Here is a 71,925-nt window from a genome sequence, read left to right as displayed (position 1 = left end):
ATTCAACAACAAAACTAGTGCTTTAAAAAAGAAAGCATTCATAATGCTGAATTTTTTTTTTCAAAGCAGGTTTTTTTCAGGTTCTTTCTCTGATATTACAGAATTCTTTCTCTGATATGCATATTTTTAAACACTGAAATGATAAAATTTTCTTGGTGGAGTGTGAAGATGTTTAAATGAACTGCTGAGATTTTAGTTCCAAAAACTTAGCAAAGGAATTCGAAGACCTGTTTTAGTAGAACAAATTAAATAGCGAGAAAATAATGTGGGCACTGTAAGTTCTCATTTCTGTGTGTAGAAAAATCATTGGTTTACTTGTCAACTCAGAATTTTCAATTAGTGTACCAGCCTAAAATCTTCCATTTGATATGAATAACACTCTAATATCTGCTATGATCCTCAGCTTCTTTTTTATTCCCAGCATATTAACATGCTTCAAAGTTTGAAAGGGAAAGAACTGAGTAACTTTGCAAACAGTAACATGAGTCTTAACGAGAGATTTCAAGTGAAAACAGTGATGAGTTATGCAAACGCAGCTGATATTGCATCATACTCCCAAATCTTCTCCAAATTAGCTCCATGTCAGAGGGCTCTGCTGGGAGAGTGGGTCCTTGTGAAAGTGTGTCGGATTAAAAAACGTTACAATAAATACCAGTTTACTGCAAACCCTCACAGATGGTTACATTTCATTGCAGTGAGCAGAGATTTTAAGTTCCGTTTTTGGTGGTTTTATTTTAAGCTGTAGCCCAATTTGATAAATTACTCTCCAGAACTGCTTTCCTGATTTTTTGGAACACAAAGCACTTTCTGATTTCAGTGCACCACGAGCTGTAGATATAAGCAGACCTTGTCCAAGTGGCAGAAACTTTGATGCTGGCAGAAGGAGCATTTCTTTAATATGAGCTGCGTTAGAATTTCTGAAGTGATTCAAGTTTCTGCACAGGGCTGGAGAAGAACATCAGGCAAATATTGCATGGCACCAAGTGTGTCTGCAACTGAATAAAATACAGCACAGGGAAACATCACGGACTTTTGACAGGTCAAAATGCAACTCTTTGGGCTGCCGCTGGTCATAAACAATTGGAAGATATCAGAAAAAGGTAACTCTTGAGGCTTAGTGCAGATTTTGGAATATGGTTGTGCAGTCGAGAAGGCACCACTGGCCTAATGAAGCTGTGCAGTATTTAATTGAATTTATAGTCAGTTGCCAACACAATGGACTATAAAAATCAGCCAAACTGATGAACATTAGCAAGAACTCAGTTACAACTCAGCTGGAGGAGAGACCCAAAGGGTGAAGAACAAACCCCTCTCAGCAGGGATTTTTGTGGTCCGTTATATATGACTCCAGCCCCGCAGTGACTGAACTGAGGACCAGGAACATGGCTTGGATGGAACTGATACACACACACAGAGTATCAAATTAATATTAGAGATGTTGTGTACTTATGTAGGCTTGGCTTATGTTTTTATGTTTCCATAGATGATTTATGAAATCATGATGGAATCATAGATGATTTATGAAAATTTATGTTTTCATAGGAGAATAATGAATTTTAGTTTATACATGTAGCCTTTGGCATTATTTTGCAATAACAAAGACGTAGCAGTGCAATATATAATTATATAGAACACATAATTTCAATGATCTTCAGGAAAGCTCACTGTGGTTATGCCCCACGAAGCTGATATCATCACTGAGAGAAAAGGCAAGGCTCACATCTCTGAACATCACAACCATTTTTCTCATTTGAGCTACTCTTCCCTGTATTTCTCTGTTAGTTTTGTGGCCATCATCACTTCAGCATGCCCAGACTGGCGTTCTGTGTTTCTGTGGGACTGAGTTCTACACACTGAAGTGGCTGCTGCAGGCAGACAGGAATTAGGGACAGAAACTGAGAGGCAAAAGGCAAACCTAGCCTTCCTAACCTGAAAGCCTCCATGTGACAGACACACAGACAGACAGACAGACAGACAGACAGACACACAGACACACAGACAGACACACACACACAGACACACAGACACACAGACACACACACAGACACACACACACAGACACACAGACAGACACACAGACACACACACACACACACACAGACAGACACACAGACACACAGACAGACACACAGACACACACACACACACAGACAGACACACAGACACACAGACAGACACACAGACACACAGACACACAGACAGACACACAGACACACAGGCAGACACACAGACACAGACACACACACACACACACACAGACACACAGACACACAGACAGACACACAGACAGACAGGCAGACACACAGACACAGACACACACACACACACAGACAGACAGACACACAGACACACAGACAGACAGACAGACAGACACACAGACACACAGACACACAGACACACAGACAGACACACACACACAGACACACAGACAGACACACAGACACACACACACACACACACAGACAGACACACAGACACACACACACACACACAGACAGACACACAGACACACAGACAGACACACAGACACACAGACACACAGACAGACACACAGACACACAGGCAGACACACAGACACAGACACAGACACACACACACAGACACACAGACACACAGACACACAGACAGACACACAGACAGACACACAGACACACAGACAGACACACAGACAGACAGGCAGACACACAGACACAGACACACACACACACACAGACAGACAGACACACAGACACACAGACAGACAGACAGACACACAGACACACAGACAGACACACAGACACACAGGCAGACACACAGACACAGACACAGACACACACACACACACACACAGACAGACACACAGACACACAGACAGACAGACACACAGACACACAGGCAGACACACAGACACAGACACAGACACAGACACACACACACACACACAGACAGACACACAGACACACAGACACACAGACACACACAGACAGACACACAGACACACACACACACAGACAGACACACACACACACAGACAGACAGACACACAGACACACAGACAGACAGACAGACAGACAGACACACAGACACACAGACAGACACACAGACAGACAGACACACAGACACACAGACAGACACACAGACACACAGGCAGACACACAGACACAGACACAGACACACACACACACACACAGACAGACAGACACACAGACACACAGACAGACAGACAGACAGACACACAGACAGACACACAGACAGACGGTGCTGTGCTGCTGCTGTTGGTCTCTGTGTGAAGTGCAGAATCCCCCTTTCCCTCTTGGCTGGGCTCAGGGAGCCCTTGCTCCCCCAGCAGAGTGCTGACCCTGGGAAGGTGTGCCCTGCTCCAGGCACTGCTCCAGGCACCAGGGACACTCACCACCACCACCACCGAGGAAAACATCACTGTTACTTCTCTCGAAGCCTTTCCTCCTCTGCCCACCTCGGTCTTTTTAAAAAAAAACAAAATCTCCAAGCCGTTAAGTGTTTAATGTACCTGTAACTCATCCTTAGAGGCAGAGCACTGAGCATTTATTCAGAAGGGCCATCTGGTTACATGAAACTCAACCCAACTGTCAGGCTGCCTGATAATTGAGCTCAGCATTTTCTACTGCAGCCTGAAGTAAAATAAAAGCTGCAGCCTCTGCCTTTCCCCGTGGTGCTGGTGTGTATATTTGCTCATTATTGGAGCTTTCCATATCCAGAAAAACCACCTCCTGGCAGAGGACACGGGGCAGAAAGGGCAGGAAGGCCAGACTGTGCCTTTGTGTGCCATGGGAACACATTTTTCTTTGGAAGAGAATCGAGGCTGTGAAAAAAAGTGGCACTTGATGAGCACTTGCACCCTCAAAATTCCTTGCTCTGCTCTCTTGCATATGGAACAAACAGGGTGTTTCAAGGCGTCCTTCCTCACACCCACAGGCGAAAAATGGGCTTCAAATGAAAATGTTCCAGAGTAAAATGTAAAATGGTAACATGCAAAGGTTTCTTGGGAAAGCTGTGAATAACTCTGTGGCACAGCTCTGTATCTCCTATTCAGGGCCAAAAGGTCAATATTTCTTGTTTGTTGGTTATGTTTAAAGAACAGAAGGCTTCATACCACCACTCTCACATGTTTGGTTTAGACAGGAATATTTTGATTGTGAAGAGGGAGGTTTTGGGACTCTCTGTTAATTGTTTAAAAACAGATATGCGGTAGAGTCAGTAGAGAATAAAAACAAAGGACATTTTCTTCTCTAAACAAGCTTTCCTTTGTTTTTCTACTTGTTTTGTCCACTGCAAATGAGCGGATTTATAATGGATTTTTCTTTTCTTGGTCGGCTGTATCTTGATCAGAAATAGATGTCTGGCTAATAAATTTTGTATAAAATTTTTTTAAAAAGCCCATCTTTGAGAAGTCTCCTATTTTATGTCTAAGGAAAGAGACATTTTTTGTTGGTATTTGTGGAGTAAGACTTTGAATATATTTGCTTTGATATTTTCATCAAAATTTATAAAAACCAAAAATCACCAAAATACAAATACAAAAGAAAAAGGAGCGAAACCTAAACCTAATCCTGGAATCTCTAATCAAAGAATAACTTTTTTTTTTTTTTTTCATAATGACACTTTGGCTTCAGGGAAAGAATAATTTACATTTTGTCAATTACTATGTTTTCTCCACATTTGCTTTTGTAATGGTTGAAATTAAATTAGTCAAATTAGGCATTCTATTACTCAGTAAGAAACAAGGTAGAAAGCAGTCTAGCTTCAGTTACAAAATACACAACCAAATCTGCTTGTTCTGCCTCATGTCATAAACGTGCCACAGGGCACTTTGAATGGGTTCTGTGTTAAAAACAAAAAAGAAGTAGAAATACTGAAAAATGTGAGGCTGGAAAAAGAATAATATTCATGTTCCTTTTCAGTGAGAATTTCATGGCAGTAAAATCTGTGAATTCCAGCCTTTGCTGCAGTCCTGCAACCTGTGAACATTCAGAGCACACTGAAAACTCTGATCCAGAACACAGTGATCAGAAAACCCAAACTGTGGCTAATGAGAAATTGCACATTCCCTTCAGCAAACCCCATCACCAAGATGCCAGGGCAATGCAAAAAGGAGGAGTTTCCACTGGAAAATTTGCCATGAAGCAAGAGGCACTCATGAAACTTTACACCATCTCTCAAAGATTGGCAGGAATCGTGTCTTGGAGAAAGACAGAAGGAGACAATTAAATATCTGCCTCTGCAAACTAAACCCGAATTTGCTGAAGCTCTTTGCCTGGAGTGGAGGCAGGGGAGGCTCCAGCTCTTTGTAGTGCACAGAGCAAGGGCTGAGCCTCACAGGTAGGCAGGGAAACTGCTGTGATTCTTTCACTGGCAACTGCTGGACACCGAGCTTTGAAAATGGAACTCGCTGGGGAGACTCCTCTTATCAAAATTATTAAATCTCTTCATATTGATCCAATTGCAATTGCTTGTGCAGACTGCTGCATGTGTGTTACATGCAACACGAGTACATTGCACACAGAATGTGGGAGTTTTGCCAAGTCTTGTACTTTCCAACTCTGACCCAGCAGTGGCAGAACAGAAATGAATAAACAAGTTACTGAAGAAAGTTATTAATACATGTGCTGCAGCCTCATTTCCAATCCAAATTCCCTGAGACTGGCAGAAAGAGTGAAGTTTAGCCCTTTGCTCCAGAAAGCCAAGGTGCAACAAGCAGTGATGCTATCACCAGTGCCCAGAAACATTGCAAACACACAGGAACTCTTTTCTGGTAACGATTCCCTCTGTGCCAATGCCAAAATGAGCTTTAATGTCAGCACTGGAACTTCCCAGTTGCACTGAAAGTGTGGTGGAGGGACATGTCTGGGCCCCAGGGCTGCTGAGATGTTGTGCAAGGAGGGATGCTGCACAATTTGATTTGAAGTGCACCTACCTGAGGTGCACCCACCTGAAGAGATGGGGTTTATGCCATTATTTCTGCAGTGGCTGCTTAGCAGGATCCCAGCTACAAAGCATTCCAAGGAGAGAACACTGCTGCCTGTGCAGTGCAGGAACTGCTCAAGCTGACAAAAGCTTGATCAACACAGCACCAGCCCCCAGGAATCTTTACTGGACTTCCTTTAATTCCCACTGCAGACAAGCCCTCACCCAATGAAGTCCAGGGGTCTCTCCCCTGTCTCTCATTTCCCAGTGAGGGAGGTCCTTTCAACCTTTTCCATGAGCTGAGGGCCAAGGTAGGGGTCAGCCCTTTGCTCAAGTGTGTGGTTCAGTCATCACTCCCTGCTTTCTGCACTCTGGAATGGATTTGGGAGAAAGAGGGGCAGTGGGAGAGGAGCAGATTGGAAAAGGAGGCAGAGTAGAGCAGGAGAACAATCACTGAGCAGCTCTAGCAGGAAAGCATTTCAGGAGAGGGAGCACCTGACACATATTACTCTCTGCAACAAGTCATAGGAGTGTTTTTTCAATGGTATTCATAGCCAAGGAGGGGAAAGAAGGTGAAGAGGAGCTGTCTGCCAATAGACACACACTGGATTCCTCAGTGCAGGGGCTGCAAACCTTCTCCAGTGGGTGGACAGGTGGCAGCACCCCGGGAGCCCTTGGGATGAAAGTCCTAATTAGAACAACTTGACCATGGTGCCTTGCAAGAGCTGGGAGCCTTTTCCAAGTCTGCTCTGAACAGCGACTCTGATGTAGAACACAGAAGCGGTAAGTGCAGAGAGCAGAGCTCTGACTGAGAGACCATCATGCCCAGTCCTGGGAAATGGACCTTCTCAGTTCTAATACACATTTCAGCACTACCTTTCTAACAGCTAGGAAAATCTATTTATTCTTAGGTGTAGCCACAAAGAAATATGCAAATATCTTCCATGTGCCTGTATTAAATTTCATTTATTGATTTTGTTTATTTTCATTTAAGGCTTTGGTTTTCTTTCACAGCAGCTAACAGTATTTTTTCTTCTTTTTAAAATGAGAAGCACACCAAGCAGAGTAACACCGAACCTCAAAGACAATTTGCATATGCTATAAAAAGCAGAAATCCTTTTATTGACAAATCATAAACTTAATATTGTAAGCTTCTGCCTAAAAACAGTTCAACATACCCAGAGGTCAGACAAAAATCTGAAAAAAAAGGAAGTATGGAAAAAAGGCATACATATCTATCTATATCTATATCTATATCTATATCTATATCTATATCTATATCTATATCTATATCTATCTATATCTATATCATATCTATCTATCTCTATCTATCTATCTCTATCTATCTATCTCTATCTATCTATCTATCTATCTATCTATCTATCTATCTATCTATCTATCTCTATCTCCCTCTCTATCTATCTGTCTATCTACCCCCCCATAACCAGTCAGGAAATACAATGGGTTTATAAAACCAATTGTCCACTAGAATGCCAAACATTTATAATTCAGTAGAAAAGTCAAGAATGGATAATTGTTATGGGACCATACAATGGTAGTTGATCAACTGTATTATCTCAACACCATGCTGAGACTTTTTAAGGATTATTTATCTGGTCATGAACACCTTTAGGCAAAGCCCTGCAAAAGCACCAGGCTGCAGAAGGGCTCATCCCATCCTGACACCAATTCAATGTGTCAGCAATTCTCACAACCTGAGATCCATTCCTGGTTAATTCCTAATTAACAGGAATATTTCTGTGTAATGCCAGAACTGGGGCTGCTGAGTTCCTCACGCTGCCTCATCTGCTCATGAGAGGTGGAAATGTGTTCTATAGCTAAATTGCACAGCACACTGAGCCACAGCATCTCACTCATCTTCTTTCTGGTCTCTAACCACTCAGTTGATGCTTCTTTCACACTTCAGCTGTAAGGCCTCTGGGACTAGGACCAGAGAATGCTTTACTCACAGTGATCCTGAGCAATGAATCAGAAATGCTCTGCTCCTAAAAATAATTAGCATTTCTTGTAACAAATGAGAGCTCTTCTATCAATCTCAGCCAAGCCTGTCTCTGCCTGTGCTCAGGCTCACCCTGCACTTCTGTCTGGATACCTGACCCACTGATGCTCCCCAAAGTCCCTCCCCACTGGCATCTCAGAGTCAATGAAAGAAACACAGATTTTGAAACGAAAAATAAGCAAATGAGGACAGCTTTGCCTCAGTCTGCTCAGATTCCTCGAGTCTCCTCTTTTTGTGGCAGCCTGTATTTTTTTTTGCTGGGGAGTGTGCAAAAAGCTGCAAAACCTCATTGCAGAGCTATTGCAATAAAAACTAATAACGTGGCAATTGAGATGGCAATTCTGGCAGCATTCTCTCCTGCCCTCTTAAGTGCAGAATGAAGCACTTTGTGCTGCCAGTGGGACAGGCCCTCAAACGGGCACATGGCAGAGGATCAGAATTATTCTTTCCTGCTTGGCAAATCATTTGCTTACACAGGCATCAGTTGTTCCGCTGGAAGCTCTTTAATGGTAGTGTTGAACAAGTGTCTGCTGCTCATCGAAGGCTGAGCAGGCTGCATTCCAGCTTGGAAAACAGCGTTTGGATGTGGTCCTTGGGGGCACAGATGGGGCCATCCCCAGCTCTGTCAGCTGTGGCTCCGGGGAAGGATTCACCCAAAGCAGCCCGTGGTGCTCCAGCAGATCTCTCTGGTGCATTCAAACAAGCTGAACTGCACTTGCACTTCCACCTCGGGAGGTTTTTTACACATTGTGGTTGACAACACCCAGATTCTCTGATAATACCCTCCCATCCTATGTTCAGCTAAGCTTTGTGCATAATCATAAAATGTCCTAACAGAAACGAGGAAACCAATGAAAATACACATCCCTACTACATCCAGGAGATTTTTATTTCAGCTCTTACAGACATGATGAAACTTGTAATTATTTACTGAATTTAGCCTAGACATTTCTTTACTGATGCAGCCAATATTTATATAATTGCTGAAGTAGTATTTGTACCAGGCACACAGAGGAACAAGGGGATGTTTCCACAAACTGGTATTTCAGATGGCTTAGAACCTGTATTTCCACTCCTAATAATCATGGGATTTCACTTTGGCAATCCAATATAAGTGTAAAAGACCCTCTTTCTCTGAATTAAATGTTATATATCCACATGAACCCTCTACAGAAATGCTCCTGTAACTAAAATTAAGCCCACACAGTGTTAGAAGCTGTTTACACATTTAATAAATTGATTATATATGTTTCTTTTGGAATTCTAGACTGCACAGTTCACAAGGTAGAGAAGCAGAGGATAAAAAGGCTGCTTATGTCCTCTGTTTGCTCAGCCGACTTAGTAAACAAGAATTTGGTTGTATCAAATGTAGCTCATGACAGACATGCTTAAATTTGCTGTAATTTTGACAATAAATTCTGCTACAAAGAGTTAGGTTTATATAATTATTGAAAGAGACCTGGGTGAGGATTGAATTTGATGGAAATACATGGCTATTGTTTCAATAGTCACCCATGAGAGCTGGACACAAGAAAATAATTTGTGTAACATAAATCCCACTTGTGAAGATACTTTAAATCTTCAGGCCACTTCTGGCTGTCTGTGTGGATGGAAAGTGACTTTAATGCCAGGCTCCCAACACTGCTGAGAAATGTGGTCCAGGAAGGTGCCACTGTCACAGAGCAGCCAGCTGTGCCTGGCTGAATCTGTGATTGTAATTGAAATCTAAGCAGTTTGTTGGAAAATGATCTTTAGAAAAGGGAGAACTTTCGAGAGGGCTTGGTAGACAGCAATGTTCAGTTTATCTGATCAGAGATAGCCACAATCTCAAAATTTAAACTTCTGATTGTTTGCAGTATAAAGAGGCCTGGGAGGCCTACGAAGAAGAAAAGTCTAAACTCCTCTCTGGAAATCCTACATTAACATCAGACCTGAGGGATGAAGAAAGACCTCTAATCTTCACCACACTCCATGGAGATGGGGAAATTAAAGTGTGCATGGGCTTCATTAAGTCAATTAAGGATTGCAAAGGATTTCATTAAGCAAAGGATTGCAAAATGTTTCATTTTTTCATTGTAAAAGGGTATAAGAAAACCTCACACCAAAGGCTGCTGGTGGGACAAAACAGACCCAGAAATGCACATGTTCCCCCAGTTTCCTGAAGACAAGAAGTAACAGCATGTTTCCTGGTCCAGCCCCCAAGCAGCAGCAGCATGGGATCCTGTTCAGAAAGGATGTCAGAGTCCAACAAACACAGAAGTGATGATTTCCTTCGCCCCAGCAGAGCAGAGCACTACAACACTCAGTGCAGACATCACATAAATTCTGAGAACATCAAAATGGAATTCTCCGTGCACTATTATGAAATGTGAGAATAGCAACAGGGAAGTGTCACATTTTTGTTGTGCAGAGCTTAAGTGAATGCTTATAAAATAAACCCTGGAGTCTGTACCGTTGTATGTATGAGCTGGTGGGTTTCCTTAAGCTTCTTGCCTGAAGTTTCTGACAAACTCTGCCTCTGATGCCACTTCAGGCACAAATATGAATATTTTTATTGCATTGCTTTCATTGCTTCTCCCCCACATCTGCTGGAATACTGTCATGGACTCGTGGCTGGGCAGTAATGAAAGGTCTTGAAGTTCTGTTATATTGTTTTTAACATTTTGCAGTTGATGGAATTGTTGTAGCTGCACACCTGGGCAGAATTCACTGCTGGATTGAGGAGTGCTCCATATCCACACACTGAGACAAGTTTCTTTGTCAGAAATGGAGGGGTTATGGATGTTTAAAATGTGGGGAAATATCCTTCCTCCACAAATATCCCAAGTTTACTCCTTAGCCACAACAGCTTTGGAAGTTAAGCAATCATGCTCAGCCATTTTCAGTCTCCAGTTCCTCTCACCTGAGGCAGGGACCTGGAACAGATGGTTCCTCTGGCTATTTCCTACACTGACTGTAGGAAACCCCCATATGTCAGAAGGAAGCACAGCCAGATGGATCAGCCATCCACACACCCCATTCCCACCTCCTCACACTGCCCAGATGAGCCCCACCTGCCACATCACTAACTCCACTTTGCTGTGAGGTGCAGAACTGTGCAGGAGGTGGCTGTGGAGCTCAGCCAGTGCTCACAGCACAGAGGGCAGCAATTCTGGGTGTGCATTCCCACATTATTGCAGGTCAGACCTGGAGACACCCAGAGTCTGACTCCCAGCACCCATCTTGGCTTCAGCAGAGGCTTTGGGACACTGAACTCTGAGATTACAACATTAAATTTTTTTTAAGTGCTACAGGTATATGCAACTGGTCCCCTCCCTGAAGGATTTAAGATCAGATTCAGTCCTACCGAAATTTTTTGGAGTCTTTGCATTAATTACAACAGAATTTTAGGGGTGGCACCAGCAAAACCATCCAAGACATTGATTTTGTACCTTTAATGTACTAACATGGACACCTAAATCCATGTCTGAAAGAGCTTTACATGATCTAAAAATCCATGCTCTCTGCAGTCCCTCCAGTCTGTGCTTCTACACATTGCACAGATTTAGAATTAGGACCTAGAAATAATTCAAAAGAAGAAAATTGAAAAAAAAAAGTCTGGAGAGAATGGTTCCACACCCCGAAGCAGTCTGTGTGGTCTTTGCTGTCAGAGAAGGTATTGCAGATACAAACATGCAGCCCAACGTTTCTGAATTACATGTTCCTGTGAATGCATTTTAAAAATACACATTTAAAAAAAAGCCACTAGGAATGATTCTCTTTTTCTATTTCACAATAACTTTGCAAACAGAGGAAAGAAGTATCCATGACCAATTGTATTGCTAATTGTTCAGTGTCCAGCTGTTTATCTTTATTGCCCTTTGTTTCAGATCTGGTCAACTGCCTGTTTTACAAACGAGTGGGTGGATTGGATTCAAGCAAATATTTTAACGTCATGTCACAGGTCAGTTTTGCTCTCTCTTTTTTAATCCTGCATCTATTACTTTCCATAAGAAAGTCTTCACAGAAAGAAAAGTTTCCTTTTAATGAAAAAGAGTTTCTTTTATTTACTACTTTATATTTTATTGTGCATGGCAAGAACAGGAGATGTCTGTCCTCCAAGGAAGCCAGTTGGAGCTGCACATTCCAGTTCATGAGGCAATTATGGCTAAGTGAAGAGGAAGTTAATAGCAATGTTATATTTGGGGCGGCTCCAAGCATGCTTTCACAGCTTTGATAGCTGACACAGAGATGGTCATTTTATGCAAGACAAAATCCATTTACCACTGAGGTTCCCTTGCCAGATTTTTCATGCTGTCTCTGGTAATTAGTGACCATATAAATGAATTCTGTTATTAAACAATAAGCCCTGATTGAATCCATGTATGCTCCCACAGAAAGCACATCATTCTTGTCCTGTGCTGGTCCTGTAAGGCAGTGTCAGCCCCCTGCCCACACGTGCCTGCAGTGCCCAGCTGAGCAGGGGGAAGCTCTGGGGGTGCTGCTGCCAGCAGCATCCTTCAAGCCACACCAACAGATTTCAGTCAAATAGGATGGACTTTGAATCAGGATCCTACACAGTAGGATCCAAGAGATTTGTAACTTACAGTACCTGGCAAAGTTTCAAGGCAACAGTGCAAACGTTGGGTCTGGGCTCATTTTCCTCGGGATGAAACCTCTCACTGCAGAGAATCCTTACATATGGTTGCCTTTACTGCTCCTACTGATCCTCGTTCCCATGCACTCACTGACCCCTCTGACTTTCTGAATAAATCTAATAGTGAGACTGTCCAAAGATATCCTTGGAAACTTGCAATCCAGTGACACCAGAGGGATATGTTTCCAAATATTGAGACAGTTATCCCCAAGGATACTTCCTATTGCAGGGCTGGCAAGTGTGGAAGCTGCTGTGGTCTTATTTTATTCTCAAAAAATGGCCAAGAAGTGAAGGAACTGGTGCCAAAAATATGCCTTAGAAATTAGGGGATGACAGAGCTAATAATAAGTTTCTGAGCTAGTGAAAAAACAGCTGAGATTCTGTTGCTCATTGTGATAGTGGAATGCAGGTTGGTTGGATCACAAGAAAATCTGAAAACACACCTGACAGATTTTTCAATATCCACCTAAATGCAGATTCTTGGCCACCAACAGAACTGAGTTTGACACACTAGGCATGAGAATTTCCCTTATTTTCTATGTAAGACTAACTCTAGGAAAAAGTAAATTTAACTGATAAGTATACACCCAAAGCAAAGCAGTTCTGCTCTTCTTTCTACAAGTTCCTAAATTTCCTCCAAACACAAGGTGTAGCAGATCAGCAGATGGAGGTGAAGGGAAACTGAGGCACAGAGCAGGGATGTGATTTCTCATGAAGTCACAGGGAACCAGTGGCCAAGTATTTGAACTGACCAGTTACCCACACTATCACTTAACCAGGAACATCATTTAAACTGATTTGTTATGGAAAGTTATTTTCCGAACTTAACATCTGTGGACTTGCATGACTTTTAACACCAGCGGGGCAAAAGATGTCAAACAAACTTGCAGCAAGATGTTGCAAGTTTGATAGAGTGCACTGAAAAGTGACACAGGCTGTGATGTCTAATCTAATAATTTCTCAGGCAACTTCAAAAACAACCCATACAAAGACACAGAGCATTAGTCTCTGAGCTCCTGTCCTATGAAATTCCACACTGGAGCCAAGAACATTAAATAATTCCTAAGAACACGTCAAGAAGGATTGAGCTTTTGTGAAGTGATATTTCTGTACTTTGCAAGAACAGGAAGAAGAGGAATCACTTTCTGACCAAAAATAAAGCTGAAGCTTTCCTGGAGTCCCACTTGCAGAAAATTGATTTGTGTTTGGGTGTAGTCTGGGATCCTTGGACTGGGCAGGTGGCTCTGACCCCTCCCAGGTGTTCACCCTGGGCCAGTACCTCTGTTTTTTGTCCCAAGGTTACCTGTGAACAAGGATGTCCTCACACTGTGGTGGGCAGTCCTCAGCCCTGAGATACCACTGCACAGCTGGGAATGCTGAAGCTGTTACTGCCACCACAATGACATGCAAAATGAGTCTGCACACACTCAGTGCAACTCAGATCCTGCCCCAGGAAAAAGATCACAAAAAAGTCTGCCTATGGATAAAGGATTCCCCTTAAATATAGTTCAAATGGCTTTGTTTCAGAGCAGGAACGTGATATTTTTCCTGTGCAAAAGTCACCTCTACTAGCCATATATCAGCTTTAGCCAAAGCCTGAGCCATTCTTTATTTCTAAGTTCACACTACCATCTTTTTCATGTGACAGACCATGCCTGGAATCTGGTCCATGCTGAAATAGGTATTCGGGCTGGGTCAGAGCTCTGGGCTCTACCTAATCACAACACTTCATAAATAAAATTTAAAAAGGAGAAATTTAATTTTAAAATAAGGAAGAAAAAAAATCGATCACTGTGATGTCCATAGCACAAGAAAACATAATATTTAAGGAATATCTGGTATGATCTGTATTTTTAGTAATTTGACATATATAGTTGGGTCTAATAAGCCCACTCTGAAACGGCCTAGCCATGCTTCCTCTGAAAATCAGAAAATTGAAACTACCTTGCAGAAGTTTATGAAAAATAGAAACTGTTTTGACTCTGTTTCACAAGAAAAGAATTCATTGCACCAAGCTGTCAGTCACTAACATTGAGCCACTCAATTTTCCTGCAAAAAAATGCACAAATGGCTTTCATTATATTTAGCTGCAGCTTTAAGAAAATTTAATCAACTTAAACTGTTTAGTCTTTTTCCCTGATGAGAATCATAAAGTCAAATTCACATTTAAACCTGTTTAAACTGCAGCTCCTGTCAGCACCTCTGTTTATATTAAATCTATCGGCATGAAATGCATTAAAATAAGAATAATGATATAATGTCTTAAGTGTATAATGTTAACATAGGTCCCAGACAGAAAAGTGGGACAGACAAGCTGAACATTGTAAATTAATTTTCAATGTGTTATATTTATAGCTGTCAACTTCTCTTAATAGTTGCTCTTGTAGCTTTTACACATTCTCCTTGTTCAACTGTCTCTGTTACTCAATGTCTGTCCTCTACCATCAGTATTTTGGCAAAAAATTGCCATTTTCACCTTTTCAGAAGGGGTTGGCACACTGGATATCGAGCTCTCCTGGTGCTTGCTTTCAGAAGCAACAACAGTTACCCAGAACAGGAAACCCAAAATATCCTGGGCCCTAAAAAGCAGTGCCAGTGCTCCTCCAACTCCTCAATAGCTAGAGAATCTATAAAAACCCGAGGAATAAAAAGGGGAAAACTGCTAGGAAAATACTGGAATTTCTGTCTAAACCATGTTCTTATGAGGTTCCATCTGATTGAGCTCATGAATTTCTATCTGATCAACTACTCCAGAGGTCTCAAAACCTCACTTAAATCTTGGGTTTGTATCCATATTTCATGCTCCATTAAAATACTATGAGATTAAAACCCAAAGTCTAGAAAACCTCAACAACTCTATCTCCCCAAACTCCCACTTTCTAATGCTGGGGCCCTTTTTTGGGGCATTCTGGTCCCATTTCCAGCCCCTGGGTCAGGGGCTGGAGAGCTGCACAGACACGGTGCCTCTGCCCAGCAGCTCCCAGGGGAACACAGTTTCTGCTGGTGTGAATATTGCAAAGTGCTGCTTCTGGGCATGGGCTAAGACCTGGGCTTAGCATATCACACTAGGCAACCCAAAGGGCTCTTTGTGCTTAAAAATTGAGGACAGAATGATGGAAATCAATTGGCCAGCTACTGCATTCCAGACGTGTCCAGCTTTTGCAGTGACTTTGCAAAAAATCAGTTTTGGAAGGATGGAACCCGGATTTACATCAATAATTAGAGGATCACAGCAATGTTTTCTGGACTGTGGAGCCCTGAATGCTACCAAAGCTCACTCTTTTATAATGCCTGTGATAAATGAGGCTGCATGTGAATTAAATAGTAGAGGTGCCCTGAAATCATGCTAAAGAAACCCAAACCCTATTTCCTGCCTTGCTGTACATAACAAGAAGGGTCAGACACCAGGATCCACGAGATGAGAGTTCATGCTTCTCACACAGTCTGTTTGTGGGAGCAAAAGATGCAATCAGTTCATCTATTTCCTTTCCCAATTAATCACTGGTCACAGTAAGTTTGCTGGATTCTGATAACTTCTCTGGCCTGAAAAGGGGTTTGCATTTCTTTCTGCAGAAGGAAAAAGACACTGGCTGTGGGTAGAGGGGCCTCTGAAGCAGGCAGTATAAAGGAGTGACCAATAAACCTTAGTTCTGTGTGCCTTAATTTTGTTTTCAGGTACGTTCATGAGAGGTGCACTTTGAACTCCATACAGTGATATCCAGAATATCATGAATATGCCAGGATTTAGCCAGGTTTACGTTTAAGTAACTTGTCTCCCATAACATGACAATTAAAGGAATTTTTGTCAGTTTTCCTGGTGAAACAAATCAGGACAACACTTCACACTACATTAATCATTTCAGATTGGAAAGCAAAAGTAGGTGGGGAACTTCTGTATAGGACCATGCTTGAGATTTCAGGTGCATTTCCCATTTCCCATGTCAAACTGAGATACAAATTTGGGGTATTATATGCAGATTTTAAATAATCTTGATTAGTCACTAGCTGTGAGAACAATTTCAAACTAAAAAGAATGCTACTGGGTTTTAAAAATATCAAAATAGGTCTTTACAAGATTTTTTAATTGAAAAGCAAATTTACAATTTATTATTTCTGATGTGTGTGTGTAGGCAGACACGTGGGTGTTGGTGTGTACATGCCACTTTGGGTCTGAACATGGAAATTCACTCAGATTTCAATTGCGTGAACTTCTCCAGGAACTAAAACCAGTATGAGCTGTTATTTTCTGGATGCACAGTGTTCATTATCAGAGCCTGGGAAGGGGCAGAGTTTCTAATGAAGATTATAAAACCTTTCATATAAGATAAATTGTGCTGAAAGTGAAACTCCCCTGGCTTTGCTTTTTGTTAAAGTGCTTCCTATGAACTTCTGACTGAAAATCCAAAGATCTTTGAGGCCACGTAAATTAAGAGGAGTTGAAGAATCAGTCTCAGAGAACTTTAGCATTGATGTTAAAGTGATGCATTTATGTCTCTAAGCTTTTATGCTTGTTTCCAAATGACTCGTTATGATTTGGGCCAACAAAAATTTCATTTTGCATTCTCTAGATACCTTCTGTTTACAAATAAAGCAGAAGTAAAGCCCAAGAAATTATCCATTTGAATAACATTAAAATGCAGCATACTTAATTCCCCAGTGACTGCAAAAGGCTTTATTACTCCTGTCTTTTGTCAGTAACTCCACAGCTATGGAATCAGCCCTCCCACACTCATGTGATTGACAGCATTATCCCTCTGATGGTTTTCTGTGCTACACAAACTATAATTCTGCCTTTTTTTTTCCAGCAAGTTTTTCTATTTTGGCGTTTATATTAGGAACTGGATTTGTCTTCCAACCCATGCTACTTTCTCCTCTCTATTGACAACACATTTTCTGGAAAACTCCCATTTTCTTACACAGCCTGCCAATCTGACCACTAATATGCTTAAACTTTTTCTCTGGTCTTCAAGTAACAATTTTCTGTGCATGCTAAATTCCCTTCTCAATGGGACCAGATGTGATTCTTCAGTCAACTACTCCTGAAACACAGAATACCACCTCTTGAGTGCCCCTTCCCATTTTCCACTCTCCCTGTGAATCTTGGATTATCCTCTGCACCCTTCAGTGCCCACCCCCTCAGTGGACCAGGCTATCAACCAAATATACATATATTTATCTACAAACAGATCAGGGGAGCTCCATGGAGGTCCCTGGTACAGGAGGGATTTTACCTATGCCCCCAGATTTACAGTTCAATGTACAAGGTACTTTATCCCAGCAAAACTACAGAGAAAAGAGAGAGAGAGAGAGAGGTGAAGCAGAACCTCATAGTATTGATTACTGTGACACAGCCACAACAATCAGTGATCTGCCACAGCTTGTGAAGTGATTTCACAAACTTACAAAATTGTCAGCAGGTCCAGTAGGGGGTTTAAAAGACAGTCAAAAGGTCCAATTTTTAGGAAGCTGGTTTTTTTCCATTTGAACTCCCTTCTTATTTCCAAAAGGAGTAAACACACACTACTAACTCAAGCAGCTCATCCTCCACACCACAGCATCTGCAATACAATTCTCAAGTCTGTTATGTTCTCCTTTACCTCCTGTAAACAGAAAGGAGAAAAGATAGCAAAGCAGTTCAGCCACAGCAGTGGGATCAGAATTCCAAAGAGGAAAGCTGTGTCCCTTTTTCCTGCCTTATCAGTTGCTAACTCATCCCTTTGAGACACAGGACTTTGGTCCAGGTTTTATGCTGTGAATCTGACCTGCCCCAAATGCAATTTAGTTATCTCTATTCAGATTTTTTTCCCCCCCAATACAGTCTAATATTCACTGTTTGCATTTTGATTTCCTGGCAGTGCCAAGTTGTTTTGGTTCAGTGGAACCATGGAGGCGACATTTATCACTGTGAACCAATTCAGTTCTCACCAAAAGAACTGTTACTCCCATCAGTGACTTTCTGTTCTGAAAACAAGGCTACTGATTTGGCTGAAGGAAACAAAACAGCCTTTCCCACCCTGAGATAGCTGCAACACTCTCATCTCAGCAGTGAAACAGAGGGGAGGTGCCACAGAACCAAGGATATTGTCCTTTCTAGAGGACCAGGTACTGATAGAGAGGCTAAATCACAGAGGAAGAAAGATACTTCCTTTTTCAAGCCCTCCTTGTGGATAAAAAAATTCAAAGTAATTTTTGTTCATGTGTTGGCCAGACTAAGCAAGTGTGAGACAGATACTGGTATTTTTGAGAAGGGAAAAATCCATCATTTTTCTGATCCCCCTCTATTACCTGTGCCAGTGGTATTACTGGTCAGTGACACTGGGAACCATCAGCAGTTTGTCTGGATCCTCAGACGGCACAGTCAGGCCCCAGCAGGTTCAGTCAATTCATCTAAGTAATTAATCAATATGTGGACTACTTCAACAAATTGTGAAGAGTTTCCTTCAGTTTGGTCTCACCTTAAAGCAAGAGGAAGCACACAGCTGTGTGCTGGTCCTTAGCAGTGCCTTCCAGCCTGAGCTGGGCTTGGCTTTGGTACCTGGAGGAGGATTTGCTGGATCAGCTGTGTGCTGCCCCGAGGGATGGGCACCAAACCCGGGCAATTTTGGAAGTACAGGACTCCCTGATTAGCCTCATGATATGCAAAGATGTGCAGCCATCTCTGAAAGGAGCAGGGGCTCTGCTGAGCAGCAGAGAACAAGGGTTTAAAGCCAGCAGCTAAGGAACATCAGAGGAAACGATGTTGGAGGGGGATTAAAGGGAGGGAGCATGTAATTATCCCACTTGGAACTCAGCCTAGAGCTGCATTTCAAACTGCTTTTCCTTTTTCAAGAATAATTGCTATGAGAATACTTAACCAACACTGTCAAAACAGATGTCAATATTCCATTCAAAATATGGAGGAGCTTTTCATTATTAAAAGGGAGCAACTGAGAACCTCGGAAGTTACAGATTTTACACATCCCTTGTCTATCAGTTTGTCAATGGCAAGAAATAAAGGTACTGCTCAGATCCAGCTGGCTTGAAGGAAGAGGTTAAAATCAGCTGTGGATGCAGCAGTAATTTAAAAAATCTCAACAATGTGTGTTTATTCCTAAACAGAGCTCTTTGGCACCACTCAAGGCCTGGCTGTGCCCTTTGACACAATGAGGGAGCAGTGATTGTGTCATGGAGCAAACTGCCAGAGGTGAAGGAGAAGGAGAAATTTCCCCTCTGTCACTGACAATGTTGGGCTTTGCCTGGACCACTGCTGGAGGCTCTGAAGTCCCCAGTGGTGCTGAGAGCCAAAGGGATGGGAGGCTACCAGGGAGCTGCTCTTTCAGCCTGGGGGTCACTGGCCACGCACTCCACATCACAGACAGGAGCATCTTCGGAGAAGTTAGTGTCCTCTGAGAGTTTATGGGAGAACTACAAAAGGTTTTTCATGTTCCTTTCAAGTAAAAAGAGCAGCTCTGATAGCATCTACTCCTACTGAACTTTTTATTCATTCCAAACTTTCTTTTGTTCTGCAGGGTTGTTGGTTTTGGTTTTTTTGGGGATTTTTTTTTTTTTTTTTTGGCAAACACAGGGAATTTATTCGGGTACAGGAGTACATCTTGACCAAGTATTTTGCAGTTAAGATATTTCTCTCTTTGTTGAATGGAATAAAAAAAACCCACTGCAGCATTTTGCTATCCCAAAATGATTTCTACCATCTCGAAAGCTGTTCTGTGCCAGGGTAGTAAACAAAACATACTGAATTTGGGGCATAGAACAGGAGATGTATTTTTTTTTTTTTTAAGCAATGAGGTAAACATTAGTCACAGCAAGTAGGAAGTAAAATTTATACTAAATATCACTGGTGTCTCTGTGTCTAAAATAATTGGTACTTTTATACTTTCAAGTAACATGTGAACAGACCATTTCTGACCAGCCTACTGGTGGGCTGGCACACATGAAGTTATTTATAAAGGGGTAGTTTGAAAGTTAGCTCAAATTTGCACCAGCAGAAATTTCTTGTCATCAGCAGAGCTTGCCCCAGTCCAAATTTGCTTCAGAATTCTGAGTTTTTCCAGAAATAGTTTTCCAAACAGAACTAAATGAAAGAGCTGGATGCAGAGTGAACTCTTGGAAAGCCATCTTGATTATTAAAAGCTGAAACCAGAGAAGCAGCCCTCACAATTAATGTAACACTGATCCAAAGGCAATTAATTTAACTTGGGATGACTGAGGACGAAATTTGCCAGACCTTAAAAGCTTTAAAGGCCTTTTCCCATGGTGCCTGCTTCTGCCTGGAACAGACACCACACAGTCTGTCCCCCACAAAAGCCTGCACAGACACTAGGGCACATCAGAGGGACTTTTACAGTTTGCTATCTATGAAAGAAAAGAAAACAGCTCTTCTCTGGCCTCCTCTGAATGAGATATAGCTGTTCTCCACTGCTCCATTCTGAATTCCGTGACTCAAGAGGTCCCAAGCTCATCTGAGTGCTCCAACGCCTCGCCTGTGATGAATGGATTTTTAAAGCTCAAACTTCCTTTCTACATCATTAGGAAGTTCCTTTTAAATTGCCAGGTGAGCCAGGTGTGAGTTCTGCATGCAAAAGAAGGAGCTGCTTTGCAAAAGGACCTGCAGGTAGCAGCAGGAGCAGCTCCTGGGGGGAGCTGGGGCAATAATGCAGTGCCCAGCCAACCTGGCAGTGCCAGCAGCAGCCTCTCAGCATCTCCAGAAATCAGCAATCCCAAACTCCATTGCAATGAGCAGCTATAATCTATTTGCCCAAGTATAAGCTTCACTTTACAAAAAAGAAAGTCATGGTTAAATTGCAGCAATTTCCCTCACCTCTGCTCCAAAATCAAGATCAGCTGTACATATCAAGGTACTTTCTTCTAGAATAAATTAAATGTCTCTATTAACCTTACCTTCATCCTGCTCTGGAAAAAGGGAAAGATTCTTTTAAAATATTTACTAAGCAATTTTAGGGAATCATCAAGCAGCACTACCCACAGGCATGTCAATAAGTATATTTGGGTGCATTCCTAAATTGCCCCAAGCACACCCGAACACTTCCTAAACTTTTATCTGACAACTGAAAAAAGGAGAATCAATAACCACTTCCTTCTGCTGTCAGATTAAAGCATTCAGCAAGCCCAAACTCCTTTGAGTTCAGTTCTAAGCCAGTACAATTCAGCTGCTCTGGTGGATCTTCATTTGCCAGCTTGTGGCCTTGCAGTTTGCTGGAGCCCAGGCAGCCCCACTTCTTGAGACATGGGTGCAATTCCTTTCTCTTATCACTCTGCAAATGCATCAGGCAAATGAGATCATGAAAATCAAAATACAGGGTGAGTCAGAGCTAGTGCTGGGAAGGTTATTTTGGGTCTTTGTTTTACTAAAGGGTGGCAGTTGTAAGAGGTATGCTCAATTCCTGTTGGTGAACCCTGACTTTTTACGTACCGTTTTGAATAGAAAATTATTTTTCTTTACACAGACTGTAAATAGAAGGGATATTATTGTACTAGTCTCATATGAGATGAACTTTTTATATCTTCATTTGCTTAAATAATTGATGGTCATTTTTTTTTCATTCAACTACTGCTTTTTTTTCACTCAGTGAGAATAGAACTCAGCTGACATTAAAGTGAAAAATCGTGTGGGAAGGAAAATTACAGACCAGGTTAGCAACTCTATTCATGATCCTCTTTTTATATTGTTGTTAGTCACTTCTGAAAAACACCTGCTTTCTTCTTGTTCATGTGACTGTCAATATTAGCAGTTACAGAAGTTTTAAAATTGTATCTGAGCACGAGAAAGACATAATCCTGACAAGTTTGTACTCTAGTATTGTTTGATATGCTGACATTGAGTTTATATGACCTGGCATCAAACCTGCTCTCACTGAAATCTGTGGCAGACAATGTTTAAAAGCCCACCTGGGACACACAACACTTATATTGTATCCAGACTGAAAACGTGGCAGTCAGTTATTTAACTTAATCAAAATATAAGGTCTTCCCTGTTTAATCCCTCTTACCAACTGCCAAACTAAGTAAAATTTAAAAAAATGAAAATAGAAATCTTGACCAAGTAGTACTGACAAATCCAGCTACTAAATACTTAAATACTTAGGGGAATGTTAAAGGGAGCAAATATTGGGCAAGATTTCCCTCTTCTCAGTTATCTGCTGAGTAGTGTTCTCAGTACATTTGGTTCTCAGGTTGGCTCCTCTGCAGCCACAAAGATAGCAGTTAATTGCTTCCCTTGATTAGAATTCACAGCTGCATCTGCAGCAAGAAGGCTCCTTCTGAAATTAACTGAGCTATCAATCAACAGAATAATTTGCTAGAGTGAAAAGCAACTGGTCAGCTGTGCACTTATCAACAAAAGCAGCGAAGTTTCTCTGGGAAAACTCCTAATGTTTGATAAAACAATCATATGTTTCTCTCCAGCCTTAAACATCAACATAAATCATTGCCTCTGCACTTGAACTGGTCTCAAGGCTTTTGCCAGCCCTCTTGTCTGTATGCTACTGTGTTTACAGGAGAAATGCTTGCAGGTTTTTCTAAAGTATTTTAACCTGCAGCACCAATCACAGGCAAGGCATCCAGGGGCTGCTGAAACTTCCTGATTCCATCTCTCAGTGACTTGTTCAACAAAACTTCCTCCATGCCGATGTTCTCTTTGGAAACTGGGCAAACCTGAAGTTAACAAGGACCTTACTATGTCTTAGAGTAACTAACAAAGTTCAGACTCTGAAGAAAGCAAGCATCAAAAATTACCTGCTCTGAACCTTTTGGAAGAAAAGGTTACATGAAACAACTTACTACACTAATTGTTTCAGCCATTGCAGCCCAAGGTGTACTTTGAGATTTTGTGTCTCCTGCCAGACAGGGCAGGTAATCATTGAGGCCAAAGTTATTTTTGAAGAGGAAACTCAATATTTTTGCTGCTCTAGGAAGCCTTGGATCTAACTGCATAGGCTGAGATAACTCCTTCAGTTCAAATCCCAGCCTTCAAATAGATGTTCATCAATTTTACCTCGTTTATATTTGTTAATTCTGAACTAAGCTTCTTGATGCTCAATTATGATCAGGGATCTCTTCTCCCTCCTCAACCTGTGCACAGAAAAAATAAGTAAAACACTTTTCTATAGAAAACCAGGTACTCGTTGCCTCTCATGTACTTTTCTGACCTCGGTGCCTTAAGAGCAACTGCAAGAACATCTGTCACGTTTGTGCTTCTGCACATTTTCTAAATCCATGCCTGTAATAGCTGCTATTACCTGCCCAGCAGGTAATATTTTATAGGCTCCAGTTCTGAAGTAGCTGCATATAGAGGATGAGTGGACCTGTGCACCAAGATCTTTGTAAAGGGATGTCTGAAGCCAAGTTACTGGAACTGTTTATCAGGCTCAATAAACTGACAGAACAGCTGCAACACAGAATCCACGCCAAAAGCTCTTCCCTCACATCCCACAGTCTCACATTTGCAGCTTTACTATCAACTTAAACCTTAAACTGGTATTATTCAAATACCTATTAAACTGCTAGATTTATTAGCAAAAGAGCAAATATATATTTGCAAATGTTTTTGTCTAGTTTTATTTAATGGCTCAGTGGCATCACTAATGTTTTCTATTTATGCACTTCAAAGGTGCTCAGGACTTTGCACAAGAAAAAACATTGATATTATCCCCGAAGTGTCAGGAGCTCCAGGTTCAGCCACAACCTCCTCAGCAGGAACATCACTGCCCTTCGAGCTTCGAGAAGGGGAGGCATTTTATTAACTGCACTTAGAAGAGAGTTAAGCCAGATATGAGCACATTATCAACCTCCCAAGTCTCTTTCTGTAAATAGTTTAGACATTTTTAAGCCCCGGTCATATTTTTTTACATTATTTCTGGAGGTTGCAAAGCACTTTGTGCCACACAAATGAATGCATACTATGCCATAGTGAGTATGCTTGTTATATGTCATGTCTGTCAATTAAGTACAAAATATCAGTCATCAGATTAATTTGTTTTAGCAATTACAACTTTCAGTGTGTTAGAAGTCTTTGTCTAGAGCAGTGACCTCCTCCAGGGTCTTCCTGATGGCATTTAGAATTCACAGAACAGACACTGTGCTAGAACACTGAAATGAAGTGCTTGTGCTCTGAGGAAATAGGAAAATGGAAGTGTAATTTCCTTTTTTAATGAAAGATTAACATCCCATTTCCAGCAGCTGAGAAGTCAGGCATCCTATAGGCAAATTTCAGTATTATCATCTTATTTCAAGACACAGCAATAAAACTGGACAACATTAAATGGGTTTAAGTGGAGAGCAAGATTAGCCTCATTATTAAGATTATCAACAAGTAGAACCAATTACAGAGAAAATGTCAGTTCAGCCTATTTTGTATTAATATGTGTATGTTTCAAACAAGTCCATTAATTCTTTTGAACAAAGTAATTGGATGATGTTAAGAAATACAAAGGTATTTTAAATTTTGGTTTTCTAAATCTCTTCCTGATCTTTCTTTCCTGCCACGGGGCAAAAGGTTCTGGTGCTACTATTCTCAGAAATATTTCTTTATTCCAGTTAAAGCAGACTTGGAATAACTGGATTTAAGGCAGATACTACAATTAGAAAGCTGTATGCATATAGGACTACATATTTTATGACTGAAAATATACATCTCAATCTGCTCAAAATCTATTTTCAGAGGTAAAAGAACCAAAGGAAATAAATGTGCTCTTTACAGGGCAACCGTAGCACCAGTAAACTGATGTTAATGTCACTGCAAACTGTGTGTGCTGCATGTTCCAACGTTCCCCCCTAAAGCTGGAAGAATTTCCAAGAAGCTGCTGGACAGAGGGAAACACTGCAGCAGCTCTGGGCTGGCAGGACAGGAATGACTGCAGAAAACGTGCTGTGCTGTGAATTCATTGTGACCAGACAGCTCACCACGCTCTTTATGAGCTTTGCAGCACTACCAATATAGATTTTAATCCTTGGTATTTTTTATAATTTGGGAATTTTAACTAAAATCAATAAAAAATACAGCATTGAATAAAACAGGGTGATTGCTGCCTATAGCTCTGTCTAGATGTTCTCCAGGTTAAAAGCAGTTGTTTGGGGTTTTAACTCTCATGGCTTTGATTTTCATTCATTTTATCCTGTGTTCCTTCACTAATTAAAGTTTTAGGAATGCTTTTTGGGAGCTCTGGTCCAGCATCTCTGAGCACAGTTTGAGTGAGCTTCCTGTAGGGTACTGACCCATAACTGTGAACAGATGTGCTGCTTGGAGGCAGGCAGAGGTTACAGATGTTCTGCTGCCAGAAAAGCAACCCTGTTATTGCAGTGAAGCAAGAGCAGCTCAGAGCACCTTGACCCATCCAAGGAACACCTTACCCTTTGCTTTACTGTGCTGCCAGGTTTTGCTTCTTTTCATGCACTGTCGTGATGAAGCTTTAATGTGTGGGAGACAAGGCTATTGCTGTTTATCAGCCCCTTTGAAATGTCCAAATGCATTGCCAGGACTGGGAAGCACAAGTTTTATTGAACTGACTCTGCAGTGAACTCTCTGCTTCGGGGTATTTTTACTTCCCCCTCCCCAGCCCCCAGTTGGTTTGCTAGCAAAGCAGCAGCTGACTCAGCAGATATGCCCTCCTCTTCTCATTATCATTTCAGGAAGCTTAGGGCACAGGGATGCTGCAGAAAACAGCTTTTCCAGTAAAGGGGAGTGATGGTTTTAGGGGAAGAACGTCTTTAAAACTTACTTTTTAGTAGCTTTGACTTGCGCTGCTCCTGATCTAGTTCCTCCTTCACACTGAGGAGGCAGCAAGGACAGCACAAAACGGCAGAAGGAGGATTAGGGGGTGACCCTCTCTGTTACTCACAGCTGCTATTCCCATGGATGTTCCCTGGGAATACCGATTTTTAAACCTACACAAATTCTGAACTCGGTTCTAGACCAAGAAAATTTCAGGAAGATCTCTAAGATGGGGTCAGTCTGCTAGAAACAACAAACCTTGCCAAGAGAAATCCACAGGCACAAAACTGAAAATGCTTTTTGGTGATTCCAAAGCATCAAGGCAAGCACAACAGCAGTTCTTTTAAAGCTGCAAACTAGAAATAAAAAAAAAAAGCCACAACTTTTTGTCTTACCTATTTCAAATATGTGTAAGGGCTGCTGCTTCCCCATCTGTGAAGATTAGAAAGAGCTTAGGCTAAAAAGTTCTGCAAGAAATTCACCTTCTGTTGTTGGTCTAAAGTATTTTGGAGTACACCTGGTAATCTAAGCAGTTCTACTCCATTTTTTACTGTCAAGTTGTACATTTATCTTTCCTCACTTTCCGAGAAAATATTTAAACTATGTTTTCAAAGTGGCACAATAACAGATTATTCTAGAAGGGCAGTTATTTCTTTTCCAGAGAACACTGCACAATTGATTATCAGCCTGAATTAAAGCACTGAATACAGGTGGTTTGATAAAAAAATCCTTATAAAATAATTTAACTGCAATGGTTAAAAATTCGACTTTAAAAATAATTATTAGACAAAATGACAAAATAAATAAAAATTATCAACGACCAAAGGATATCAGTATATATTAGCTTTTAACTGAGTAAAACCCTAAAACCCACTTGTTTGAGGAAAAGCAATCCTGCTTTTTTCTTTTTGAGGAAAGGTTTTTGGTTTGTTTTTTTTTTTTTTTTTTTTTTTTGTTTGTTTGGAGTTTTTTGGGTTTGTTTTTTTTTGTTGTTTTTTTTTGTTTTGTTTTGTTTTATTTTGTTTTGTTTTTTCTTTCTCTAGGAAAAGCTGGCCACCAGCTTTGGATGATTGCTTTGCAGAGGTGCAGAACAGCCTGGATTATTTGTGGGTAAAATATTGCTGCAAGTCCATCCTGTCCATGCCATTAAGGACGTGAGGAATCTGAAACTGCAAGTGTTAATGGATGAGCAACTTCACAACGGAGGCAGCTCAAGAGGAAGTGGAATATCAAGATTTCTGATAAAGCCCTGCAGCTGCACTGCCCCAGCTCCTGCCTCCCCTGCCACCACCACATCTTCTCCATCAGCCCAGACACTGCATCTCCCCTGCCACCACCACATCTTCTCCATCAGCCCAGACACTGCATCCCCCCGCGGACAGCGGAGCCTCTCCTGGGAGCTGCTGCCCTTCCCCAAGAGCCCTGCACACGGGGAAAGCTGCTCTGGCAAAGTGGGGTGTGCCTCCTGGGGGTAGCTCTGCAGCCCCTGCTTGGTTTGTAAAGCTGCTGTGGGTTTGGGGACACAGCTCCTGGGGTGAGCACTTCATTCAGAATGGGTTTGTGTTTGCTGTGGAAACCGATTATAAACCAGCTCCCTCTTGTCCAGCACAATCGGCTCTGTGAATCAGGAGGGTGTTGAAATAGGGCTGTCCTTACCCCTGAAACAGGCACTGAAGGCACACAAAGGACAGGCAGGATTTTGGAGGAAAAAAAGAGCAACTTTGGGCAGTTAGTTGAGAATGGCTGTTGCTGTTCATGGTGACCAGGTGCTGTGGTATTTCCACAGACAACTACAGTAAGAATTGGAGGTTGATGCTCTTCACCACTCACATAAAATTGATATCCTGTGCCTGTGCTAAACATCGCTGTTTAGATTTTTATTGTTTTAATTTTTACTATTTTATGAGATGCATTAATAACGATTTATGCATATGCTCCAGACAAAGCAGATAACATTTGAGTTTTTCTCAAATTTGCGAAGTGCATATAGCTACATGATGGTTATATTTTTATCTTCAATCCTGAAAAGCATTTCAGTTCAGTTTCATTTGGGAAATTTAATTGAATTTTTAAAATTTATTTGCATCTCAAATCAATGTAGAAAGAAACAATAGAAACCAATGACTGTGATGAAATGAGGAAAGAAACTATGGCTGCAGAACTCTCCAGATGCAGCCAGCTGTTATTAGGGATATTCTAATCCTGCAATCAATCCTTAGTCTCATAGCACTAAACAGCTTTCTGACTGCAGAACTATGAGGTTTGCTAATTATGTCTTTGAACTCATAGTCCAAGTACAAACCAGCTGTTTTTCACAGAGAAATCAGACTTACTAAAAACAGCAGCAGGAAAAGACCTGATGGTTTCTGCTAATGCTACTACCGCATGTAGCCTCATTAACCAGGGAGAAGCATTGTAAGCAACTAGATTAAATAAAGGGTACATTATGGGAAAGATAGAATATTCTAACTGAAGCTGGTTTATAGTCACCTTAACTTGTCTTAATTGCAATCAAAGTAATGACATAAATTGCTAATCACATCCCTTTGGACTTATAAAGCATTACAGAAATAAGAACAACTCTGCAACTACAGAGACATGTAAGAATTTCTAAGCTACAAAGATAAAGAGGCTAGAGACATCTATCAAATGAACATGGAGCAGTTCATCTCTATGGTGGCAACAAAAGTCCTCTGTGTGTCCGACACTTATTTATCTGTTTAGGGTGACCTGTGGCAAATATGTTACCTCTGTTACTCCTGAGCAGATTAAAGGGTCTAAGCAGTAGCTGTCACTAATATGTGAACCAATGCAGTGCAGCGTGAGGAAGAGTGGTGCTGTGCTGATCATGAGTAAGGAGTGAAGCCACGAGTCTCAGAACTGACTAAATTTGTTGGTGTCATCTAACTCTGCAGCCTTGAAAAAGCTGTGTCCTCAGTCATATATAGAGTCAGCTTGTCAATGCATTTCCATATTCAAAGTCTAAGCTAAACACAAAGTGCTATGAGACCAAAAGTGTTTGCCATGTACATTCATGTATAATTAATTATTGTTTTGCTCCTGTTAATCTAGCTTGCTAATTCATGGTGGTGTCCTATGATTTAGGACACTAATTTAGGAACTGTTCCATTCCTTGAATATAATTACCTGGTTTAGAAAAGTGAATGAAAATTTGGGTTGGGCAAAGCTCAGGAGCTCAGTGCAAGCCCAGAGCTCTGCTGGCTGGGCTACCCAGCCTCTCTGGGGCTCTGGGCATCAGCAGCTGGGGACAAACCAGGAGAATGACATCTATGTCATTCCTGCAAAGACTAGCCTTGCAGTCCGTGCAGTCCAAGGCATGTACAGAGGGCATCCTTCAGTGTTTGAACCAGATCAACTCCCGTGTACACAGAGCTTGTCTGGGGGACTATCCTATACTTTTCTATTTTATACATAGTTGTCTTGGGCAACGTAAACAAAACAAAACAAACAAACAAACAAAAAGTATTCTATTTCACCTGTTGAAAGTCATAGGGGAGATGTTTTTTCTTTATCTCTTGTAACTCCAGAAGGGAGGGGCCAGGTGCCTTCTGATCACAGGTCAGCTGTCAAAACCGGGGCTGGGCATTGTTCCTTATCTCTTTCCAGGACCTGTCCTCCCTCCGGGGGATACCTTCTGTTATTGGGCCATTAAGGCTCACCAATGACATGACACATTACATCATCCCACTAGGAGATGCTCCACCCAGTGGAGGGAGCCGAACCATTCCTACCTAGATAAAAACTGAGACATAGGAGCACCAGATATCCAGTGTTCCCACTGGATTCCTGGAGGAAGACTGGACCCATCTTGCCATCACTGGACCCTATTTCTACTGGACCATTTCTACTCTAATAGAACCACATCTGCCACTCCAGGAGGGCTTACTTTTTTTTGTTTGTTTTGTTTGTTTAGGGTTTTTTTGGTTGTGGGTTTCTTGTGGGTTTTTTTTTTGGTTTGGTTTTTTTTTTTTTTTTTTTTTTTTGGTTTTTTTTGTGTACTACTACATTTGTATTCTTAATATTTCTAGTAAAGGAACTGTTATTCCTACCCCCAAACCTTTGCCTGAAAAGCCTTTAATTGCTAAGTTATAATTGGAAAAGGGGTAGGGGATTACATTCTCCATTCCAAGGGAAACTCCAGCTTCCCCTGGTAGATATCTGTCTTGCCAAACCAAGACAATAGTACAGTAGAAAAGCTATAAATCAAGGGTGAGATATGAAGGAAAGTTATTAGAAGTGGCAAGGAAAGCCTCTTTCCCTCTCAGTACACAGTTTCTCAGTCAGTTAGCAGATACCATATTATAATATTCCTCACCCAATTCCAGCCAGGACTGAGGCTGGAAGCTCCTCACCAGAACCACACACACAGAGTTGTAAACTCTGTCTCCTTTCAGGCCTGACTTTCTAGACACCTTGGTAAGGGGAAATGAAAGGCTAAGGTGGTTAATTCCATGCCCGTTAGGTTTTAGACTGGTAGCTCATGCAGACTGGCATCCCCAGGCCAGAAAATGTGTAAAAATGTTTCAGAGACTGGGTGCTGGCTCACACAAACATTATTTTAAGTCCACTTTGAGCTACCAGCCTCCTTTATACATCATGAGTATCAAACACAGAGATCAGTCTAAAGCTTTGTTTAGGAGACAACAGATAGACTATCAACAGATTCCTCTTTTTTTAAATGAAAAATTAATTAAGAACCACAGCAGACTCTTTCTCAAAAGTGTATTCAGACTGAAGTTTTACCTTTTGAGTGATAACTCTCTTAATGCTTTGTTAAAGTCTAAGAATTTGATAACCACCTGGGTTAAGACCCTTCCCCTTTACATTGATTTAAGCTGCAGTTCATTGTCTGGATCTGTGCCATGTAACTGTCATGTTCATTAAAACTCTGTGAGGGAGACATCATCTTCTTCACCATCATCCTCCAAATCTTCATCTTCATTATCCTTCTGCCTTGCAATGGGCTCAAGTGAGTGGTGCCATTCCTTGATTCGATGTTTTCTGGTTTATTTTGTGGGACAGTATGTTCAGAATCAGTGCAGATGGTAAGGTAGTAGCACTCACCCCAAAGAGTAACTATTCCCACAACAAAAAGTAACTAATCTTACATGAAAACAATTGTAATCCAGCTGGTTGTCCATTATCCACTGAAATGGGAATGAGGACAGTAAAGGGAAAGCCATGGCTGAAATGGGAGCCAGCCTGCATGGTGCACACAGTGCCGTATGGGGCCAGGCAAGACCCACCAGGATAATGGTGAGTGGGAAGGAACTCATTCCTGCAGAGGAAAGGATTTCTGCACATTGGTGCCCACTGCCCTTGGCTGTAGAAGGAAGTAGGGGCTGTGGCAAAGCACCAGCCCTCTTGTGGACCCACATCTGCCCCATGGAAAAAGCTCCTTGGGCTCTGGAATGTTGGGGAGAGTGCACCAGGCAGGTCTCCTTGGGTGCCCTCAGGTCAGCATTGGTTGGGTTCCGCTCAGAGGAGCTCCCTGCAGACTCATGAACCAGTTTCTGTGCTGGGCTGGAAGTCAGTTTTTAAACTTTGTTTTTAAACATCTGTAGAGAACAAACCTTCAGCATCCTGATTATAAATTGCCTACTGAAGTCTACAAAGATTTTGCATTCAAAACAATCACACCTTTAATAAGCGATCTAAATGTCATCCTCTAAATTAAGAATATGATGTTCAGCAAAGCTCATTTATTCCCATGTTTCTGTTCAGTTATTTAGCAACAAGAAGATAGAATGGAATTCCATAGCTGCAATGCATTAGAAATGCTGTCAAGACTGGCTGAAGATTACTGATTCTGCTTTGGTTGGAATTTGTACAAGTAATGTTATCTAAAGAAGAACCATATGATGGCAAATTGAGAAGCACAGAATGAAAACTATTAAAAGTTTAACCTAGTGGCAAAGTATCTGGAAAAAAAAAAAGAGGACACATTCAGCAATCCATGTGAACATCTAAGATACCCAAAGAGCAAATCAAATTCCTCCAGCTTCTCTTTATCAAGCCCTAGTAAAAGTCATAGTATATTCAGAGCATCACATTAAATTATAGATCCGCAATGAGTTGCTTTCCCTTGATAATGCTGCATCTGTTAATTTGTAATTCATTAAAGAGGACTGATGCTTGAGAACAACAGAATGTGCCAATTTGCCAAAGTACAAAGTTGCACAAAGGAAAATTACTTATTCAAATAATTTAACTCTATCAGTATGTATTATCTTAGCACAAGCAGTTATTATTTTATATATACCAAACCTGCTTCTATGAATGCTATTTAGATTAGAAGTATGAGCAATTTAGTTTGAAGAGGGTCTCAGACAATAAATTACCTTCACCTGCAAATACTCCCTTTAATTGTGTTTTGCTTGCTTAAATGCTAGAGTAGTGGTACTCAGCATTACCACTACTCACTGTACAACACTCAAGCATGTTCCATAAAATACAACAACAAAAAAAAGAGTTATGGCATGAACAGTCACAGCCTAACATATGGCAGCAACTTGTGCAGTGAACTGGAGCAACAGTAAACCAGAAAAAGAAAGGTAATACTGGACAGCCCTTTCCCCAGCTAAGAAATTCTGGGCCTTGTAGTTACAGCACAAGTGGAGGAGACAGGAAATCTGGGATTTATTCTGGGATCTGTCACAGATTTCCTGCATAGCTTTAAGAAAGTCCTGTGGGGTTAACTTCAGCCATGGGGTCTTGCTCCTTTGAGAGCAGCGCCTACCCGTATCTCAACCCTCCTTTATGGTGTGAGCTAATTAACACCAAGGGAGGTGTTACTGGTGCAACTTCTGTACAGAAGAAACAGCAGAGTCAGGTCTAATGCAGGTGAAGCTGTATGATCACAAGCAGCCTGGGCAATAATAGTCCAAACACCAAGGCAGGCAACAGCCCCTCCCCAGGGGCTCACAGGCAGGGAGTAATAACCACATGCACTGCAGTCATTGAGAGCACAGTTGTGACACTGCTGGAATCAGGAAAGAGAAACTTATCTCCACTGGAAGCCAAGACTTCATTTCCCTACTTTCTTCCAAGCCTAAAAACTAAAGGGGGCCATGCAGGGCTTGTAATTTCTTGAATGACACCTCCTTTTCAGTTTTCACACAGAGTACATTCTCCTCATGCAATCCAGCTGTGGGAAACCAAGGCACTCATTCCTCTAAAAGAGACCTTCACACATCAGCTAAGGTAGCCCAGAGTTTTCAGTTACAGAAAGCAGTATGATAATTTCAACAGGTCACTTTTATTTCTCAGGCCTGCATGGCCTAATGTCTCAGATTTGAGCTAAACAGAATAAATCCCACATGTTCCTCTTGGGAGCTCATATCCTTTTGGGTTCTTCTGGCTGTAGAGATGGTACCACTCATTCTCTGAGGACCACCCCAAAATTACGATAATTAATCCACAACAAACCACTTTATGTTTTAGGTCACTTGCCTGGTGCTCCCAGATGATCCATTTTTATCCCCTGTGTTCTGAACTATTTTGTTTCTACTTAGTGTTGCTACCTGCAAGGGAAATCAAACCTCTAGAAGACAGCTCAGTGGTGCTCCTGAGTTCAGATAACAAAGATCTGGAACCAGGCATTACCCCAACTGAATTTCCTACTCTGTAGCCAATATGGTTATTAAATCACAGCAGGTGTTTCCACTTGATTCATGATGTTAAGAGATGCTTGTATTTTAACTGAGATTGTAATGCATTTGCAACTTTTGGTTATTTATGCAAAATGCAGTCTAGAAAAGCCTTATTTTGAATTTGATTTGTGTGAGTAATTTATCAAACATCTGTAGTGATTTATTCTAGTATGAGCATCAAATCCTCAACTGAAGAATGATTTGTCTGAACATTCATCTTCAGAGAAAGATAAGATTAGAATTAGACACTTGGGTCATAAAATAATACTGTATCCCAATATCTTACATCATCCTCAAGAAGAAAGCGACATAGAGCTGCACCCACGTAACCCTAAATCACATCTTTTGGTACCAATTGTCTTTATAGACAGCTGTGGGATTTAATCTCTAGGAGACCTGAAACCACACTGAACCACTGAAAATGAGGCACCTGGTTTCTCAAAGATATCCACCTCAACTGGATCTGCTGGGTAATTGTGAGAAACCAGCCACTGAAATCCTAACTGGAAACATGTGACTACTGATCCTACTCAGTACCACAAGCAGCACAACTCTAGAAATAAAACAGTAAGCAAGATAACAGCTTGTGTCCTGAGCTTCAGGCTCAGCTTTAAATTCAGATTTGATTAGAGATGGAAATGCAAACCTTAAAATCAAAGCTTTAGAAGAGAAGAAAAAGTTCAGGATACAGGGCCACAGGTTGCTTTTGTCCACTGAAAGCTTCTTGGTCTTCTCCTGTTGTGGAGGCAAATCCCATCCTTAAAAGCTCTTGCCCTGCATTGAAATGATTGTGTCTGTCTGCTCACACTCATCCTCTTCCTCCTCAGCTCCATGTGCAGTTTCACCTTCCAAGCAGAGTGTAGGAAGCAGAGTTACTGAGCAGATTCCAAGTCATACCAAGTCAAACAAATGAACCTTCTCCGAATTTAGGGCCACTCATCAGCCCTCTTCATCTTCACTAGCTCCTACAGAGACCTACAGGGACATTCCCAGTAACAGCTCTAATTTTCCATCACAAAACACTAAGCATTCCACAGATCCTAAAGAGGTACAGCGTTAGACCACACCGAAATAACTGACAGTGGCTTTCTCCTTCCTTAGGGCTCTAAGGACACCAGAGCAAAAATATTCTGGGCACAATTTTTCTGTTTAAATCCACAGCGATTCTAAAGAGGTTGACAGTGAAAAGATTTCTGTTCTGAGGTATAAAACCAACATATTTCTAAAATCAAGGTTTATGTTCCTTGACTCTTGGACATAATACAAGCCATGCAAATGTCTGTCCTAGTAAAATGTATCTGATTGCCACTTACTGTTCCAATTGTATTTTCCTCTGATGCTGTATCAGAATTTTAAAAGTCTTCTCAGAAAGTTGAAAATTTAAGTTTATGGTAAAAATTTCTTCTACAGTGAAGTTTAAGATGCAAGATAGTCAAATCTGTAGGAAAACTAAAGATTATAAAATATTTCTTCTGCATGAGATGCATTTTGTGTAAGTCTTTATATTTTCTTTTCCAGAATTCACGCCCATCTATCTACACAAGCCCTGCTTACCTATATCCACATTTTCCAGCATGAGTTTTGCTACTTGTCCCCGTTCTTGAATGTGTGTTAAATGCAGTTATAAATTACTTGGGGCTGCTTTTATTGGCCTACAAGTGGAGTTGCCACAGTCACTAACCTTCAGGGCTCAGCTACTGCAGCTGATAGGGACACCACAGTGCTCCTCCAGAGCAAACACTGCCCGCCTACATTCCATTATTCCCCAGGAACACCAAAACCAGGTTCCAATTTGGAAATACAAAATGAGAGAGACTTTTCACATCTTCTTTTGAGATTAGAAAGCAAAAAGTCTTTACATTATGGCGGTTCTAAGAATGATTCAAACCTTTGAAACAAAACACTGAGTGCTGTTCCTTGACAGCTTTGGTCGGTCTAAAGCATCTTGGGAAGGCTTCTCCACACTGTGCTAACAGGAAAAACAGAAAAGCCTCCCAGTTGTGACTACATTAAATTTGGGGCATGTCTTTTTCTCTGTGTTTGTGGACTCTAATACTGACACACGCTGAAAATACAGGACAAGAAAAACACGAAGGAGAGGCTGAAGGTGAGGCTTCAATTATGGTTGGGTGATTCTGAGCATGGGTATGAGGTTTAGCTCATCCAGAAGGGATTAGCAGATCAGATTGTTTACCATATAAGAGAAAATGCAGAGAGTTTTTAATAAATATTTTTCATGCTGTTACTGCATTTTGACAACAATATAATTTTGTTAGAATATCATAAGAACAGTTTATTACCTCAGAGCATTCCTTCAAAATCTAAACTGAGTTCCACAGAATATTTCCAGATAATTGACATCAGAACCGTGCCCATCTGTTGTCCTTCCTAGAAAACTGGTACTTAAGAAATGAACTGAAATTAACAATCAGAAATATCAAAAATAAATCTCCTTCAAAAGAGGAAAATGTGTGAGCTAAAGACAACACAGTCAACGAGGATAATATGTTACCACAGTCCTATCAAAATTACATTGTAACTGTTTTGTTCTCTTATATGTTGCATTTCCAGACATTTTTAGGTTATAGCAGACAGCACCTTTAAAATACTTTTCGATTTTTTTTTCATTTACTACGTCTTTATTGCCAGGAAACAGGCCATCAGCCAGAGTAGATTCTTGGATATCGTAAACTCTAACATTGGTTTGTCATTTTTTCGCCAACATCTTACACTATGCATTTAGGAAATCACTGAAAATCTTACATAGGAAGCAGAGGAAGCATAATTATCCATTTCTAATTATTGCATTTTGGCTTCCCTGGATTATTTGTTTAGCATGAAGATCTGTTTATGCTCACTGATACTTTGGTCAAGTTTATTCTTCATTTATTTTAATTTGATGTTCCAAGGATATTTTACTGAACACTCCCTGTAAGACTTTCAATTATGGCCACCCACATCCTGAAATTTTCTCTCTACCTAATCCTGCCTTATGTCATAACACAGTTAATATATATATACACATATATATATACACAAAACTATTTTATTCCAGCAAAATATACCAAGTATTTTGCATGTTATTTTAAAATGCTTGTGTAGCATTGCACAGCGTGTATGTGTGTGTCCATAAACATCTGCACTTGCTAACCCTCCTAAGAACATGCACAGAGCTATTGTTGAAAATTTTCACTAAAACTGTGTAAAGGAAGTCCATCTGCCAAGCTCAGGATGTCCTGTTTCTCTGAGGGGCTTCAGCTATTGCTTGGCCATTTTCTCACTGAAAACATAAGTAGAAGACTTGAGGGTGTTTAATCTGCTATTAAAACAAACTGATTTGGAAAGGGTACTTTGAAGAGTTTTCCTCCAGCAGCCAAGAACCCTGAGGCATGGACACCTCCCCAGACACAGCACACTCAGATTTGTGTCCTCTGCACCGGTGTCATAATCAGTGGGAAGGATGGGAGGAAAAATTCCTTCTGTTAGGAGCTAATATAATCTGGTCATGGAGATAAACTCAAAGGACAGCTTTGTTCCCAAGCAATATCTGTGCCCTGCTTGTCTTTCAAGGCAAACCACAGCAGGGCCAGCCAGGCTCTGGGGGCTCCTGGCAATGGGGTGGGCTGCAGCTCCTGCCCTGCCCCAGCACCTCAGGTGGCCTCCCTGGCAGAGGGAAGGCACAGAGACCCTTGGCTTTTAAACACTGGGGCACAATTTGGAGTTAGTATGTGCTCATGGTTATACATCTGCTCGCTTTGAGACTGATTGCTTTGCAAGAAGATGGTGTCAGCTCTGTGGCCAGTTTGGATGCTGATTTTATTTTGAATCATTGAAAGAAAACCCCAAAAGTTCAAACCTCAGGAAAATTCTTTCATGATTCATTGGCTGTATTTTGTTTTACTTCAGCACTGCTCTCCAAAATGTTCAGCTTTAATATTACAGTTGATCAGTCTGCAGGAAGTCCCAAATTTCATTTCCACTAAACAAGGGCTTTCCTTGTTTGTGTTTCTCATTGAGAAATAAAAGATTGTAGCCATGAGAGGTTTACACTTACACACAGCAGTTATGAGTACCCAAACCAAAGCGTTTATGGTGGTGACTGGTGTCAGTCTCAACCAACCAAAACCAAATGCCACAGGAATACACCCTATTACTAGGAAAAGAAGAGGAGGACAGAAAGAGACAATGAATGGAAAAAAGGGAAGTGCGTGATGGGTCAAAAATGTCAAAATAAAGCATCAGTGGGGAAGGAACGTGGAAAGAGAGACCAACAGCAAAAAAGAGACTGGAGGCAGAGAAGGGTCATTAATAAAGGCCATAAACACCTTAGTTTTCCCATCCAAGCTTCCTTTCCCAATGGAATGACTGCTGGTGTTTATCATAAGACAGCACTGCATGCTGCACTAGGATGGAGAAGGCAACAAGGGGAAATCGGAAATCAAATGTCTGCTCTGGCCTCTGCCTCCCCTTTTGGGCACAGAAAGCAGCATTACCTCTGAGAAAAGAAAGAATGAGACAGTGCTACCTTCATCCTACAATCCAACAGGAATCACAGGCCATGGATGGCCCTTCAATTCCATCAGAGCACAGCTGAAACAGCCTTTTCACCCTCCTGCCCCAGAGGCAGACACACCTGCAAACACAAACCCTTCCTGCCCTACAGAGAGCACTCCAGTGGCAGGAGCAATAAAACATTCTGGGGTGCCTTAGGCAGAATGCCCACCCCTAACAGCCTTGGTGGGCCCTCATCATTCCATACTTCCCCCCTGTCTGAGCAGCAATAATACATTCCATGCAAAATTCCTCAAGAAATTATTTCTGCCTGCCTGTCTGCAAAGTGAGATCATGAAGCCTGACAAACATAGGGCACATCTCAATCAAAAGTGCCCTAGGCAGGCTTGTCAGGAGGTAGACCTAAAGCAGTGGGACAGAGGTAGGCTATGACACAGAAAAGTGGAAACACACCACAAGGGGTTCGACTTCACTCCCAAAACACACAGTCTTCCCGAGAGCACACGCAGGATTAGGCCCTTAGACAACTGGCAGTCGTGTAAGGTCCATGGTTTTGAAGCCACTTCTTTCCAAGTCATCCAAAAGCATTCAAACACTGACAGAATAACAGCTGTTGCACTGGGTGTCTTCACGATGGCTCTGTAGTTTGAAATAGGGGTATAAAGTTGCTATTGCCACCGAACAACTTTTGCTTTTACCTAAGTTTTAAAATGTCCATTCTCATCATTGCCATGAGACTAAGTAAAAGGTTATTTGAGGAGAGGGGAGGGCAATGTCCTGTCGTTCCTCCTTCCTCTTTCATGGTAAGGAACACGCCAGTGATGCCAGGAACTGAAAATTCTGCCTTTTGATAGATTAATCGATTGGAGAGCTTTACAGCAGACCACAAAATGAGTAAGTTTTGTACTCACCAGTCTAACTCATTAAGGAATGTTCCCCGTGTAGCCATAACGCAGGAAAAAGAAAGTTTGTAAAGCTTTTAGACTGAAAAAATGGAGCATTTACACATAATAATTGTTTTCATAATAAAAAGGCAATATTACAAATATTTTTGAAACATGAGGATTCTCTCACTTGTTGAGACTTTTGCTACTGCCGTTCCCTGGATGTCGCACAGCCACATTGCCATCTAGTGCCCGAGGTCACACCCGCAGCGACAACGGGAACTTGGAAAGGATATTCCAAATTAGTTCACAATAACAATCACCGATCGGTTTTGTTTTTCACAAGTGCAGCACTGTTTTATAAAACAATCACGTCTAACAGATGAAAAGGAAGATTTTTTTTTTTTAGTAGGACTGAGGAAATTATGAGGAGAAAGCAAAAGAATGTCTGACTATAAGCAATGTTGAACTATCATTCGTAGGAAATATAATCATATTTATAGAATATAGTAAATTCCACGTATTTTATCAGAATTTAGAAGAAATTTTGTTGGGTCTGCAACGAAAAAAAGAGAGAGGAAATGAGCAGAGAAAAGAGTGAACAACTAATTCAAATGGTGCTCTGCTTTAAGGGCAAGTGTTCAGGCAGAAATATGCATAAAAATTGCACAGTTAATTTTGGACTCTGTTACACAAAACCCTCCAAGCAATACCCTGCTACATTTGAGTGTATCAATCAAAAACTCCCCTGTCCCCTTACAAAATGAATGGTACTTGGTTGGAAGCAATTCTGCTGCAGTGAAGCACCCAGGAAAAGTGAAATTATATCAGTGCTGCCAAACTCTCCTGTAAAATACCCTTGGATTGGCTGCATCCCAACAATACCTTGTAAGGTTTAGGAAAGGTCTGTGCTGCTGAAGAGACTCAAAAGGAACTGAATCCAGTTTGCTTTTCCATTCAGCATTTAAGGTCCCTTTCAGAGTCGGATCCTGAATTTCTGTGTCACGAACTACCATGGTTTTAATCAAAATTCAAAAGAAAATTATCAATTCTGTTTAGTAACCGTTAAGAAGAACAAAATGTTTCTAGGGACAGCTAGAACAGAGGGAACACAAAAGTCTTAGATGCATTTTTGGCAGATACAGAACTGTATCTCGAGGCTGCAATTACCTGAAAGGTTGTGACAATCTGGAGGTTTGCTGCTAACAAAGTGGGAAGATTCTGCTTTCATTTTTTCCTTCAGAGGGTCTGGAACTCAGTAGGTCCCTCTGTGACTTGACTCAGCTCAATAAACAAAAAGAAAAATGATTTATTATTTCCACTTAGATAATATACTGAAGTTGCTTATGAAAAGATATAATGTGTATTTGGAGCGGGTATAAGGGGAAGAATCAGAGACAGTCTGCCCAGCAAAGGGTAAATAAAGGGGAAGACCAAGACACTCCCTTTTCCTGTACAGCTGTAAAAAATTAAATAAATAAAGAAGATCTAATCAGACAAAAACCACTTGGACTTATAGCAATTTTCACTTCTTACTTTGATTTTCAGTCTACTTGCTTGCTGTAGGGTTGTTTCTTATTCCCTTCCCCAGCTATGAAAGAATTCCCTGCTCTGTGTCCCACACACATCCCTCTGACAATGGTGACACCCTGCACTGTGCACAGGGCAGAGTCAAGCCTGTGGTTTAGATTTCTGTCACTAATATTTCTCCTGCCATGTTGGGCTGTTTGCTGGCTTTTTTTCCTTTAAAGCATTATAAAAGCACCACTAGATCCCTCCAGCTGTCCAGCTACATTATTTATTAAGATATGAAATATGTGCTTTCACAAAATGCCAGCACTTGTTCTACTCCAGTGCACGAGGCCTGACATCTGTTAGTGTCCACTCCATTTCTGCAGAATGCCATGGGCAGCATGCAGGGCATGCAGGAGAAAGCCATGTGGAAATGTAGGGTTCTACCCATAAACACTGTCTGAAAACCCACAGATGCATAAATGCAATTGCTTCCTCAGTGCACAGGTTTAAAACAATTTATGAAGAACACACACATATATTTTGCCCCAAATACAGCAGGGATAGCACTAGCTGAATCATTTTTTTATCCGTGCCTTTCTGGAAATCATCTGGTGACATCTTGTTCTCCAATCAGACAGTCTGTCCAAAAATGCATGGAAGCCTTCTTATTAGCTCCAGCAGGCCATCTAATAAATGTCAAGAGGTTTACTTGGAAATAAATGGGGAAAATAATCTGGTAACTCTTTGACCAAATTTTATTTCTGTTTTGGTTTCTAGAATTTTCTTGCTTCCTTTCTACTTAAGCAAATCAGCTGGAGATTCTACACAACTGGAAAGTGTTCTTGTGAGATTGGCTCTTCACTAAAGAGCTGAATAACCATCTTTTCTTCGGACCTAAGGACAACCTTCATATCAAACAGATAAATGGAGCTGTTTGGTTAGCAAATGAAAATGCTTCTGCTTAAAATGAAAATATGTTGGATTTTACAAGTTTAACAAGAATGGCTAAGATTTTAACTGACGTGAAATTCTTTTGGCTCAGCTTCTGTGAGATAAAAATATCTTTTACTTTCTGAGGCTTTTCTTTCACTTATTTGATCCTTAAGAAAAGATACTGTAGATTTCCATGTTGTTTGTCCTGGACAGCACAGCTAGTTTAGCTTTTCTGTCAGAGCCCCAGGATCCTGTCTTTAAAATAGCTTTTTAAATGCACAGTGGGTTTGCCTAGGTAAATTTAATTTGTATTACAGTCTGGATCCAAAGGAAAGAATAAGAAATAAAAACAGAAGGAAAAAAACAAACATGTAAACACATCTCCAGTTCCACCTTTAAAAGAGAGAGGATTCTGTTTTTAAATAGTGTGATACTGATTGGTATGAAATGGTTAAAAAAGTTGGCCCTATCATATATATATGGTATATACCTATATATATATGGCCCTATTTATATATATGATAGGAAGCCAAAGGTACACATTGCCCTTATCAACAACAACAAAGTAAATTAAAAAGTGAAGACTGTTAAATAGCAAACTACAGGAGCTATTTCCACAAAAAAAAAAAATATTTTGGGGAAAGACAAAAGAAGAGTCAAGGTGACAAAACAAATCCTAATAAATCCAGATGAATTCAAAGTAACAGGAAGGCTTAGGGGTACTATGAAGAACAATCAGGAGACTCAAAGAAAAATAATTGCATGAAAGGAGAAGTGAAATTGTAAAAGAATCCCAGATAGATGAGTCTCAGAGGGAAAAAAACTTGAGAAGGGAATGGCATGCAGATAAGAGTGATTTCTTGGCATCGCTAAGCAACAAGATGGTTGGTGTGAAGTAACTGCTCTGTAAAATGGAAAAAACCCAAACAAAATTATGGAAATGGAACCAGTTTTGGGGGAAAATAAATGTATTTAACTGTTACAGGTCATAAGAAGACAAATATATTCACCTTTCTGAGGCAATTGAAAAGTGAAGTGATTAATAAAATCAAGTTTATGAGAACAGGCAGGAAGAAACAAAACTTGGCAGTTACCATTGAGTGGTATTAAAACAGATTATAAATAGGAGGATGCGCTTTTTGCCAGGTAAATTTATTGATAAAATAATTCTATTAAAAACCAGAAAATGAGGCAATAGCCCAGATGAAACTTCGATTAAAAAAAGCAGGAAAACCAGACTTCCAAACTTCTTCATGAGGATGACAAAACATGACAAAGTGGGACTAGTAGACAGATGGGATTTCAATTTTTTTGAAACCTTTGACAACAGGCCAGGCAATACACACAGCACACATCTAGGTTTAATTTGGACAGTGTGGGCTTCAGAAGATTCTCTCAGGTGTCAGGTTTCAGTGAAAAACAGATAAATGTACAATTATGGGAACAAGGTATTGACTACTTGTGCTAGCAACAGGAGAGAAGGAAAATGTTATAAAAATATTTATGTAATTATAAAATATTATAATTAACCTTTGACTTGGAGGGTGCCATCTTCTCCTAATTTTCCTGTGCCTGAAGAACAAAACAAACCAACAAATCTGCCAGAAGCATTGCTCTGTTCCTTTCCTGTGGAAACAAAGGGATCAGACGCATCCCACCTGCCCACACATAACAGTTTGTGCTGCACACCAGATTTAGTTCTCGCCCTGGCAAGCACTTGGATTCAGAAGGACAGGACTTGAAATAGTGACAAAGTGTGAGAGAGGTTAGAAAATTATTAAAAATATGAAAAACAAGTACTGAAACCATACCTTACTTTGAATATTACTGAATATGTACTATTATTTCTTTCCTTGATAATTATTTTTGAAAGACTAGTATTACAGGAGGAGAAAGGAAAAATAAAATTAATTTGAAAAACAGGGACTCCTCATTCAAAGCCTGCTGACGGTTAGGGAAGGACTTTAATGGGCTTTGGCTCAAGTCCTTATAGCATATCAAAGAAAACCATATAAACTGAAGTGGGATTTATATCCCTACTAAAAATAACGTATGTAATCTCAACTACTGGAGACAGTGTTTGTGTGTATCTAATTTATCATTATTAAAGTGAGATTATGGCAGCTTTATGCTAGACAGAGGCAAAAGTGGGTCATTAATGAAAACAATTTACATTACTCGCTGCAGCTCCCCAGGCACTTTCCTTGCTCTAAAGCCCTCGCTCCTGCCCCGCCGTGGCCCACAGAAACACAGCACACGAGCTCAGGGCAAGCGGGGCTGAAACAAACCTGAAAACTGGAAATAAAGAGCACGGATAATCCTTCCTGCTTTGTCATTTCCCCACTGAATTGGAAACACGGATGTCAAATAGTCATGGCACAAATAAAACTTTGGTCTTCAACCTGTGCCGACTATGAGCACTTGCTAAAAGTGACCCCACCAAAGGAAGCTTTGGAAGTCTTTTGCACCATGTTTCCTCAGCCCTTCTCAATGGGGATGTCTGCAGCAGCAAAAGGTAGCTGGCACACAGGGTGAGAATGCTGCAGCTGAGCTTCATTGCCCGGAAATAGGCGATCCCATCGAAAATGACAACTCCAACAATTTGAGCAAAAAACACCCACTCCCTCAGTGTACATGGTGAAACGAAACCAGCCATTTAAAAATTAAAAACTAATTAAATTTAAAAACTTATTTGGTGATACAATAAGGTATGTGCCATCTCTCTCATGTCTGCACTCTATGCCTCCTCTGGAAAAAAAATAAATCTTCAGACTAATCCATGCAGGTTTAATAAAAAGACTTTCCAACCTGGTCCATTGTGTCCTTCAGAAAAATTTTCCTCGAGATTGCCAGATTTTTTCTTATCAGGAACAAGGGAACCAAACATTAATTCTAAAAAGGTCACATCATCAACTGTGAACTTATGCACAGCCTAACTGTTCACTCTGTGTTCTTCACACAAAAATTGCATGCACAGTTACCAAACCTGACATTCTGTATTCTTCTCCGTATTCTTTCCAAGAAAGAATTCTTCCTTCCAAACAACTTCTCATTACTAATTTGACATATTTATAGCTCAGGAAGACTAGTAAACTACAGCCCCTTGTTTTATCAGTTAAATAGGCAAAACAACAACACAAGCTCCTAAGCTCCTCGCTTGTCTCCTCTCTCCCTGAGATGTCTACCAACTGGTGCACTCTCAGCAGCCATCTGATCCTTCTGCTCTCCTGAAACTGCCAATGGAAAGGAAATAAATGCCAACTGTGCAGGTGATTTTGTATTGACACTTTCCCAATAGAATCCAGACTTGGACAACTAATGTGTTTCACTGGGGACATCTACCCATCATCAGATGGTTGTAATTTTCCAGCAGCAAGTGTCCTGGGATGCATTGAAAATAATAACAAAAGCTTAGAAAGATTCTCTATTTCATTTTGATTTTTACACCACCAAATCATCAAGCTGGTGTTATGTTTTTAACCACATCAATATAAAATATCCTACTTAAAGCTGTTACTTCAGTCCAAATTTAAACCACAATAAAATATAACCAACCCATCCATTATAAATGATCCTACTTTATAAATTATGTTAACCTGCTATACTTCCATCTACAGTATAGTTAGTTAATATTTCCTTTCATCTCACCAGCCAAAAAGGTTAATCCTCACAGCAGCTGTTACTACTCCAGTACAGACTGAATGTGAATTTAACCTCTCCTGGATATTGCTCAATAAATTCTGTTGTTTTTCTAAGCACTTCTGTGAATTAAAATGGATGTTGGCTTGCCATCCAAACTCATGAACAGGTCTGAAGTGGCTTTTAGGCACATCGCCAAATAGCTTCCCAATTCCCTTATAGGGTATAGCTCTCACTCCAGAGATCTTCCATGCAAGAATTGAAAAACAACACCTTCTCCATTTCATCAAAATTATTTTTCATTTTCTTAGCATTATTTAAATAATTTCTGCACAAAATTACATTAAAATAATATTAAGGGTTTAATTTGCCCTCTGCAATACCCAGTAATTTCAACTTAGTTGTAGCAAGGCAAATATGAGAAGAACATACCTTCCTGCAACCCTTCTGACAAGGCCAGGATATTGAAAAGACTGAATATTAAATTTAACCCAGAGCACGTGTTTGGATATAAGGCTGAGAAAAAATGAATACTCCCCAGTATTCATTAAAAAAAAAAAAAAAAAAGATCATTTATAAGAAACAAATACATTTTTAGCCAATACTTAACTTTATTCTAACTAAAACAAATATACGTTTTAAAGCCTTCATTTTCTCCCAGACTTCAATTATAATTTTCAAAAATAGTATAACTTAGACTTTGATCTGGCAAAGCAAAGAACAAGCCTCTAAAGTTGGAAACAATTGGAGATCTACAGAACATGAGCACATTGCTTGTGTCGGCTGTCCTGGCGATGAAATCTTCCTAGTTTCAGTGGGAAGTCATGAGGCAGCTTGCACCGATGGGTGGCTCTGAACATTCTGGACCTTGAGACATTCCGGCCTTTTGGACAGAGATTTGCCTGCTGGTAAGACAATCATAGAATAATCAAGATTGGAAGAGATTTTTCGGATCAAATTTCACACCCTCCCCAAGCACAGCCTGTACAACTGAAATTCACAATACAAGATATAGAGACCAACTAGAATAAATAAACTTCATAATAAACTTTCAACCCCCTGAAACACGCTCAGTTATAAGAAGTCAGTAGCCCTTCTTCACAGACATTAGAGCCAATATGTCATTATTATTGCATATAAAGCTAATTTTGGTATTATTAGAGCCAATATGTCATAATTATTGCGCATAAAGCTAATTTTGATGTTACGGTTAAATGAAGTTGTATATTTTCCTTCCTTCGCAAAAGCTTAAAGCTCCCTGAACAAGAGGGCAGCGATTCCTCCCCACCCGCGGCAGCGAGGCCGGCGCCCCGCACAGCACAGGAGCCTCGGGGCGCCGCGCAGGGCCGGGGCAGCGCGGAGGGACTCCGGTGGGCTTTGACGTGCGGGTCCCCGCGTGTTCCTCCCGCCGGGGCGGCACGGAGGGACTCCGGTGGGCTTTGATGTGCGGGTTCCCGGGTGTTCCTCCCGCCGGGGCGGCCTGCCGGGACGTGGGGCCGAGAGGCGCCCTCACTGCGGGCAGCCCCCGGGGCGCCCACTGCCGCCCGCACTGGCCCGGAGCTCGGGTCAGCAGCGCTTCAACCCCGCACCGTGCCCTCAGGCCCACCGTTCTCCCTACTGCGGAGACTTCTCGCTAAGGAAGGGGACCTGCAGCCCTGCTCCGTGCCCTAGGAGCCTGAGGGAGCCGGGAACCCGCAGTCCTGCTCCGTGCCCTAGGAGCCTGAGGGAGCCGGGAACCCGCAGTCCTGCTCCGTGCCCAAGGAGCCTGAGGGAGCCGGGCACCTCGCGCTCCTGCCGGGGGTTGTGCCACCACCTCAGGATGGGCTCCAGGCCCTCAGCCGCGCTTTAATGGCACGAACGCGCTGGGAGCGCCTGGAGCAGCAAGGCTCTTGCCCGTTCCCTCGGGGAAACTGCCAGGGCACCGCGATGACTGCCCCCATGCCAGGAGAAGGCTCAGGAGAGACCTCACAGCAATCCACAGCTCCCTCATGAGAGGAAGCGGAGGGGTAGGCACTGATCTCTGCTCTCTGGCGACCAGCGACAAGACCCGAGGGAACGGCCTGAAGCTGAGCCAGGGGAAGTTTAGGTTGGATATCAAGAAAAGGTTTTTCACCCAGTGTCTGGGCACTGGAACAGGCTCTGCAGTGGTCACAGCACCAAGGTGTCCGAGCTCAAGAAGCATTTGGACAACGCTTTCAGGCACAGGGTGCAGCTCTTGGCGCACGGTGTGACTGCTGTGCAGGGCCGGGAGCAGTGGGTCCCGGTGGCGGTCCCGGTGGCGGTCCCGGTGGCTCCCCGCCGGCCCGGGGCACTCCGCGGCTCCGTGACTCCATTTCCCGGCGCGCCGCGGGGCAGGAAGGGGCGGGGGCGAAGATGGCGGCGCTGGGCGCTCGGGGCTCGGCGGCGCTGCGGGCGCTGTGGGCGCTCCCCGCCCGGCGGGCGCTGGCGGCGGCTGCGGGCGGTACGCGGGGGGACCCGGGGCCACCCCCAGAGCAGCCCCAGCCTCGAGGTTCAGCCGCTCCGAGTGGCGGTAGGCGGATGCGGTCCCTGTGGGGAGGGATGCGGGTCGGCGCGGGTGTGGGGCAGCGGAGGGCCCGGCGGGGCGGGAGGAGCTGTGAGGGCGGGGGTGACCGTGGCCGTCCCCTCGGTGCCCCGGTAACAGCGTGTGCCCCCTCCCGCAGAGGGAAAGGCCGCCCAGCCCAAGCCCGCCTTCACGGACGAAGCGGTTCAGACGCTGCTTTACAAAATGACGGGACTCGACCTGCACAAGGTGTTCCGGCCTGTGAGAAAGGGCCTCAAGCCGCCCCACTACAAGCTGATGACCGAAGCTCAGCTGGAAGAGGTAGGCTGCTCTGCTTCCTTCGGAAATAAGTGTTGGATTTAGCGCAATGCCTGCAATAGCCCGTATTTCTGCCTTCCTTACTGCTGCGTCTGAAAACGTTCTGGTTTCTTTACCTTGTTTCAGATTATTCCCTAGATCTGTGTAAGTCAGTGTTTCTTCTGCGATTTTGATGGACTATGGAAGGAAATCTGATCTTTTTTTCTTAAGTGACAGTTTCTCTTTATTAACCTGTTATGCTTTCTAACTGTGTCAAATACCTTCATCTGATACTTATAGCCCTGGAAATCCTTTGACTACTTTTTTTTCCTCTCCCTTCTGGTATGACTTCATTCAGGATGACAAAGGGGCCTGACTTAAGCCAGTTCTGCTGTAGGCACAGTTAAAGTTATATACAAACAACTGGTTTATGCCTTGGGGGAAATTTACCATGGAAAAACACCTGAAATAAACTTGGTGTTTGCAATTAGCTTGGTGTTTGCAATAGTTTGTCTGCTGAAGCTTTGTAACTTCCTCCAGCATTTTGTCCAGGTTTTAGTAGTGGTAAATTGTTTACGTGCAATTCACCTACCTAGAGGTGTCTCATTTTTTCTCAACCACAGAAGAAAAAAAACAGGCTTCTCCAAATGAAAATAGTTGTCCCCAGATTGTATGTTATCTTTCCAATAGGATGATATTTTTAATCGTAAAGTTAAACTATTTTCTTTCCCTACAAGGCCACAAGAAAAGCCATTGAGGAAGCTAAAACAAAACTAATCATGCCCCCTGTTCTGAATGAACGAGAGCCAATTGATGATGTCTTAGCAGAAGATAAAGTCCTTGAAGGAACTGAAGCTGCAAAGTATGTGTTTACAGATTTAAGTTACTCCATTCCACATCGTGTAAGTAACATGATCAACAGTATTAATTTGTTCTCAAAATAAGCTTTAATGAAAATGTAGCTGGATCAGTTTGCAAAAGGGCTGAGGAGTTGAAAATTCAGTCTGGTACAAAGCAGGAGAGAAAAATGTATTTCTAAGTACTTGCTTCTAAGTGATAATCATCAATTACATTTTGCTACTCAAAAGTGGGCATGGGGAAAGCTGTGTGGAAGGTAATTAATTATTTTATAAGCAGGTGCTTTTGAAATGCTAGGAGTGCCCAGTTCTTCCATGCTTCTAGAAGCTTTCTGTAGGATTGGATTCCTTTGTAAGATGGTACTCCACACTTGCAAAGATCTGGTGGAAAGCTGTGGAAATGATGAATGAATTCCCAGGAAAGCTGTAAAGAATTACTTGTGCTATGGAACTGGGGAGTACAGGGATAGAATTTCCTTTGTGTAATGAAACATCTCAGTTGTCTTTAAGTACCAGTAATAAGAGGCGAGAAAAATTCTTGATGAAGTTATGATTCCAAGAAGCCTTCATGGTTCAAATGTGCATGTAGTGATGATCCTGTGACATGAACTGCCCAGTCTTCCATCTAGTACTCTAGCTGAGAGTTTTCTCCAGAAGCCTGCTGTTTATTCTCCTGCTGCACCATATTGAAAACTTCCCTGTTAAACAAACTTTCCCCAAATTTTCCACTCTAAAGCAATTATGCTTGTGAACAGATCTGAGTATACTGTTTAATTTGTTTTATTTTTTTGCCTTGCACTTGCCCTTGCTTGATTTTAGCACCTACCTTTGGAGAAAAGGTACAAAAGCACATGACACTTGCATTCCTAATTTTGTATGGGTTATCAGATGATAAAATCAGGCTAACTCCCTGTTTGGCTGTGAGTTATGTTATCTCTAAACTTCCCACAGCTGTAGCTTTCAGAATAGGCATGTGCACAGTTGTCAGACAGTAAAACTGAGGTGCAAAAGCAGCACTCACTCAGCAGGTAGCAAGGCAGGAATGATTAATCTGGCACATGGCAACAGTCAGTCAGTTAGAAACTGGTGTTCTTAGGGGAACTGTAGGAGTAGAAGGACTTTGACAAATGAGGGTTGTTTCAGGATGCTTCTGGCTATGAAGAGAGAAGGCTTTAGACAGTGTTTGGTTTTTACCTCGTTTCCAGGAACGTTTCATTGTCGTCAGAGAACCCAGCGGGGTGTTACGCAAAGCCACCTGGGAGGAACGAGACAGGATGATCCAGATATTCTTCCCAAAGGAAGGGCGCAGGGTCATTCCCCCCACGTTATTCAAGGATGAGAACCTTGGGGTGAGCTCTTCCTGCCTTTGACACTGAGCACTTTGACTTCATTGCAGCCTGATAGTGAAACTCTGCTCTTTGGGCGCAGTAACTTAGAATAAGCCATTCTGCTTCTGGGGGTGTGTTTAGCTGCTTGAATTCTGTTTTGGACAATTGTCTTTCATTGTACCTTGGATAAAACACTTGAAACAAAGTTCCAGGTTAGGGCCAGGTAAATATTGCCTGGAGCAGGTGTAAATATTGCCATATAGAAACAATTGTACATTTAATCTGGAAATGTGAACTGGTGTTTCAGAATCAAAAATCAAGAAACGTTATATTAATGTCATCAAGGCAGTTACTGTACTTCTGTCCATTTTGTCTTCTGATGAAGGCATTACTCATTCTAAGTGTTGCCCAGAACAGAACGTTGTGGCTGCTGTTTTGATTTTGGAGAGTTGGGATGGTATGATTACATAATCTACCCCTGAATCTGAACTGTTGTTTCAGACTGTATTTCAGCAAGATCGTCATGAAGACCTCCTGAACATGTGCATTGCTCAGTTTGAGCCAGATTCACGTGACTATATCAGAGTGAGTTCACTTTCCATCTTCTAGCAAAAAAAAAAAATCCTAGTGGAGAATTGTAGGGTTTATTTTGTACACATAAACATTTATCTGAGGAGCAGAGGTGTTGGTCATATGTGCTCATTTTCCCATACAGATTATCCTTGTGATGAGTTCTGGGGTTTATTTTTATGCAGAACAGTAAAACAGGATTTTGCACAAGTAATTTTCACTAGCCTAGAAAGATAGGTACTTTTGGTATCGAAGCAGAATTGATGGTAATACTTGTCAGGGGCTCTGAGCAGAATTGTGCTGCTAAAGACACAATGACTGCTGGTCTAGGAGCTGGCAGGACCAGCTAGGGAACCGACAGAATGCTTTTTTGAGAAACAGCACTGTGCACAAAGTATTATTTTTGACAAACACCAGCTACAAAAGTGTAGTTCTAGCAGAATAAAATTAGTAGCTATAGCTACTGGTAAATGTTAGTCTACACTTGCTTTCAAAATGCTTACTTTTCTTTAAACTGTAATATTCTCAGTGATTTGAGAAATTATAACTTGTATTAGGCGATTTTTCAAGCAACTTTTTTTTCCAAGTGAAGTTTGATGTCTTTGCTCTAGCATTTTTGTCCTGAAAGAATAGATGCAGCTTACCAGCAGTGCAGTGAAAGTTCAGAGTTTCTGTCTCTCCCTCACCAAAAGTTCAGGACAGGGCCAGGATTCAGCTTCCTTTTACCATAAGGATGTCTATGCCCAAGTACCATGGACTGGGCTAGCTCAGTGTTACCCTGAATTATAACAGGCATATGGTTCACTGTGTGGCTGACTCCTGCACCTTATGGAAAGGAAAAGGCTTGAAAACTGTCAGAGGTGCAGGGGAAGGCTGTCCCCAGGCTCCAGATGTCCAATGAAACAAACCCTCGTGTGTGCAGGTTCACCAGCGCACCTACGAGGACATCGAGAAACACGCCAAGTACGACCTGCTGCGCTCAACCAGGCACTTTGGGGGCCTGGTGTGGTTCCTGGTCAGCAGGAGGAGGACAGATGGCTTACTCATAGACATGATCAACAGGGACCTGTAAGTCTGTCTGTCACCTGGTAATCCTGCTCAGCCTTAGGACAAGTACCGCTGTTCGACAAGAAAAACAGGATTTCTGGCAGATAAAGGAAGGCTTTCATTTGCATCATGTTATAGGCCAGCTTTAACTGTTAGCTGTGTAGGTACTGTTAGCTGTACAGAAACACCAGGAACAGTCCATGAAGTTGTAGGGTGTATATATAGGTTGTTTTTTTTTTTTATATATATATTTTATTTTTGTTTCCCCGTGTAATTGTCAGAACACTTCCAGCTCTGAGCACTGCTGATCTTAAAGCCTGACATTTCCATGCTGAGCTCAGTTTTGGCTTATAAGGTTGACACACTCTGGGTATTAGAGCAATTCCTAAGTAGCTTAGGAACATGTAGATAAGGTTTCATTTTAAATGGGTGGATTTCTATTAAACATGGTGCTAAATGTACTCACAGTTCCCTGAAGTGAACAATATTTAATAGCTGAAAATGTCACTAGAGCTGGGAGAAATTTGTACAATTGGAACTCCAAGTTGCAGTGACGGTGGCATTTATTTCCTGCTGTTTCAGTTAGAAACTTGGAACAGGTGGTCAGATCTCGCTTTTAAACCTGAACATAGAGAGAAATCAGGAAGGTTCCTGGTTTAGAATCAGATTGGTAAAGGGAAAATTCATGTATCTGGCCAATTTAAATGAACAGAGTTTCAAATGTCTTTCCCTGCCACATACTTCAGTAGTTTTAAATTCAGCTGAGAGCTCTGTGCTACAGATTTCTAATGCTACTTCTGTAAAACATACTGGTCCTTGCAGTCTGTGGTAGAAAGTCCCACTAAACACCCATTATTTGTAATCAATTGTATTTTCAGAGGGATGTCAGCTGTATGACTGCTGAGCAGGCCAGCAGGCTTCAGCTGCAGGAGGGATAGATGCAGGCACTTGCCTGTGTATTCCAGGGACTGGGGACTCAGTGGAACCAGCGGTTTGAGAGTCTGTGGTGTGCAAAGTACAGCACACAATGCACTCTCTGTAAATACTCTGAAGAGAAGGGAATTGCTAAATGAGCCTTTTATTTGCTTAGGCTAGAGGATGCTACAAGTTTAATTACACTGTATCATATGCTTCACCCTGAATGTCAGTCAGCAAAGGAAGCTAAAGAAGAGAAACTTCAAGGAGTTGATTTGATCAAGGTAAGCTTTTCTGCTTTTTACTACTTACCCTGCAGAAGAGAGCTTCTAACCAGCAGAACCCCATCTAGCAGTTAAACTTCTCCTTATCTTAGGAAGCAGATACTTAACCAAAACTACTGTAGATGGCATGCTGGGGTTTTTGTTAAATTGTATATATGTGCACAGCTGCACCAGGAGTCCAGTTGTGCCTGGCTGATTTTTGCCATCACTGGCATGCTGACTGCTGTTCCATTAACCTCTCTCCTGCCATGGCTGCAGGTATTTCTGAAAACTGAATCCCAGAGAGAAGGTTATATCCAGCTGGCCCTGCAGGCTTATGAAGAAGCAATGGCTACTTCTTCAGCTTCATGAAGTAAACCTCTGCTCATCAGAAGTTTTAAGTCTGTTTATAAACATTTTCTGTACAGGATACCACAATAAATACTTGAAAATGACTGCTATAGAATGTATTTTTCTTTATTGAAATACATGTGAATACATGTGAATCACTAGAGCAGGATTTATTGAATTGTTTGATAAATGAAAACATTTCTTAGTATGTTCTGGAGCAGGCCTACTTCTTGAATTTCAACATACTGGAAGCTGATTCTCTGTACAGTTGCTGGCTCTGTACCTTCTTCTACGTTTACATGGTCCACTTGTGATATAAAAATCAAAATAACTTGGAGCACATAGTCCACAGAACTTCATTCCTCTGGGTTTTGACCAAATTATTTCCTGATTTGGTCATCTAAAAAAAAGGATGTTCACTCATCTAAGATCTCTTCATCCAGATTGATATCTGTGGTATCAATATCCTCCAGATCCAAGTTATCTAAGTCATCTTCCAAGTCCAGTAGTGTCTAGGGAGAGAAAAGATTGGATGAAGGGGATACCTCTGTGGTTACATGTGAGGCAGCTTATGGGATGGATGGCTCTGCACCCAGCCAAGGCCTCATGAGGAACATGAGTGCTAAGGGAAGCTGAAGAGCAGCTGCCTGCTTGGTGAGGAAACCTCTCCCAGCACTGCAGCTTTTGACCATGTTCTGAGCAGCTGGGTTAGAACTCCCCGTTGTCTCCCCCGTGCTGAACTGTTACTGTGTGCAGGGCTCTGAACACTCCTCTGGGACTGCCAGAGCCACGGTGGCAGTAGCTTGGTTAAATCACACTCATTCAAGTCTTTAATGTAAAATGAATTGAGTGCTTATACTTCCCCTCATGGAACTGTTTGGGTACCTTTTGCTCTCTTGCTGGAAGGTTATCAGAATTCTGCACAACTGTCTTCATCACTTCTTGTTTAGGAGAGGGAACTGGTTCTTCAGCCTTCTAATGGCAAAGAAATTACTTTAGTTTTTTCAATTTAAATACTTTCATCAAAAACAGGTAAACAACAGCAAATCTCTAATGCCCCTTTCCTAGTGGTTCTCTTTCAGCTTCCCTCAGTTATTCTTGAGTCACATCTTCACTGTCAGAGAGGATTCTAGTCCTCACTCCACTGGAGACTATTTCCCTCCCCAGTATATTTGAAGCAGTTGATGATGGAACTGATAAAATGAGAACCTTCAGAAATAATCAGTTCATTTTAAATACTGAAGTGCTGTTAGTGTTAGAACATCCTCAACAGGAGAGACTTAAGTTAGTCGAGACTGACAGCAAAGTTTAGTAGGTGCTGGGCTTTGTGTTCCAAATGCTGTAATGGTTTAACACTTCATCTTCTTGCTTCACTGCTGCACAAGTTTACATTAATTCATCAGTCAGTACTACTACTGAAGAAATGGTACTATTCAATTAACTGAATTTAATTACAGAATTAATTATCTCCTACAAAATGTCCCATATTCAGCCTCAGCTGTAAGAGGCAGCTGGGGTTTATGTAATGAGCTGAATGCAAAGAGACACTGAAGTCTTGTTTTCAGCTTCTATGGCTACTTCTCATTTGTTTCATAGGTAACCCTGACAGTGTTGTTTACCATTTTTAACGAATGTGCAGACAAGTTTGATTCTGCTTTAATAGTATTTCATCTGATGCACAAGAGGCAAAGAGTCACTACAGAGTCTTGAAAGTAACCTAACTTCTCTGCTCTGTCAGGGATGTTCAAAACTATGTTTTGTAGTGCATCTCCTATGAAGAGAAATGTACAGAAAATGGAGAGTTGTAGTTTTTCTGGTTCTCCTTCAGTTTCCAGAGCAGTTTTGATTTGAGATGTTTATATAGCCTCCAAGAGTTGTACCAGCATCACTGCCTTTAAGAAACCCTCACAGGATTTTCACATACAAATGTGAAGTGTATTTGACTTGAGCAAAATTAGAAGCTGTCATCTCCTAAGGCTCTGAAAAGCTTCAAGTGTTTGTTTCAATCTGTATGCTTATACCTTATACTTGTCCTATTTTCTGTCTAATAAGAATTGGACGACTGAAGTGGTAAAAAAATGAGTTTGTTACTTCAGATATTGATTAGAATCCATGTTCAAGTACCCAGGTGGGATTCCAGTTAGTTATGGAGCAGTGTGATTCCATAATCATGCAGCAGACCAGCAAAGAACACAGAGCATTTATCATTGCTGTAATAGGCAAGAGTTTCCATTTCCAGCTACTGAGCTTTTAGAAAACCAGCTACAGTCGAGGCAGTGTTTGTAAATGCAACTGGAGTTATTTTTCTGTAGGATGAATTCAATGGAAAGACTCTACAATTACTCACACTACAATGGGTGACCCAAGATAAGGAAGCACACAAATAATTTCACAGTCAAGAAGCTGTTAGTAGGTATAGATGTAGATTAAGAAGAATCTGAGGCAAAAGAACATGAAGCCAACTGCAGCCCTTACAGTCAAGGTAAGAAAAGCAGTAATTTGTCCATTACTGGTGAAATGTTCTCCAGGGTAGATGTTACTGTAAGATAGCAAAGTCCTCCCTTAGAGTCATCACTCACTGACCTGAGATGTCATTATTCCAGAGGGCTCAAATCCTTTTGCTTCTTCAAGTAAGTTTCTTTCTTCATTTGGCTAAAAGTAAAAAAATCCCAGACACATTAAATGTTGCAATGAGTTGCTTAGAGCTGATTTTACATAAGCACCAAATGTTTTTCTCCTAGAGACAGTAAAACCTCCTACTTACAGTGACAAGGGGGTATTCCCTGGCTGGCCTCAAGTCAGCAAGACTTTGCTTAACGTACTCTTCAGCAACAAAAGCTTCCTTTAATCCAGGGAAAAGATTTTCATATTCTGTAGGGTCAGCAAGGGACTCAGCAGCTTTTTGATTGACTTTAGAGAGGTTCTCCCGCCAGAGTTTAACAACCCTGAAGATGCAAACCACATTTGTTACAGACAGCTCATTCAGACAACACAACTCGTCTCTGCACAGGCTTAGAAACTACCTGGAAACTTGGCTTGGCAAATATGTCCGTGCAAGGAAAGCAGCTTCAGGGAGACGCCCAGTTTTGATCAGGAGTTCCAAACATGAATCAAGCCTAAAAGATTTCAAGATGTGATTTTAACCAGTAAACTTAATGAAGTTTCTTGTATTAGAACAGCTGTTTATTCTACTCCATTAATTTAAGGTGCTTTCATTTCAGATTTTAAATCAGTTTTTCTGGGAAGTACCTATGCCCATCTTCCTTCATGAAGTTTTCAGTTAGCTGTAGTTAACCACTTGAAGAACCTGAGGGTCTCAGCACTTGAGAAAGCAGACCAGAACAATCAGAAGCTCATTTGCTACTTACTTTCCCTGCAGGAAGTAGCTCATAAATGCCACGTTATTCTTGCCATCCTTTTCTGCACCTTCAGCCAGCTTGTTCACCATGCTGGCATTCCCTGAGGCTGTGGCCAGGAGCAGCAGCCCTCCGTAGTCCTGGGCATGGTGGAGACACTCCTGGGCTAAGCCAAACTGGCATTTACTGATGGCGAGTTCTGCAAGCTGCTTCCACTTCTGTTCTGACTGATTGTATAAAGAGCGGAGAGGGAGGGAAAGGAATCAACAAACCACTCACATCTCTGAATAGCATTTAAAGGTTTTTCAGAGCATTCAATATGAAAATCTAAGTTGACTTGTGAAGGTGTTGTGTCCCCTGACTACACTTGTCTTCCCTTTGAGGTACTGGGAGTACTGCAGATTCCCAGCATGACACAGTGAGCGTTAAGAGATCCCTCCTCAGCTGTAACATTATGTAAAATAAACAGCTTCTCAGTAAACGTGGAGGGAGGAGGCAGGCATACCTCTGGAAATTTAACTACAACAATCTCTTCAAGCTCCCAAGTTAACCCTCAGAACGCTGAGAGGCATTTGTGTCTGTAACTAAGTTAACATTCCTTCTAAATAACTTGATTATTTTACAGCAGGAACAATGAGATCGATTCTCTGCATGATAATGATGAGACAAATCACTGTCTGTCACGTTTTTTTAGTGCAGCAGTCTAAGTTCGCCAAGGCTGGAACAAAGCTCTGAAGGCATCAGCCCTATCTTTCCTCCTCTCACTGTTGGTACTGGAGATTGAAGCTTGGTTCTGGGCTCAAGTTTTGTATTCTCCAGGAGTTCCTGTAGCTTTCTGAGCAGACACCATTCTTTGTTCCCATCCCACAGCTCAGATTCCTTCAAATTACAGGCAGAAGAACTTCATCAAAGGAGTTACAGGCATTTCAGCTGTGTTTAGGAAATTGTACTGCATCTCCACATACCACTATTTCAGAGTCCTGCTAATACTCACAATCCAGGATGAATCACCCAAATTTATATAATTACCTCTGCTTCCATAGCAAGCTGATAGGCTATTTTTAATTCTCCAAGTTGAAGAGCAAGTTCAAAACGATGCTCTGGATCTGTAGATACTGCAAGAGCTTGTTGTTTGAAGCCCTAAAATAAAAATCTGACAGTGAAGCTGGGGCTTGTCAGGCCAAACATAATCCTAAATACTTTACCAAAAGCACTCTGAGCAGAAGGTTACTGCTCACAGATAATATCACTGGGTTTTGCTTAGCAAACTCAATTAACAACATGAATAAATGATTTCTTCAGACTAATAACTAAGAAGTAGTTTTCTTGCCTGTTTTTCGAGAAAATGTGCGACCCTGGTTCTCTGCTCCTTTGGGATTGTGGGGAGAACTTTGTCAGCCATGCCGAAATCTCTCCTCATCACAGCAGTCTGATACTCGAGCACTGAGACCAGCAGAGAGTAACTAACGATGTTCAGCTCTTTGTCTCCCAAATACAGCCTGTTGTCCTTGGGGATATACCCCAGGAGATACATCGTCCTGAAACAAACCAAAGAGCACTCAGCTTCAACAGACCCACACAAACAGTCTGTACAGAAACATTCCAGCAGTTCTTCTGGCAGCAAGAATACTGCCATGAAATACTCTGCTTTTCCTGGCTGTACTCCTTCACACAGCACTGTTCATCCCTCAGAAGTGCACTGCTGCCTCACAACACCCAACCTGTTCCCACCTCTGGTGCTGAAGCCGGGTGCAGCAGCAGCTGCCAGGGTTCACCTTGAACACTTGAACTGAAGCAGCATCTCACCTGTCCAGGTGGGCAATAGTGACAATCTCTCCTCCAACATAGTAGTTGAGTCTGTTCACAGAACTGGTGTAAATAAAGCAGTCACCGACCCACAGACCTGTTTTCACAATCTCCTGGATCTCACCAAGAACCTGCAAAGCAAATTTTGGTTAATTAGATACATAAAAAGGTACTTCTAGGTGGTAGAAAGACTACTGCAATTTCAAATATAATTCCATATTCTATACTTAAATAGTTGGGCAAGTTGCAAATGTTAATCGATTAGAAGTACATAAATGATAATTTAGTTTTACATGCATGCTACCCTAATTCTTAACAAAGCAAATTATAAATCTAGGAAACAAGCACCAAACTTAAGCATTAAACAAGACAATCAACAGTAACTTTCCTTCTGAAATTTTTATTTCTGACATTTCAGTGCAGGACGTTTTTTCACTTCTCAAATTTGAATAACATTTCAAAATTTGAAAATTGTAGGAAAAAAAATTGAGCAATGACCCAAAGGTGTGTTTTTAAAATAGTCTCTATAACTCTCTAACAGTGAACAGATGAAGAGAAATGCAGGCATCAAGGTCTGTTATGCTGGGATTCAGACAGGGATACATTCCTCAGGAATGCCAAAACCATGATTAAGTGTTCCTCGGGCAGATGCATAATGTGTGATACTAAAAACGGTCTGGGAACTAACGTTTAAATTGGACTATGTTAAGAACTAAGTTTGCTGCACTCTCTTGCTTCTACCATCTCTAATCTTATTCCACTTTTTAAATAGAAGGTTACCTCAAAGGCATCTTCAATTCCATCTTCAGTGACACCTTCATGTGTTTCTTGGGCTGCTGCCACTTTTTCTGACAGGTACTTGAGAATGAAGAATGACTCTTCTGTAGCAATGCACACAAGCTCCCCCGAGTCAGACCAGAAAATCTGTGACAGCAGAATCAACAGTGGCAAAATGTTACACATCCCAAGCTAAGAAGGACTGTGTGGGAAATAAGGATAAAACACACCAGCTCTAGAAGCTTTAGAACAGAGAAGCCAACACAAGCAGGAATTTTTCTGGCCTTTCTGCTACGTGACTGAAAAAAACTTAAATTATTACTTTATTATTGACAGCTTGGCTTCATGCAAGAAAATCAGTTTAGTAAATAAAAAAATATAGATCAGTAAATTCCGACAGGTTTACTTCAGTCCCACGCAGAACTCACATGTTTGGGCTGGATTTCAATCCTGCGAATCAGCTCTGTGTTCTCCCAGTCATAGAATGCCAGGCCATTAACAGATCTGACTCCCAACAGAAAGCCACCATAAATACCTGCAAGAAAATACAGGTAGAGGAAGTCCACACTGTGCAAAAACCACACCAACATACCTATTTTTGAACTACTTACCTTCTGCTCCAAAGTCAGGCTTGAACGACTTCTTCTCTTTGAAATTTTTAAATATCTTTACAACACTGTTGCTCTCCCTGATTGCATATCTAAATAGAGATTAAATTGTAAATAAACAAAACAATTATTCAAAGTAGTGAATTACTAAACGATGAGCTGCTACAAAAAACCCGCATTTGAGTTATCTTCTAAAACTGGCAGAATGCTAAAAATCCTAACTTTTCAAGCAGGACAACTACCAAAAGTTCATTTTATATGCACGTTTTGGTCTTCAGGGCCTGAAAACTAAAGTAGCAGCAGCAAATGTAATAAAAAAGAAACAACTTGCAAGACTTACTCTGAAGAGTCATGTGCCCACACAAACTCCTGCGCAGAACCAAAGCTCTTGTTCCTCAGAGCCATGGCTGTGTAGATGATGTATTCACCATCACCACACACCACCACGAACCTGGGGCAGGAGAGAGAGGCACTGGTTAGATATCTGTGTTCAGTTCCACAGGCAGCAGCAAGAAGGCAAATTATCTGTAAAGGCTCTCATGCCCAAGGTAATCACTGCAAACACAAAGCATGAGCTTTATATATTCCTAAAACGTCATGGAACTTCATTTCCTTCCTGAATCATGATCCTTCTGGTCTCCACTGAGCAGCTCCTGCACCTTGGATCCCTTTTATTTGAGCCACTTAACAAAAATACCCTAACCAGCTCTAGAGAAGTGATAAAGGAAGGTGTTACCGTCCATTAGGGTTGTGCTGGATTGTCTGAGGATAGATTTCACAGCTGCCCATATCCTTCACAGCCAGTGGCAACCTCTCTCCATCTTTGATTTCAGCATCTCCCATTGCTTTCAAGTTAGCCTGTTGGACTTCAGAATGTTTAGCCCAAATAATTTTTCCGTTTGCATCCATGGACATGGCAGGTTCTTCACGACCAAGCTGGAAAGTAAGTAAGAAAGAAGTTAGGCTATGGAAAAATTACACTGTTGATTTTCTCTTCAGCTGAAAGTATCACGTGAAATAGCCAACCTCTATCAAAAAAAGCCAATTAAAATGCCAAAATTTCAGTATTTTATGTACTATCCCAGACTGAGAAACCAACCAGTTGTTCTGCCCACAGGACAGCAATGAATCACAATTTCTCACTTCCAACCATGAAGTGTACCTTAACAATAATGCTGCCTTCATCATATCCCAAAGCCACGTTGTTGGAGCCCCTGAGGCTGGCCACACACCACACCCTCTCCATGCCGTAGTTCAGGGTGCTCTCCAGGCGGTAAGTGCTGGAGTGCCAGATCCGCACCGTGCCTGGGGAAAACAGAGCCATGGAGCCTGTCATCCCAGTGTCAGGGCTGCAGCCACGCCCCCACCAGAGCTCTCCTCTCCCCCCATTCTTTTCCTGTCCTTTCTACACCAGAAAACCCAAAGTTACCATCTTCAGAGCCGGTGATGATGATGGGCAGCTCTGGGTGGAAGCTGACACATGACACGTTCTGAGCGTGGCCTTCCAGCGTCTGGACACAGGTTTTATTCTGAAAGAAGGAGAGAACACAATGCCACATTTCAACCCTTATTTCTTAAAAACGAATCTCCCCCAAATCCAAAATAGATCTAAAAATTCTCTAGATTTCTTACATTTGTAAGGCATTCAAACAACAGCACTAAGCTATTAAAAACTGTGATCGTATTGAGTTGTACCTCCTTTTTTGTTTTGTGCCTCCTTTTTTGTTTTGTGCACAGAACAAAATACTTATTTCCCTTGACAGAGGCTGTTCCCTCTTTTCAGATGTGTTTATGGCTAGAAAATATGCTTTCTCAGAGCTGCATAGCACAGCAGATTAAAGCAAGATAAAAAACTGAATTCACTGCAAAAAAAATCATAACCAAACATTGCATTACAGGTGAAAAGAGAGCTAATTTAGGTCTTTGGTAAGAATGTTCATTCACACAGTTGTGAAAGAGAGGCTACTCTGCTTGAGGTAACTAAGACTGGAGCATGTATAGTGTCTCCAGCTGCACATGGTGGCAAAATCTCAAGGCCTGTTGTGTAATATTTGTGACTGCATTGAATGCTTAAATTAAAAGTGCCAGCTTCAACTTCTGGGCTAGGGTTTACTCTGGGGCAATAAATTTTAATGACCAGAAAGTACCATCTAACAACTTCTGTCTTGCCCTTCTGGCCATTCAGACACTTGTACATAGAAAGAACTCAGGAGTTCCAGGCTCCAGCACCATAAATGGTCTCCTGGACTAGATCTCTTTCCTGAGGAACATTCAAGCAGGACACCTCATCACTCCTGCCCTCTTTGGGGATAAAAGCACTGCATGTGTGTGCAGGCAACACATGGGACTGTGCAATGTGCACAGGATGAAACAGGAGGGGGGAAGCTATAAAGAATGAAGAGAAAAAGAGCAGTGGAAAGATGGAAAGAGTTGATACATGAGCAATATTTACACTTGAACATAGAAGAGGAACAGCTTAATCCAAAAGCATGAGACCTAAAAGGCAGAGAATCAATTTGTCACAGGAAAATAATCTAACAGAGACTTTATCCTGAATGTGGCAGCCTGCACAAGGGCTCCTGAAGAGCTGAACACACACCTGGTAGTCCCAGATCTTCACCAGGCGGTCATCTGCCCCAGAAATGAGGTATGGCTTGTCCCCACCACTGTAATAGTCAATGCAGTTCACTCCTTTCTCGTGGCCTTCCAAGGTGAAGTTGGGAGAGGATGATCCAAGCTGCCACACCTGACCAACAAAACACAACCACCTGTACTCAGCAACCTGCTGTGTCCAGGTCACCCTTGGCAAACACAGCAGGTATCCAGAAGTACTTCCTAAGTCCAAAGAGAAAGAACACAGAATTCCAAAGACACAGTTGTTTTCTTAGGTGAAAAATCTCAACAACTGCTCAGCAAACTACCAGCCTTTCTCCCAGTAAACACAAGTAACATGCTGAATTACCCATGTTCTGCTCATACCTCTAAGCCACAGAATTGGTTGCTTTAAACTCTTTTTTAAGGACATGAAAGCATATAAGGCACTGCTTTTAAGAACTAGTATCTGTTTATAAAATTAACTAGTAACTAGTTGTTATTATACATGAGTTTCATCCATGTCCTAAATTTCGAATTTTCCAGCTACACTAAAGAATACGAAATTTCATGTTAAATGAGGATACAAAATGAAACAAGTCAAATGTAGATAAACTAGTGTTTTCCCACCTTTATCACACCAAATCAACATTTACGTGCACCTGATCTCAACATCTGTGGCCATATAAAATCAGTGCTGGCTTTTTACAGCCAATATGCTGATAATGTTCAGGAAATGTGAGGAGGTGTCACTGCTCAGTGGCTGCAAACCTGCAGTCACAGGTATTTAGTAGCAGCTGCATGGCAAATGAGACCATGAGAAGGCTGAGGGCATCTCTGGAAACAATTCCATGCACAGACAGCCAAGGACATGAAAGTAATGGGAGAGACACCTTTACCAAGGTTTAGTTTTTTTCTTTTTAATGCACAGTTAAAAGTCTTTGTCCACTGTCCTGTTTCAATACTACCAAATCACTCATTGACAGTAAAACCGTTACTCCTCTCCCATATTTCTGTGTAGTCCAAATGGAGATACAGCACTTAAAAGAGTTTAAAGAACTACAAACAGGTAATCTGGTAAATTTACTGAATTACTTAACAGGTGCCTGGATCAATGTCCAGGTCTTTGTTCAGTCAAAATTCTATTACTGCATCTGATTTGAAGAATACTGGCCCATCATCCACACAGGATGTGTTTGTGTACACTGATAATCACTTAACAACTAAAAAACCCAAATACAGTTTCTCTACCTTAATTGTCCTATCCAAAGAGGCACTGGCAAACTGGTTGTTGTCTTTTGGGTTTATGACAATCTGCATGACGTAATGGGTGTGTCCTTCAAACACCTGAGAACAAGACCATTTCTTATCCCAGTCCCAGAGTTTGATCAGCATGTCATCTGCAAAAAACCACAAACAACCAAGCTTCAGTGGGTGATAACTACCTCCTTAAACTGCAAAATCCTCTACAACTTCATGGTACAGGCTGGAAAGGAGGCACTGCTAATTTGCACCTACAGGATTAGCAGTCCTTGCAGAAGGAGCTTTCAAGTCAGATTCCCAGCTAAAAACTTACTCTAAACCATTTTTAAACAAAATTTTTAATAAACATAACCTGAGCTGTTATTTGAGAGTTTGCCACACTAATTAACATATATATGAATGTTTCCTCTGGCAGATATTTTAGAGAGAAGGCTCTTTGCTCTTCTCTGACAAGAACACAAGCCATTAGATTTTAAATTTTAAGGGCAGTTGATATTCCATTAAAAAAACACCAATACAACTACCAAGAAACAACAAAATGACAACTGTCACACTGGCTATTTGTTCAAGGAAGCCTGAGTCTTCCCAAAAAGACCTGCAAGCCCTCACTGCACAGAAAAGAGGAGCCTGAAAACATGCCAAAGGCCTCTCACCACTGCTTGTGAGGATGAAGGGCTGCGTGGGGTGCACGGCAATGCATCGGATGTAGTCGGAATGGGCCTCAAACATGTGGACTCTTTCCAGGGTGTTGTAATTAAAGACTCTGATCTGCATGTCATCCTAGGAAAGGGAGCAAAAGCAACATGAGAATAAGTCTCTTGTGCAGTGCACCTTCTATGCAATGCAGGGGAGCTACGAAAAAAACATTCCACCATTGAAAACAATAAAATATTTAAAGAATTTTGCTTGCTAATGATAAATTTATCCTTGGATTCAGAAGGCTATAAATTACACACTGCTGTTCCAAGTCATTTACGAATGACTTTTTCCATTATGAAATGGAAAAAACTTCAATCAAATTTTCATTTTTTCATTTAACTGAATCATGGCAGCATAAGGTAAAGAAATGAAAATAAGTTTTCACTCCGTGTACAGGGCAGAAGACTAGGAAATGAAAGTTGAGACAAAAATATTTAGGCATTACCTTAATTTAGCCAAAAAATACTCGCTCCATAAAGAAAAATATGTTACCAAGATCAGAATACAACTATTCCTTTCAAGTTAGATTCACTGAATAAAAGCAGACATTTTTTTCTAGTGGTGAGCAAAATGAAAAAAATATTTTTACTATAACCAAGAACAAAAGTAAAAAGCAATTTTTAATTCACCTTACCTAGGACTGTCAATAGTTTCATCTTAGTTAAAGCAGCACCTACGACACTGAGTCAGAACTGTGTGCTGAGTATATATTCCAGCTGGCAGGAAAAGCTAAACTGCATCTCCCTGGCATTACCTGCAGAGTCAGTCACCTTAGCAGGTTGCTCTCTTTTGAAATGAAAAGTTTAAACTTCTAAGCCTCCTTAAAGGAGAAAACTTCTGGGAAAATGTGGTGAAGTATTTCCTTCTCCTCTACAAATTCATATCAGATCAGATTATTATGCGATGCAAAAAGTAATGGCATGAAAATTAATCAGAGAAAGTGCAGCTGCATAGGAAATGACAAGAGGAGACCAGCTTACAGCTCCAGTAACAACCCAGTTCTTCCTTGCCACGAACTTGGCAGCTCTCACAGGCAGGTCACACACTTCAAAATTCTTCACCAGAGTCTGAAAATAAAAACAGTTACGTTTATAGCACTGGAGAAAATGCTGATTTTGGAACCAGCTCTTTCTACTTTCTTAACAGTGTCCACTGCTACAATGACTCTCGTACTGAGCCAGAGGAGAGCACAGTCCGCCAGCAGCAGTGCTGGGTGGCTCTGTACAAACCCAGCTCTCCAACAGCAGACACAGCAGTGTCAGCCACAAGGAGCTGGCAGGAAGCACAGCTGAGGGCATCACCTGTGTCTCATGGTTCCACACACAGACACTGCCGTTGTAGAGGCTGGCCAGCATCCATGGCTCTGTGGGGTGCAGGTCCACGCTCTTGACGCGGTCAGAGCGCGCTGTCAGCTTCCGCTTGATGTCCAGTCGGAGAGGCTGCAGGGACAGTTGGGGACACGGGTGACTGGACTGCCAGCTGGCACACAGAAGGGAACAGGAAAGCTGCAGTTTGCTCTTAGAATAAAAGGATCCAATCCTGCTGTTCAGGTTACTACTCTTTTCTATCTGTGGGTCTGTTTTTGTAGGAAGCATCACATTCCCACCAATGGCAATAGCTCTGTTTAATTTAATTCTGTGAAATTCAGAATTTCTTCATACTGGAAAAAGTATCTCCAGCAGAGTAATAAAAAAAAAATAAAAAAAATGCACTGCATATCTTTCTGGTGTCCCTGAACTATGAAAGCAAAGCAAAGAGAACTTACTCCTAATACAAATGTTACATAAATAATCTTCCTGCTACTTCACCTGGCAAACCAGGAAGAAAAGTCAGTTACCACAACAGAGCACAACATTTGCCCATTATAAATTTACTTTCATTTATAATTGCAAAATTCGTTTTAGAATGGAACACTGTCTTGTAGAAATTGAGAGGAGGTAAAAGTCTTTTCCTGATAAAAAATGGTCTGACCTTCCACTTTCATCACTGGCAATGTAAAGTCAGAGTATTTAAAAGGCACGAAGTCTGGCAAAGTGATTTCCTAATATATTCGAGGCACTATGGATTCATTTAGACACTCATTTGAGATCATTTAACGCTGCTGTTATCTCAGAGAACCTAGCAGACAATGGCTGATCAAAGAACACTGCACGTATTAATAAAACCTGCAGTTACCCATGTTAGACACTGCGAGGAGGAAAAAAACCACCTGGTTATCATGTACCACAGACATGACACGGGACGTAGAGATGAGTCTGAGGTCCACCTCTCCTGCTACAAACACCAGGAAGGTAAGCACAACTACCCTTGAGTCTGTGCTTAACCCCGGAACGTCTGGGCCCTGCAGCTCCCGAGGGCCGGGAATGGCCTGTAGGAGGGTGCGACACGCAGCCCGACCCCCGGTACAGCCGCTCGGGGGGCTGAGGAACAGCCACGGGCAGCGCCGCGCCCCGGTCCCGGCCCCTCCTGCCCTCGGTCCGCCGATCGCCGCGCCCGGCTGGGATGGTCACCCGCCCGCGGCGGGGCCGAGGCGCCCGCGGGCCCCCGCCTGTCGCTTACCATGGCCCCGCTGTGCCGAGGTGCCGGCCCGGTGCCCCCAGGTGCCGCCCCGGCCCCGCTCCGCCCGGCCTCGGTCCGATCTCCGACGTGGAGCTTCCGGGCCCGCCGCTCTCCCGACAGCGCCGCCGAGGCGCCCCTCAGTCTCGCGAGAGAGAGGCGCCCCGTGGGATGCCGGGATATGTAGTCGGCGGCGCCGGGCCGCGCTGCGCGGAGCAGGGTGGGAATTGTAGTTGGCGCGCTCTGCCTCAGGAGCGGAGGGTGCTGGGAGCCATGGAGTCACTGCCCGGGAAGGGACCCACGGGGACCATGGAAGCCGGCTCCGGCCCCGCACACTACACTGTGTGTCTGAGAGCTCCCGGCAATCCACACCACACCCCGAGCATCACTCCATGCGTCTGAGGGCGTTTTCCAAACACTCCCTGAACCCTGTCAGGCTTGGTACTGTGCCTGCTGCCCTGCGGAGCCTGTTCGGTGCCCAGCCTCTGTGTGAGCAACTTTTTCCCGACATCCAGCCTCAGCCTCTCCTGACGCAGCTCTCTGCCGTTCCCTCAGGTCCTGTCACTGTCACCACAGAGCAGAGATCGGTGCTGGCCCCTCGCTTGCCCCCATGAGGATGCTGGAGATTGCTGAGCTCTCCCCAGAGTCTCCTGCAGGCCGAATAGACCAAGTGTCCTAAACACTCATTCTCCCCTCACTCACTCATCCCCTTGTTCACCATCCTCGTGGCCTCTTTGGACATTCTCAACCAGCTGAATGTATTTTTTTATACTGTGGTACCCCAGACTGTGTCCCCTCAGTGTCCCCAGACAGAGTTCCCTGTGTGACCCCGGAGCCCTCCGTGAGAGGAGTGGTGACCATCTCCAGGTGTGCCCAGGTGTGCCCAGTGCTGTCCCCTGAGTGCAGTCCCGGTGTGCCCCATGGGGACACTGCTGAGGGGACAGGACTGGTACAGTGCTGTGGGCCCAGGTGTGCCCGGTGCTGTCCCCTGAGCACAGTCCCGGTGTGCCCCATGGTGATGCTGAGGGGACACGACTGGTGACAGCGCTCAGGGGTGCCCTGGCAGGGAGCCCAGCAGGTCCATCCCTCTCAAAGACAAACACGTGAGCCGGCTCAGTCCTGCTAACTCCAAGACAGGCAATGGGACATTTTTCCTTATCATTTTGCCACCTAAAATTGCTGCAACTCCAAACAGCATCTAATAGAAACATGGGGAATGTGAGGGTTTGGGAACCAGCAGAGCACGAGGAACCACTCTTGAGGGAATTTCTCCTACCCTGCTGCCAGATTGAAGTTCCATCTCTAAAAATTGCATCCCTCACACTGCGTTGTGTAAAAGAGAGGAATAACACAGAGGCTATTTATATTCATTGGGATCCAGTTAAAGAAAATTCTCCTTTCAATATAAGTGTTTTGCTGGGGATTAGGAGTCCTGGGTCCTCTATCCCACAACACTGCAAAAACGATTACACCAGCCTGGAGTGTTTACAGTCTGAAGGACATAAACGAACAAAAGCAGGAGAGACAGAACAGTTACTGCAATTCTTGTCATTGTCACTCCGAGGGAGAAAAGACCGATAATTAAATCTTAAAAAAACCCCACAAGTCGAATGAAAAGTGAGACGAGAAATGCCTAAAGCAAGAAAAGGGGCAAATATTGTCAACTGCTATGGGTGAGTTTAGACTTTCAGCTTTGAGTCTTGCTTTCTACTTTGAATTCATTACAGTGATGATTCTACAATGTAATGAGTTACACTTGAAATGTTTGAGTACAGAGTTTGAGGATGCAGAATCTGGATAATCCTGCCCAAAAGGAATTATTTGAGTAAAATTTATAAATTTTGAGTGTAGTTAATGGTTTTAGATGGCTGAAGTGGAACACTGAAAGAAGAGATGTGGAGGAAACATAATAGAGAATGTGGGTAGTGGGGGATATACAGCACACACTATGTGTTTTTTCTTGAAAAACTCAATGAAGTCCTGTCCAGGGAGAGATGAGACTATTACAGGGTAATTAAAGCTGATCAGCAAAGTAAGGGAAAGATGAAGGTGTCGAGATTGTTAGTCAAGTAAATGACAGCAGAGAAATGAAGAAATTATCTTGCTGTTAGCTTCTCCTGGGAAGTTGTAGTTATAGAAAAGCTAAGGGGAAGTGAAAAAGCACAGGGTATAAGCCAAGACTGACCTTACAGGAGAAAAGAAAAAATGAAAAAAAAGCAATTAAATTCGACATAAGAAATATCCCTCACAAGCTGTTAGAGGCAAGTTTACCAGCTGGGTATGAGTTCTGAGTCCAAACCATGATCCGCTGTGAAAATTGAATGGCTGTACAGAGGGAATATATTATATATTTGTTTGCCTTTCACGTGGTTTCCTGTGTATCCTGTACTGGCCACTGTTTCACCAGGGGCTGCATACAAAACAGCTGGAACCTTGGTGTGTCTCTGAGAAGCCTTTCAATACAGTGATTGCATGAGAACAAAATTTCTGCTTCAGGCTTTTTGTGTAACTCAACAGCTCTTCCTATGGCTGTTTACTGAAAGATATTTTTCAGGTAAAAACCCCCCAACCCAGTGTTTAATTGCAGAGCAGTGAAAGAGAGGGAACTATTCCTTGTGGGCACTGAAGTTTCCCAGTGGCCCTTTCTCACCTCTGCCTGCTTGGCTCTGCCCTAGCAGCTGCAGCTCACCTGGGGCAGCACACATGGGCTGGGCATTCGGCTCTTTCCTCCCAGGCCTGGAAGAAATGGGACATTTTCCTTACTCTGGAGGAAGGGCACAGGCCTGAGTTGGCCTGTCTCCTGTAGCTACCAGATATCTTATAGAGCATAGACAGGGGAAGGGGAGAAGAGAGGATGATGCAGGGAAATGATGAGATGGGTGCAGATGAGAAGAGTGCAACCGCGGGCCTGGCTTCTTTCAAAAAGCAGAATAAAGCTGTGCAGAACATTTTCAGTGGAGAGTGAGTGGCCATTCCACAACTGCCTTCTTGTTAGGAGCACAGCCAGCATTTCTGTAAGTGTGGATATAGGTGTGTCTATAAGTGTACAATAGAGGAACTGCTTAGAAGGTGTTGCAGGACGCTTTTCCTTTAGGTGCAAAGCTTCTTTTAAATATCTTAAAAGTTCTCAATGCAAAGCATTAAAAAAGACCTTTTTTATTACCCAAATAATTGTCTCTCAGGAGAGCCAATCCACTCAACCTTACTTTTCTGAGATTTCAGCTTCAATTCTTTTGGCTATAAAATTATTGGCAGGTTTTGTTTGGCAATAAGACTTTTTTTGGAAGTAGGATGCAGCATTTTACGGTTAAAAAAAGAAGCACAGTATCATTATTTCAGAGAAAAATATTAAAGCAGTTTGGGCTATCAATCACAAGCACCTATAGTTTATCCTTAGTGTACCAAATGAATTTTACCTGGTGTTTTAACAAAGAATACCAGTCCACTTTCTTTTTCTCTCCAGTAAAGACGAGAGGTCTGGAAATAGGAGTCATCTCTATGTGGCACATCCCATATGTGTGAAAATTCCTATTAAGCTGTGGAATGCTGTCAGGTAGAGCCATGCCTAAAAATAAATAACAAGCATAATTTATCAATAATATAATAATATAATAAATAGAATGTAATGTATATATATATATTACATGTAGGAAGTATATGCAATAAATATAACGTGTGCTGCTGTTTGCTGCAGTAGGCAGCTCAGTCCTGGGGTCCAGGCTTTCTTTGCCCTGACTGATCTGCCCAGGAGGCAAATTCTTTCTCCAGGCCTCAGGCACTGCTGGTTCTCCTCACGGGGTTCTGTGGCACCTCCTGGGATCTCTGTATTTCACGGCGGCTCAGCTCCCCAGTGCCTCGGGGCTTGGCTAACTGAGCTGCTTTTGATGGTTTACCAATTCCCTGAGTGCCTGGGAGCTACCCTATAACCTGAAGTGCTGTATTGTTCTCATAAGGTCCTTGCTTTGGAGAAACAGAGGCACTTACCTCTTCAGGTCAGCACTACAGCATTGTGAAGTGTGTCTTTTACATGTGAAATTAATGTGCTGTGCTGCTGATTGCCAGGAGTTAATACTTGCAGTGCAGAGAACTGAAGCGAAACTCTTTGCAGCCTTAACTTGGCAGACAGTGAAGATTGATGGAGCATGGTGGGTTTAAAGGGAAGGTGTTATTGCCATGTAGGTGGCAGAGCTGTGAGACAAACCCCACTGTAAATCTCAATTAATGCCTCCCTTGTTATGATTTCATTCTGTGGTGGCTCGGGGACACAGCAATGGTGTGGAATGCACTTTGTCTCCTTTAGTCTGAGGTGCCCAGCCTGTCTCTTACTCTCGTGGAAACATCCCAGCCTTGGATACAATCCTGACCCAAGTACCAAATATTAACCTGACTAGAATAATGAGGAATTAAAATGCCAGTAGAGAAATAAGAACTGTCAAAAGGCTAGAGTTCAGATTAGAAAAAATATAATCCCATCCCCTCCAAAACCTGCAATCTGCCAGGAACAGCCTGATGGTGCATGAAATGATTGTTTCCAAAAATGTTTTTTTCCTTCAAATACAGTCATGCATGTGGCGCATGCAGAGGAATGAGATACTGCACTAAGTAAAGGAGGGATTGGAAGTTTTGTATTTGGTGTCATCTAAAATAGTATTTGCCTGA

At 42.0% G+C, this 71,925-nt stretch overlaps 2 protein-coding genes across 3 annotated transcripts; one reads left to right on the top strand and one right to left on the bottom strand.

Moving 5' to 3' along the window:
• Window positions 1-17,599: 17,599 nt before the first annotated feature.
• Window positions 17,600-67,363, bottom strand: COPB2 (COPI coat complex subunit beta 2). 2 transcript variants are annotated; one of them, XM_066325999.1, is made up of 22 exons: window positions 67,270-67,363; window positions 66,012-66,149; window positions 65,691-65,777; window positions 64,665-64,791; window positions 64,000-64,148; window positions 62,756-62,902; window positions 61,586-61,685; window positions 61,319-61,461; window positions 60,893-61,092; window positions 60,497-60,607; window positions 60,160-60,248; window positions 59,977-60,083; window positions 59,552-59,695; window positions 58,772-58,902; window positions 58,296-58,503; window positions 57,995-58,105; window positions 56,978-57,192; window positions 56,633-56,725; window positions 56,374-56,554; window positions 56,193-56,261; window positions 54,495-54,584; window positions 53,711-54,121 (listed from the first exon to the last, which is right to left on the bottom strand). In XM_066325999.1, the coding sequence occupies exons 1-22, from the start codon at window positions 67,270-67,272 to the stop codon at window positions 54,026-54,028; spliced, it is 2,739 nt and encodes a 912-aa protein (XP_066182096.1). In that variant the 5' UTR covers window positions 67,273-67,363; the 3' UTR covers window positions 53,711-54,025. The 2 variants fall into 2 exon arrangements, with proteins under 2 accessions (XP_066182097.1, XP_066182096.1); XM_066326000.1 differs by lacking the exons at window positions 53,711-54,121; window positions 54,495-54,584 and adding an exon at window positions 17,600-17,614.
• Window positions 47,834-53,713, top strand: MRPS22 (mitochondrial ribosomal protein S22). The gene is made up of 8 exons (XM_066326001.1): window positions 47,834-47,921; window positions 48,142-48,302; window positions 49,016-49,180; window positions 50,341-50,484; window positions 50,965-51,048; window positions 51,956-52,101; window positions 53,171-53,279; window positions 53,538-53,713. Exons 1-8 carry the CDS (start codon window positions 47,834-47,836, stop codon window positions 53,628-53,630), a joined length of 990 nt encoding a protein of 329 aa, XP_066182098.1. The 3' UTR covers window positions 53,631-53,713.
• Window positions 67,364-71,925: the final 4,562 nt, after the last annotated feature.

Source organism: Sylvia atricapilla, chromosome 10 (genome assembly GCF_009819655.1).
Source record: "Sylvia atricapilla isolate bSylAtr1 chromosome 10, bSylAtr1.pri, whole genome shotgun sequence".
Classification (NCBI taxonomy): domain Eukaryota; kingdom Metazoa; phylum Chordata; class Aves; order Passeriformes; family Sylviidae; genus Sylvia; species Sylvia atricapilla.
The sequence above is the reverse complement of the archived record's forward strand: the minus strand, read 5'-3'. Positions and strand labels throughout refer to the sequence as shown.

What these genes read in the sequence shown, in the direction of transcription:
- MRPS22 (XM_066326001.1), top strand. Translation starts at nt 47,834, where the DNA reads ATGGCGGCGCTGGGCGCTCGGGGCTCGGCGGCGCTGCGGGCGCTGTGG. An exon ending in GTTACTCCATTCCACATCGT is followed by an intron (nt 49,181 to 50,340) that starts GTAAGTAACATG and finishes CCTCGTTTCCAG; the next exon opens with GAACGTTTCATTGTCGTCAG. An exon ending in AAGGAGTTGATTTGATCAAG is followed by an intron (nt 53,280 to 53,537) that starts GTAAGCTTTTCT and finishes CCATGGCTGCAG; the next exon opens with GTATTTCTGAAAACTGAATC.
- COPB2 (XM_066325999.1), bottom strand. An exon ending in AAGGCAGCATTATTGTTAAG is followed by an intron (nt 61,093 to 61,318) that starts GTACACTTCATG and finishes CTTACTTTCCAG; the next exon opens with CTTGGTCGTGAAGAACCTGC. An exon ending in CTGGAATAATGACATCTCAG is followed by an intron (nt 54,585 to 56,192) that starts GTCAGTGAGTGA and finishes CTTTGCCATTAG; the next exon opens with AAGGCTGAAGAACCAGTTCC.